Below are 72,089 nucleotides of genomic sequence, written 5' to 3' on the forward strand. Positions count from 1 at the left end.
TGAGGAAATCTATCTCTGACTTGATCATTGAGGTCTCTGTTACTGCATTTTCTAAGAGAGTGCAGACATCAAGCTTCCGAGATAGCAAAGAAATTGCCACACAGTACTTACTTTTTAGAACATACCTTGGCTTTGTAACTTTTCAAAACTCATTGCTAAGTACCCTGTCACCCCAACACACACACACACACACACACACACACACACACATACAATCCCTGTGTGTCTACCAGGCTAATTCAGTCATATGAAAGCCAACCAGCTTTGTATCACCACTCTACAGACGTCAGTGGTTTTGGTACTCACACAACATACCTTGCCATGCAAGCTTCTAAGTAAGTGTTAGAAGAGCAAAACAAAAAACCAACAAAGATAGTGACTTTGCAAGAGGCACCAGCTTCCAGCTAATACAATTTTGAGGAAATAGGTTGTTTTTCATATTATTTTTGCCTTTTACTGTCTCAGTGACCTTGGGCAAGTCATAGAACTCTGTGACAGGCTTCCCTCACCAAGAACCTGGGGGTGATGAGCCCGAAGTGATGATGGTGGGTCTCCATTCACAATTCCCAGTTCTCTCAATATTTCCAAGAATGAAAACTATGAGCAATAACAATGCTCTGACTCAGAGTTAGAAAATAAACACGTTTATCATGAAGTAGAAGAGAAAGGAAAAGGAACTCTCCAAGTGGAGAGGAACTTAGTACAGGACTAAGTTAACCATGGCTCATTTCATACTTAAAAAAAAAAACATACTTTTATAGAAAAAACAGGGTCTTTGTGTCAGAAACAATGCAGGACGTTAATGAGTGGTCTAGCTGCTTTGGGTCTGTCTGGCCATTTGCCTCAGGCATTGTCCATAGCATTGTCCATTAGTCTCCCTGTGAGCCTGTACTCTGAGGTAGAATTTTATGATGGTCAATTGTTAACTCCCTATTTATCAGAAAGAGCCCAGGAATTCACAGAAAGTAATATATATATATATATATATATATATATATATATATATATATATATATATATGATGGGGGCAGTCAAAAATGGGACTGCTCACAGCACCTGGCAAGAGTAAACTGAGGCTTCCTCTTTTACTAGTAACAATCATGCAAAATGAGAAAATTTGGTGAGAGAGTTAATTCATGTGAGGCTGTAGAAAATCTCTAGGGACATAGAAATCTCTTAATAAATTTCAGCAATTAGGATTTGTTTGCCAAATCTGGGGATATTTGATTCTAAAACTCATGTTTTATTTTCTACGTCACGGTGCCATCTAATCCATTATAATCTCAGCAGTTATCATATTTGGATTTTTTCTTCTGATCATATATTTAAAAGTGTAGAACATAATTTTTTATTTCAGGTGCCGCTTGTGGTTTTGTTGCTGTTGTTGTTTGTGTGTTTGCTTGTGGTAGAGGGGCACATCTGGTGATGTCCAGGGAACATTGCTGGCTCTGCATTCAGGAATTTGGGTGGTTCTCAGTGTATCGTGCGGGATGCTGGGGATTAAACCCCAGTCAGCTGCATGCAAAGCAAGTACTGTACCCACTGTACTATCTCTTTTGTGGGATTATTTTCAAAATAATTTTTGCAGCTAGACTTTATTGCTCATAATATAACATTGTTTCTCTCTCTAGATCATCCTTTATGCTATTATCTAGGTAGAAAATAATCTCTATTGTTGCCCAATGTCTAATTTGATTGCGCTTTGTTCTCTAATACTCACACAGAATAAAAAAGTAATCTTTTATTTTTGATGCCAAGATCGTGCTGTAATATTATCTCCATTTTACTTGAATTGAATTTATGACTTTTCTCTCTGATTCCAAGCTACATTCTTTCCTTTCCTACATTTTTTTTTCTTTCCTAAATTTTCCTAAAGACTCCTTGTAGATAAAACTGACTTTCTGAACATTTGATCCTAACTCGTGCCACAGGGAACAAGGATGACAATATGTTTTTTCATTTTGGTATTCTGGACATTGGGGGCGCCTGTTTCTAACTGTGGAAATATTTAACTGCCACAACGGGATTATATTTCTTGGATAACTTGGACAATATATCAGTTCTATTACTTTCCTCCCCCTAAGTATATCTACTTTATATTGTCATCTTTCTGGGGAGTAGAGTGACTAATATGCATTCTTATCTTGAGTACCGGCAACTCAAAATATCCAGAAGAAAATTCGTTTGCTGCTCAATTGTTGAAAAAATTCTGAGCCATGTTGTTTGTTTTGAGTATGCCCGACTGTTAATTTCTTTTTGCGAAAAGAAACACAAACTTTAAAGGGGTTATCTGAGGCTAAATGCTGTCACTCAGTGTCAGTGTTGATATTTTGGGCAGAGTTCCAACAGATCATAATCTGAGAGATAATGACTCCAGTTCTGTCTTTCCCAGCTGTTCCTACTAGTGGGAACAGCTGCCATTGTTACACTTGTAAACTCTCTGCTTGGCAGAACTTTTGATGGAGCCTGAAAGAGCAGTTTTGTCTGTGGGATTCTTTTCCTGCATGGAGAAGTGAACTTGAGATTCAAAACCAAAGCAATGTAACGCAGTTGGGTTGACAATAACAACGCCTGGGAGACCTGGGAAGAATTGGACGACACTTTCAGATGACATCTTGGATGTTCCCTCTTTCTTAGTGGAGTGACTCGTTTGTGCATTGCTTATTTGAATGCTCTTGTCTTACAGGAAAAAGAGAAGAGCACCTCACGGACAAACAGAAGTGACTGGAGTTCACAGGTTGTCGTGTTGTGAGATGGAAGATTAACTAGGTTAGAAACGTCCTCACTGGTGGCTGATGCTTTCTCATCAGGAACTCACCTCTTTATGAATGCCTCCCTTTGTGCCCAGTGCCAACCTTCGAGGAAAGCTGGGCTTTACTGGAAGTGCAGGCAAAAAAAATGCCTTATCTGTGTGAACTCTGTAGCTATACAGATATAGACCTAGCAACTTTGGCCTCAGTAACTTCCTGGAAAGAATTAATATTCAATGACATAAAATGACTTCTTTGAATGATCAAAAATAAAACAGATTTGAATCAATGTATCCTATATTTTTCATTTACCTGAGGTATACTATATTTGAGAAACCTTCAAATTTCCTTCATTATGAATCATAAGGACTGGAGTGATAGCACAGTGAGTAGGGCATTTGCCTTGCACGTGGTCGCCCTGGTTTGATTCCTTCATCCCTCTCGGAGAGCCCGGCAAGCTACTTAGTATCCAGCCCACACAGCAGAGCCTGGCAAGCTACCCGTGGTGTATTTGATATGCCAAAAACAGTAACAACAAGTCTCACAATGAAGATGTTACTGGTGCCTGCTCAAGCAAATCGATGAACAATGGGATGACAGTGCTACAGTGCTATGAATCATAAAATGACTGACTATATATGATATGTAACCAATTGCAGACATACAATTTCAGGAACCTAGTGTCCCAGTCTGGATTTGCCTTACTTTGGGACTTTCTTTTGAATATTTATTATTATAACAGACTAGTTGTTTTGCTGAGACTGTTTAAGCCCCCTTTCAGGAATATTTTATATTTTAAGTCCCCTTTCAGTAATATTTTAAAATACTTCCTTTTACTTTCATAGAGACTGCTTCTCAGGACCGGCATCTTGAACGGGAATGTTTGAGAAAATGAGAAAATGTCTGAAACTCTACATATGTGTTAACATAGCTTAGGATACAGTCTGGTTTCTTTCTCTTTTTGCTTTTTCATTTAGACTTTCAGCCTCAAATGAGCACTCAATAACCAGTTTGTAAAATTTCTTTTCCTGCTAATCTATTACCTGGTCCCTCGTGGAGTTTTTCATTTGCATAAATCCTTCATTTCATCAAATTGTAGAGTAGCTCCTCTCAACGATATTACATCTTAAACTGGCTTTCCCTTTTGACTTTCCTGTTTCCACGGGTGCCGCTTCCATTCCTCCATCACTCAACTTTTAAATCTGGGTCATGATTGCTTGTCAGCTTTTCCACCAGGCCACATGCTGCTTAAGCACGGGATTGTCATCGTTCATTTTCCACTGCTTGGTGCAGTTCTTGCCACACTGTAGTTGTTGAATAAACATTCTTGGAATAAATGAATATCTATATTTAACCTTTGCTAGCTCCAATATTCTGATGATTTAATACATTGAACAGATAATCAAAAACATTGAATGCAAAATCAAAAGGAAATTTATCATTCTCATCTTCTAGCTGTATACCCACTCTAGTTCACCCTATACATGCATGGGAACTAAGGTCATTAGTTTTTCTTTTCTTTTCTTCTTGGGCCACACTCAGAGTGCTTAGGGCTTACTTGTGGTGATACTCAGGGACCTCTTTGAATGTTAAGAAATCTCTCTTATACTCTCTTTTCTGTGTTCTGTCTGTTCATTTCCTTCCTACTGGGTTTTGGGTCTATTTCTTCTTCACTGAACCCAAGTAGGCCACGGATAAGACAAACACTCTACCTACTATATTATCTCTCTAGCTCAAATCATTAAGTTTTCATATGTCCATTCAGAATTTTATTTTATCCCTCTAACCACATGCACATGTATATTCTTCTTTCCTATGTGTCCATGCATATGGAATTTGCTGCACACCATCATTCTATATCTAGCCCTTTAAGTAACTTGGAAATATTTCCACATTTTTCTACATTTTATTCTGCTTCTTTAAATAGTGTCAGATTCCATTAGAAAGAGTTAACCAGTTGGGTTTTCTGCTTATTTTAGACATTGAGTTATTTCCCATTTTGTGCACATACAAAGGATGTTCCATGAATATCTTGATATAATTCCACATTTGTGCAGTTAAATTCAGAATAAAATGCAGCTCAGTCCTACTTAGTAATTGTGACAGAACCCAAGAACTCCCTGAAAGGGTGTTGCTACTTAGCCCAAGAATGCACGCAGGTGCTTGCTTACCTAGGCCCCAGGATGTGAAAATTGATGAAAATGTATAGATTTTGCAAAATATCTGAAAAAATTGTATTTCAGTGAAACTGTAGTTAGCTGTCATTTCTGAACCTCCTTGTGTGTTTAGAAATCACTTGTACTTTCTTTTCTGTGTTGCCTCTTCATATCCTTCCTTCCGGGTTTGGGGTCCATTTCTTCTTCATTGAAGTCTCCTTGCTCTACCCTTGCGTGTTTAAACATTGTTCCCCTTCTCCTCCAGCCCTTCTCCTGCAGTGTTTGGACAGGTAGTAGCAACTACCTTTTGTGTAAACTCTCTACATGAAGGAATTGGTTTAAATGTAGTTTAAATTTATCTTCTCTTTCATTCATGACTTTCAGACATTGAGTTTTAGTTACAAATCATGTTAAGAATTATTTTTACACTTCAGTCCTAGAAAAGGATTCGGTCATGATTTCTCCTGGTGGTTTAGTGGCTTTTCTGCATTTCATATGCAAAGCTGTGTTTACTCAGCATAGTGTGGGATGTGTCATGTGGAAACAACTTCAATGCTTTCTGAGCATTTTTGTACCTAGTTGGTCTTTGGCAAGCTGGAAGACTCCATAATGGTCTCAGAGGTCCTGGAGGTCATTTGACTCATTTTTGGCTGACCTCACCGGTCAACTAGCATTAGGGACCATGAATGGAGTGTTCCTGTGTTCCTTGGGGTCTGTGGTACACTTCCCAATCTACACTCTGCAATATGCAGCAGGCATGCTCCAGGCACCGAACTGGGTTGATTGAATGCAAGGAATGCATTTTAATCCATATTCTTTTCCTTGGGGTCTACCTACTCCTTCTGACATCTTCACTCATTTTGTAAATTTAACCAATCCTATTTTTTTTTATTTAAAAAATAAAAAATAAATAAATAAAATGAGGCTCCCATAACCATGCCACCGGACTCCACGTCAGGCTGTTTTCACTAGGGGCGCCCCAGAGGGGGGCAGGTGAGAGCCCTCCCTGCCCCAGGGGACCCAGCCCTGGCAGCCGACCTCCATGCTCCAGGCCATTTTCCACAAACTTGGGCCGAGCCGCACGCATGAGTGAAGTCCCACAGAACCCAGGTAATGTGGAACCTTGTGACCTTAGACTCTGGGCTCAACAGGACCTGGGAGCAGAAATCCTCTGCCTGCTTCCCCCACCTCTAGTGACCCAGGGGTCACACGTATAATCCACCTTCTGCTGTACTCAGATAATCTCCTCATCAGCCATGTCCAGAACTCATGGCTGCCTCTCCTGGAAGGGAGCATAAAATGAGGCCCCATAGCCATGCCGCCGGACTCTGCACCAGGATGTTTTCTCTCGGGGCGCCCAAGAGGGGACCGGGTGAGAGTCCTCCCCGCCCCAAGGGACCCAGTCCCTGCAGCGGACCTTCACAACCCAACTGCTGCCACGCACCAGGCCCCTTTCCACACACTCGGGCGGAACCTCAGATATGATTGAATATATTCCTGAACCGCACAACTGCATAAGACACTCCCTACTCATTTTCCATAATCACCACACCATGTTTGATGGGGCTCAGACAGTAGATAACAAATCATATATGTATATATATGTATATACATATATGCATATGTATATACATATATATACACAGTGAACCAATCCTATCTTTTATACCAAATTATTCTTTTTATTATTATTTTAAAATATTTTCTAAATTCTGATTCTATTTTTAATCTACTTATGTGCCAATACTGTAATTATTGGTGCTGATTTACAATATATGAATATGCTTATATTTTAATTGGGACTGGAGTGATAGCACAGCAGGTAGGGCATTTGTCTTGCATGAGGCTGACCCGAGTTCGATTCTTCCATCCCTGTTGGAGAGCCCAGCAAGCTACTGAGAGTAACCTGCCTGCATGGCAGAGACTGACAAGCTACCCATGGTGTATTTGATATGCCAAAAACAATAACAACAAGTCTCACAATGGAGACGTTACTGGTGCCCACTTGAGCAAATCAATGAACAATGGGATGACAGTGGTACAGACAGTGCTATGCTTACATTAGTAAGTCATTTAGGGGGAGCCATTAATGGTGTTTAGGGCTAATTCTTCTGTGCTCAGAGGTTACGCTGAGTATGTTCACAGGAACATTTTTGGTGTCAGAGATGAATAAGGGGTTGACCATGTGTAAAGGAGTCCTTAACTCCTTTACTTTATTTCTAGCCCCTATCATAGATTTAATACTCAGTGGAATCAGAGATTTTCATTGTTCTTTTTTTACCCAGTATTTACTCACAGTTTTTTGCTTCTTCATATTAACTACAAATCCAATTGATCTAGTCTAAAAAACAAATTTTTGGCATCTTGTTAGGTGCACATTAAATAGACTTTGTGAAACTAAGTTTTGAACGATGGTGACTCTTTCTGTCTAATACTATGCTGGCCATGCTTTAGGTTCAAAAATTTTTACCAGTGGCATTTGCATAAAGATTTTGCAAATATCTTTTGAAATTTATATGCATTTTATATTTTATAAATAGACCTTCTTTCCATTATATTATTTAACTAGTTATTGATTTACTATATCAAATTACTTTTGTTCATTTTGTTTCCTGGAACATTTCTGGTTTCTTTTTGTTTTCAGTGCTTTTCTAATATTTTCAGTTTCTTGGGCTATATATCATATAAACTATGATTCTTGTAACTGTAACACTTTAATTTGATTCATGCCTAATTTCTGATGAACATCAACTGATGACAATTAAAAAGCTATTCTGTTGCTCCTGAACTTAGTGAGATTGTTTCTGTTTTGCAGTTCAAGCATTCTGAAGACTTTTAATCTCTGACATTGCTCTCTCTCTCTATTTGTTTTTATGTTGTATCTTGACACATGACTACATATTTGCACATAAATATATTGCTAGTATCTATGTAATTCAATTTAATACTTGTGTGAACTTTAGACCTTTGGAAAGTGAAAATCCTAAAGGGGTTAGGCCCCAAAATTGTACAGCGGGAAAGGTCCAGTAGTAGGGAGATGAAAGGGTGGGGGGTTCACTCAGTCATTCCAGAAAGGGGGGAGATTTGGCTGCAACACTCTGCTCTGGTGTAGTTGTAAGAGAGTGATGAGGTGATGAGACATTGTCGAGCCAAAGTGTCCCCTGAGAGGAGCTCCGTGAGCAGTGCTCAGTGCTCATTCCTGGGGGCCGTGGGAGGAGAGGCCAGCATCAAGGCGGAGCAGTGAGGGATTCTGAGGCATGCAGAGTGGGGCTGCTAGCTCTCTCTGCCCTGCCGCATTTTCTTTGAGTGGAGCTGAAAGGACAATCCACAACTTCCACCGCATTCTGCTTCTGAATGAAGCGCTGGGCTGGTGCTTAATTCTTTTTCCATAAAGTGTTTTGTGTTTCTTCTCTGAGGATATATTAGAGTTTTCCCCTGTTAGGTGGGAGTTCTCTCTCTATAGCTTTTCTCTGTTTTAGGCAACCTTCATCTTTATCCCTGACATAAAAGGGGTGAGTGTGTGGTGGGGGGGTGTTGTTGAGGGCAGAGCTTCTTTTTCTAGGTGTGTGTGTGTGGAGGTGGGGGCATCTCTTTCTAGCTCACTCATGAATGACCAACAATCTTTGAGTAGTAAAGTAGAATCCTAGGTCTTTTAAAATCTGAGAAGCAACAAACACATAAATTTAAGAGTTGTGGTCTATCTGGTCAAAACCTGATCATTACCACAAGGCATTTAACACTCTTGAAACCAGTCATCTTGGCATCTCGGAGGGCAGAGGAAGGCATTATCTCCCAACGTCCCTTGCATGAGGTGTGGTTGTGAGACTGATCTCCAAAAGAACATGGATGGAATGCTTATGTGCCAATTGTGGGTCTGGCTATACAATGCTTCATTGACTCTTTGATTCATTGATTCATTGAAGAGATGAGATTCTTCCTTCTACTTTGGGTCACATAAGGAAGGGGCAGTTGGATCTGGGAGAAGTTCTCCTGCATTATCATCTGAGGAAGAGGTGCTTAGTCACCGTCAAAGAAGTCTGAGTCGCCTGCATCAGCAAAATTATTAATTCCTAATGTTCAACTCATCTAATGATGAAGTCTGTTTGTTATTTAGACCAATGATATGTGATATGGCAAAAATTCAGTGCTAATGCATTCAGTTTAATTCATAGTAGATGTTCAATAAATATTAATTTTTCCCTTCTGTGACCATATGGGACTTGAAAATTCAGAGCTTGAAAATAATAGAAATAAAATTTAAATAATTTAAATCCAGGCTGTTTTAAAGGTGGATAGAAACCATAATCATGTCCTCATTAATTTATTTTGCAAACACATCGCTGCTGGGGAATGGAAGCTGGAATGCTTTCTGCAGCTTATTTGGGTGTGGAAGCGTCATTACTCACTCATCGATGTTTGGTTTAATCAAAACCCTCAAGCAACACACATACTTTCTCTTATAATAATGCTGCAGAAAGATTATTTGATAGCTGACCTTTTACAGAAAGAGTTGTACCAAAAAGTCACTGCACGATAATTTTTGGCACTAGATTATAGCTGTATAGTGGAAAATTGAGCAACCTTCAAAACAATATTTTTGAGCAACTTTAATGCATTAGTCACTGAGGAATACAAGTTTTACAAAATGTCACAAAATATGTATAGTAGTTGAATATCATAATCATTGAAAGGACAGAGTATTGACTGAACTTCAACTCCTTGCACCTAATGTTTCTAATGCTGAGTCAAATCCTCCCCTTGTCTGTACGTGTTTGACTCGACAGTACCACAGAAGGAAAGTGGAAAGCATTTTACACACATAATCTGATCAAAATCTCACATTCGTCCTCTGGAAATAAGTATTCCTTGCTATTTATAGATGGCATCGCACTGTGATCCACAGATAAAGGCAAGAAGACTGAAAAGTAAAACATTAAGCTTTGGTAGATTATAAGTCTGATGGTGCCCAAACCCATGACAGATAGCACTCATTTATCTGGGATTACCTGTGCATGCTTGAGTGTATTCCCCAAACAACTGGATTCACCGTTTGAAATCCAAAGTGTTATTCATTAATTTGTAAGTAAACCTTTTAAAATCCCAGCTTTGCTTAAACTGGGTCATTGCCATGCATAGAATCTCTTGTGGTACTCTCCAGGGCTCACATCTTTCTGCTCTTTCAGTGAAAGGGAGTCGGCTTGACTGACCTCCTCTAGGTCATGAGAGACTCCTGGGACGTGATTTTGCTCTCTTTAGAAAAGGCATTGAGGGCTCTGCTTCTTTCAGAGTATAATTTCCAGTTAGCTCTTATAATTTCCAAAGACAAATTCTCATCAGCCAAACACTGAGAGGTTACTTATTTTTCAATTTGAAAGTCAAAGCTTATTTCCGATACTGCCGTTTATTAGCATGTGGGGGCTTGGGGTTTTATAAAATTATATTTTCTCTCACCTTTGGTTTCCACATATGCAAAGGTAGATGTTAATAACTCTATCATCAGATTATTGTATAAATGGAAGAGATTTAAAACGTTGCTTAAACCACCATTGAATATTGACTAACAATGTTTGCCAACAATGTATCCAGATTTCAATCCAAAATTGCTTTCCAGGGCTCAAGTGATATTACAGCAGGTAAGGTGCTTCCCTTGCAAGCAGCTTACCCAAACTTTATCCCGGGCATCTCGTATGGTCCCCTGAACACTGCCAAGATTAGCTCCTGAGTGCAGAGCCAAGAGTAGTCCTTACGCATCACAAGGTGTCACCCCAAAACAGAAACAAACAACAAAAATGTTCCCCAGATAGCCTTAACATAGTTCACATCACTGAACATTAATATATCAATTGAACTACAATCTAATATGCTCCCACTATCTCTCTTTACTGGACCAAAGTATGATTGGATTTATGTAGTGATATGCGTGTGGTATGAATGTGTGTGGCATGGCATGGAAAAGTCATATTTTTAAATTTTACTTTCTTTTCCCTGGCAAAATTTAGCCTCCTTTTTAAACATGCTCAATCATTTTCTTTAGAAATCCTGTCATCAGTTACTGTGTCCTCGTCTTCGTCTTTCATCTAGATCCTCTCTGTACGTTTAGGGGACGGCCCTGCTTCCAGAGCTCACTGACCCCGTCACTATCAGTTGAATCATCTCAAACTAAACTTTACACCTTTGAAGTTTATGTCCTGGTTCACTGAACTGATTCACAGAAAATGATGGCTGGACCTGGATTCCACGTGTATGAAAGGACTGATCAGGGATGTTTATAATGCATGTTAAACTGATACTCCATATTGCAGTTAAATAGCTAAAATTTTAGAACTGCTTCTCAAATCTTGGTCATCTGGCAACTTTAGCGATGGGTACTTGGGCATGTAGATGTGATCACAGCATTTCTTTTTTTAATATAACATGACATTTTGTAAAATTCTTTTGGGGCATGTTCCCGAGAAGGGCTTGGGAGAACCAAATCCTTTCAGCCATTCTTTGCCAAACTGCCAACCTTTTAATGCTGGGCCTGACAGTTCAGTGGTGCTTGACCTGCAGTGCTTGGGATTACCTCAGCAGTACTCGTGAGCCTCCAGGGACACATTTGGGCATGCTGCATGCTTAAAAACCTTTTGATGCTGAAGTTTTAACTGGGGTTGCATGCATGTGAAACATATTCTAAGTCCTGTTTCTGCATTCAAATGCATTGGAACTGATGTTATGATCAAATGCTTATCAAGTCCTCATAACTGTGGAAATTCTCCTCATGGCCAGATGGATAAACTTTTGCCCAAAACAATTACAAAATATGAAATAACAAAACAATGACTGCTTATGGCTTGGTTTGATGTCTATGTTTGTATGCAGACATATACACACATATACAAATATGTATTTACAAATGTGTGCATATGCTCAGAAATAAGCATGTATATTAAGCATTTAGAAAGAGACAAACGCTATTCGTTACTTTAATCTTCTAAACCACATTAAATTACCAATCAAGATACCTATCTAGGCAGTGTCTTATACATCAAATGATGTCCAAGTTTTACCCTAACTTTGATGACCTCATGTGGTTAGGGCCTCTTCTAGAAAGTTCTATGTTGACTGGATAGAGCACTCTGCATGCTCCTGCTGCTACAGCGTCTGTCTGCCTGAACAAGCATCTCAGTGAGCTCCTTGTGTTGATGCTACGGCAGATTCTTAAGTTATGGTCACGGGTCACAATGTGCTAACTCAGGCGCTAACATGAGAAAACACAGCTTTAATGTCCCAGCACTGAAATAAGTCTGTGGTGGTCTTCTGGTAATCTGACAAGTTTTAGAGAAAAACACAATGTATAAAGAATTTCTTCTTATGATGTTTAATTTCTAACTAGTGTTCATATGGAGATAGATAAGAGCCATAATATCCTGACAAGAAAGCTTGAAAAATTGTATGATGAACTACATATACAGTTTGCCAATATCTTCGGGTATAAGTTTGCTCAAGCAGCAGGTTTAATTATTATTTCATCTTGAAGGACAGCAAGCTGAACCGAATTTAAGTTGTCTTTTTTGTCTTATAATTAATAAACTCAAAATTGTGCACTCAAAATGTAGAAGAAATCATGTGCACTAGCTGATGTCATAGTTCCAGTGTTTTTTTAAATACAAAAACTAATAATACTGAAATATTAACAAAATATATTTTGTTTAATAGGTTAAAAAAGGAGATTCTGCATTGCTCTCTTCTGGGGGCTTTGTTTTATAGTCTCTGGATCTTGGCTGTTGATGAGTGGGTGGGTTGAGTTTCCCTCCCCGTCCCAAGCAGAACCTCGGCAGCCGAAAACCTCCAGAACCCACTCACAGTCATGCTCAAAGCCACTCTGAATATGCTCAGATGAGCCTCACCCATGAAGGAACCGACAGAGGAGCCCAGGTATGTGGGACCTGTAGCTGAGATCTCCAAGCCTGCTCGGGCCAGGACTGGGCCCCCTCCACCCAGATCCCCAGTTTTCCTGGCAGCTTGGTAGTCACACCCACGAACTGCCCCCGACACCATGTAATCTCATCAACAGCCAAGATCAGGAGACTATCAAACAAAGCTTCCAAAATTTTTCCTGGAGCGTACAGCTGCATTAGCGGCCACATGACCTCTTTATTTTTATTTTTTATTTATTAATTTTTCCCCTGAATAGCAGAGACTGGCAAGTTACCTCTGACATATTTGTAGGCCAAATACAATGACAACAACATTCTCTTCGTGTTCCCTGGAGCCAACAGACACCATTGAGCTACACTAGCATGCGATAGGGACAAATGAAGATGCTATCATCATCTGCTCAGCAAATTGATGAATAAATGGGATGACAGTGATACAGTGATATAGTGATACAGGTTAAAAAAGAAAAGGAAAAGAAATCTTTTGAGTAAGGACTAGCTTTTACATGTTTATGTTCAAAGTAGCTATGCAGATTCTTTTTTTTTTAATTTATTTATTTTTAATTAGAGAATCATCGTGAGGGTACAGTTACAGATTTATACACTTTTGTGCTTATACTTCCCTCATACAAAGTTTGGGAACCCATCCCTTCACCAGTGCCCATTCTCCACCACCCGTAAACCCAGTGTCCCTCCCACCCTCCCCAATCCCATCTCCCCCCCACCCCACCCTGCCACTGTGGCAAGGCATTCCCTTCTGTTTTCTCTCTCTAATTAGCTGTTGTGGTTTGCAATAAAGGTGTTGAGTGGCCGCTGTGCTCAGTCTCTAGCCCTCATTCAGCCCGCAACTCCCTTCCCCCACATGGCCTTCGACTACAATGTAGTTGGTGATCGCTTCTCTGAGTTGACCTTTCCCCGGAACGTGAGGCCAGCCTCGAAGCCATGGAGTCAACCTCCTGGTACTTATTTCTACAGTTCTTGGGTGTTAGTCTCCCACTCTGTTATTCTATATACCATAGATGAGTGCAATCTTTCTATGTCTGTCTCTCTCTTTCTGACTCATTTCACTCAGCATGAAACTTTTCATGCCCATCCACTTGACTACAAAATTCTTGACCTCCTTTTTTCTAACAGCTGCATAGTATTCCATTGTATAGATGTACCAAAGTTTCCTCAACCAGTCATCCGTTCTGGGGCATTCGGGTTTTTTCCAGATTCTGGCTATTGTAAACAGTGCTATGCAGATTCTTGAAATGATTGAAAGTTAGATTTTGAATACACGAATTTTTTCTCTTAAAAGAATCACTTGCACAATAGATGTTGTGGTTAGATCCTGATTAGTTTACGAATGATTCACTGAAGGACTTGGGCCCTTAAGAAGAGATGTTTGCCTGAAGTGCATCTCCTATACCTGGTCTTCTTTGCTGTTCATCAAAGGGACATTTTCTTCCCTAAGAGTGAGGAGCACCTCCTTTCTATCTTTATTTGTTCCAAGCTTGCATTTATTGATCTGTATTTCTGCGTGTCTGGAAGAAAGAGGTTGGAGGAGTTCAAGAGCCTTTTTCTTCACTTTGCCCTGTTGTCAATAACCTCTAATCCAAAGCATGATGGATTTGAAGACCTTGTTTTAACCAGTACTGTGGGCAATATCAAACTATAACAGGTGTTTTTAAAAGCTCCCCACATTTGGCACTAATCCTTTGAACTTTTTTATTTTTTTAATGCATGAACCTGTGTTCTGTTTATAATTCTTACTTTGAAACCATTAATATATGCTGAGTCTTCACAATGCTAATTATCCACAAGAAGGTTAAATTATGAATAACACATATCACAGTACCTGTGGCGGTATATATTATAAACCCACCTGATTGCCTTTTTCATTTTGATTACTGGAAAATCAGTCATTTCCTGGCAGTTAATCAAATGCCACAGAGACCCTCATCTTGGTTCCAGTTTTCTTGCTTACTTCATTTATTTTTTGATTTATAAAAAATTACTACCATAACAATCTTTCAGAATTGATTACTGGTGAAGTCAGCACACTCATTTTCACTCACATACCTTTCGTCCTAAACAGGCTGTGAGCTATCTGCTGTTTGAGATGTTACTTTGTAAATTAAGAATAGCACAGATTCATATAGTTTTGAATGTGTTATTATTTGAGGATTTTTTTCAAGGTATCTCATTAAGCAAATTGGTATTAATTATAAAATCAGAAAATATAGAAACCTACTTTTCATCCACAAAATGTTAGGGCATCAACTTTTGTGCCAGAAGAGTTGATTCTTTTGTTTTCCATATTACTTATGTCAATAGGTATTTACCAATATTTTATTTCTTTCCTTGTTTTGTAGGCTTCTATAAACTTATTCCTGATCAGTTTTTCTTCATTTCTTTAACTGACATTAGACCTGACTACTATTCAAATGTTCTTATTTGGGGAGGGAGGATTTGAGTCTTACCCAATAATACTCAGAAACTGTTCCTGGCTTTGTGCTCAAAATTCACTGCTGGCAGTGCTCAAAGGATGTAGGGGATGCTTGGAATCAAACCAGAGTAGGCTGTATGTAGGCAAGTATCTAAATCCCTGCATGATTTCTCCAACCTGTCAATATTCCTTTGGGTTATGTGTAGTTTTCTCTTCACTCACCTCATTCTCCAATTCTGGACTAATTATATTCCTTCTGGCATCCTTTTCTCAGAAGACCAATAGCATTGATATGCAGATTATTCATAAGCACAGTATAAAACTCACTGTGCTTATGAATAATCTGACTACAGACTACAGCACTCAGGGCATATTAATCATTCCTAACCCTAGCAGGGTCCGAATCTAGTCACCACTGTTTGGATCATGACAGTGTTTGTCCATGACCAAGCTCTTAACTTGGTTAAGCATTAGGCACTTTGGCCAGGCCCATCTCGATGTCAGGGTAGCACACAACTCATCGCTTGCCCCGGGTCCATCATGTCCCTCGTCGGGACCCTGCTTTTGGGGGTGCTAGGAAGTAAGGGCAGCTGAGGCTTAGCTCAGAGAACAGATGCCCAGGAGGAAAATATCATGTAGAGTCAAATGACTCCCAGGTTATAAAAGCATAGCATTTGCTAAGTCTTCCTGTGTCCATACAAAAAGGACATGGCTCTAAATAAACTATGCAAAGGACTCAAGGAGAAGAGGAAAACAATATTTACCCGTCAACAGAACACTAAGAAAGAAGCTACAAATAAACACAGAGGAATGGGAGCACTGTGATGGGAGTTACCCAATAAACCCTTAAGTATCAGAGGCTATGTTATCCTACACACGATTATTTGCTAAATAACTTAAACTGCACTGCACTGTAGCACTGTCATCCTGTCTTGTTCATTGATTTGCCCGAGCAGGCACCAGTATCGTCTCCATTGTGAGACTTGTTGTTACTGTTTTTGGCATATCAAATATGCCATGGGTAGCTTGCCAGGCTCTGCTGTGTGTGGGTGGGATACTCTCGGTAGCTTGGTCTCTGAGAGGAATGGAAGAATTGAATTCGGGTTAGCCTTTTGCAAGGGAAATGCCCTACCCGCTATACTATCGCTCCAGTTAAAATAACTTAAAAATAAGTTTAAATTTATGTTCCTCAAAATCTTAAACTAAAACATCTAAAATGGACTTGCAATTATCCTTGTTTTAATCTTGGTCTGAGTTAATGGTTTTGATCTTGGTCTGAGAATTAGCTGATGTCCAATGGTGGAGAGGGGGGAACTTGGAACTGGCAAACAGCTCCTTGCCCCTTCTAGCTCACCTATATTTCAGTGCAAACTATCTGGATGCTTCCCTTCTATCTTAGTACCTACTGCACTAAGGTAGAGTATGGGGGCTAATCTCTTCCTCTTTCATGCAGGGACACTTATGACTGAGTGACTGAATCTCAGGTGACTCAGGCAGGTCACTTTGAATAACTATTGTCTTTAGCTTTCCGAGCTAATGGACCTAACATAGTTCTGGGACCAATATGTCCTTCCCTCCCTCAATTCCTGGCAGAAGTAGTTTCAGTTACATGTAGGTTTAGGTATTTGCAGTTTGTCAAAGATGAGAGATGTCTAAGTAGCTGGGTAATTGAGCATTTAGAAAAGGCTAAATTGCACAAAGTGAGTCAAAGTTACTGTAGAAAATTTGTCTCATTAGATGACATACATAATTGCTTCTCTATTTCTTTCTGACCTTCAGTCATTCCTTTATAATCACGATGTTTATGAAGAAAAAAACAAACTTGGGAATTCATTAAATGCCCATAATATTTTTGTTAAAATGTGTGTTCTATCTTAGTTTCATTGAGAGTTATATTTACCTTCTGCAGTTTACATATTAATGTGAGAAAAGTAAATGTGCAAGTATTTACAAGAGGTCCCCAATTTGCTTTTCATTTTCGATGTTGTGCACAATTTTAAGTCATTTTCTTTATTGTTGATTTTCCTGCATTTGTATAACTTACCTTTAACTTCGTTTACTCTTATTAAGTCACCCTACGCTCATATCCAGGTAGAATCTCATAATTGTTTAAATGCTCTCTTTATTTACTAGTATAGTGTGTGTGTGTGTGTGTGTGTGTGTGTGTGTGTGTGTGTTGGGGGGGGGAGTACTAAGGTTCAAGCCCAGGATGTTATACAAGTGACCTATGGCTGGTCTCCATTCCCACTGTCACTGTCACTGTCATCCTGTTGCTCATCGATTTGCTCGAGCGGGCACCAATAACATCTCTATTGTGAGACTTGTTGTTACTGTTTTTGGCATATTGAATACGCCATGAGTAGCTTGCCAGGCTCTGCCGTGTGGGTGAGATACTCTCGGTAGCTTGCCGGGCTCTCTGAGAGGGATGGAGGAATTGAACCCTGGTCAGCCTAATGCAAGGCAAATGCCCTCCCCGCTGTGCTATCGCTCCAGCCTCCATTCCCAACTCAAGGCAAATATTTTAACATGGTATCTTGCATGAACTTGTTTGGCACTTCCTGCCATAATTCTTATATTTCTGCTTGTTTACACTTATATTCCTTCTTCCTGAATACTCACTCCACAGTCTAATATATATGTCAAGCTCTAACTTTCTCTAGAAATCTAAGTCAAGGCAATCTTTCAGAAGCTTTTAGAAGCTGCCTATAGGACTATTGTGAAAAGCTAATATTCTTTCTGTGTGCTCACAGCATGTGAATATAATCCTAATGTCACTCTTTGTCCATTTTACTGTGCTTACATATTCATTTTTGAATTCCTTAGCAGATTGTGTGAAACTTAAAGTCAGGCCCTTCTAGATATCTTTATTTAGTGCCGGAACAGAGCATGCTGTGAAGCAGCAAACAGATGGTCACAAAACCTAAGGAACTCACAAAAATCAATAAAGTTCAGATTTTATACATTATCTGTACCTGCAAAAATCAATTAATATGCACACAAGTTTATTTCCCCAGGGAAAATTTTTTGCATGTTTTGAATTTCTACTAGAACCGATTTGATAATTTAACATTTTTATCTGAATTGTCTAAAGTTGACACAAAAACTTTAACACCAAAACTTTCAAGTATAATGTAAAATTATCCTTTGGAAATGAAATATTTATAAAGCTCAAAACACTCGGAGGTACTACTAATACAAAATTCAAAGGAAAAAGGGTGATTTTAAGCTTGATAGTAAAACAAAACTTGAAAAAATAAACTCAGAAGCAAAGCCAATCAATGAACAGACACTAAATACTAGGTATAGGGCAAGTGCAATAGCATAGCAGGTAGGACATTTTCCTTGCATGTGGCCAACCTGGGTTAGACCCCCTGCATCCCATATGGTCCCCTGAGCACCACCAGGGGAGATTCCTTAGTGCAGAGCCAGGAGGAAGCCCCTGAGTATCACCGGGTGTGACCAAAAAGGCAAAAAAAAAACCCAAAACAAAACACTATTTTCAAGTTTGTAGAAAATTGTGATAATTTTTATAAAGTTCAGTTAAAATAGCTTAAAGTTAATTGTATGTTATAAGGCTTTATTTCTTTAATGACGATATTTCAGCCAGATCACAAGTTTCCTAAAGCAACCTTTAAATAAGTAAAAGTACTTACTGGTAAATAGTTTGCAACTTTCATGATTTTAAATATTTAAGTTTCACTTTGATACATAAGGATTATCACTGTGAATTATTATATGCTTTTAAAATTGTATGATTTATTAATTGCCCTTATTCAATAGTTAAAGTTTATAAAAATTAAACATTCCTAACTATGCTTCTGCAAAAGAAATTCTTCACTAAAAGAGCTATTAATTATATTTATGCTAAAATAAGTAGCCAATAAATGAGGAGTGGTAAGTAAAATAAGATAAGATACTTTTCTGAATTTTACACTAAAATACAATGAATTTTTTTTCTAAACTGTAATTTTTACAAAACAAAAAAGAACAATTGTGTATGTTCCTATCCACACATATATGTGGGTATGTAGATGTATATCTGTGGATGTATCGTCAAAATATTCAAAATAGCATGCACCATCAGCCAGTATAAACCAGTCTAACATGTTATAGCACCTATAATAACATAGCTATAATTCATATATTCAGGCTCAGGACATTGACAAACGTCAGAAAACTGAAATGACTTTTGAATCACATGAGTTTTTTGTGCCACTTGTGCTACAGTTCTAGAATTTTACCATTTTTTAATTGTTCAATATTATGTGCTTGTCTTATCTATGGGTTTTAAATATTCAGTGTATTCAACTGTCCAGAATAGAGACAAATAATGGAAAGGAAACACAGGGGAAGGGAGGTAATTTGGTGTTGGATATATGTCTACAATACTACACTACTGTAAAATATATATTGATTTTTAATATGAGTTGATTTAAAAAATAAAATGGGTGAAATAAAAGAAGGTTGTCAAATGGTACAAAGTCCTAGTTTACAGATAAATAAAATATGTGAATATAATGTAGAAAATTTAAAAAACTGAATTCTGGACACTAGACTTTATGTTTCAGTATTTTTTTAGAAAAAAGAAGGAAATTATTAAAAATAATTCCATGTTATTAATAAAGTGATGCCAGACCTATGAGAATGAGATAACAATAATGAGTTCAAATGAATAATTTATAGTCCCTCCTCCCTCCTTCCTTCCCTTTCTTCCCTCCCTCCCTTCCTCCATCCCTCCCTCCTTTTCTTCATCTCTCTTCCTTCCTTCCTTCCTTCCTTCCTTCCTTCCTTCCTTCCTTCCTTCCTTCCTTCCTTCCTTCCTTCCTTCCTTCCTTCCATGAAGAAAATAGTTTTTATTGAAATAAATTTAGAGAGAGAGATATGAGGGGAGAGAAAGAGATGAATATATGTTCAAGAGAGAACAAGGGCTTCTCCAGAGTGGAATTTTCTTCATTTTAAAGAAATCACTTTATTTTGAAGAGCAAATATTGTAAGAAAACTAAGTTGTTAATAATAAATATTGAGTCTTACTCAAGTTCTTTCTATATCTTTAAAACCATGCTGGTGTTAAGTATACTTGATGGAAAAAAAGCTTTATTCTTTATAAGACTACATCTGCATGTATCATTATCAATACCTCATTCATTTATAAAGTTCTCTAAGAATATACTTATATGGTAGCTTTTTAATTGAAGTTTCAATTTAGTAACAAAATTAGAAAGTTTTTTGCAAGCATAAAGTAAGGAAGGTGACTTATATTCAATTTATAGGATGAAAGATTTATAACAAATTATTTATTAAACATCATTAAAGGCTTATTGTTCCAGTGATAGTGTAACATTTTTACTTTATTATATTTGTAATATAACTAAATAAATCTAACGATAATATTTTAGTATAAATAATTAAGATTTTGCTAAATTTTATTAATCCCAATATAAATAGATATACTAATCAAGAGAACATAATAAATGTCAGCATACTGTAAAAATAGTCTTTGCCAACATGGATTTTATTTCAGGATTTATAGATGAAATATTCACCATCTTTTCTGTTGAAATAAAAGATTTATTAGAAGCATAGTATATTAACTAACTAGAGAGAGGTTTTATATTCCATAGAATTTTATAAAGAGGTAAGGAAAGATTAATTGAAGCAATATGCTTTCTGACTTTTTTCTATATTTATACAGATAAAATTTTCTTCTGTACAAATTAAAAGCATACTTATTATGATAACTGCAAACATCCTACTAAGTAATTATTTATGAACTAGTTATAGATATTTGAGAAAGAGTTATATGAATGATTTTCACATATAATAAACCTTATACTAATAAAAAAAATCTTTCTCCTTAGACTAAAACTAGAAAAACACAGTTAGACTGAAGGTACTGTTTTATCAGCATATTAGACAGCAAATTCTAAAAACTTAGAATTCCATAATTCTTGCTCAGTAACAAACTTATTGATCTAGTTTGTTACTTATTGATCTAGTTTATTACTGTCTCAATAGGAGCCATATAAAACAAAACATTTGAGGAGATATATACATTTTTTACCGTGTTATCAAAATTTCTCCACAGAAATTTATACTTTTCTAGATTTGAAAAACCGTGAGGTGTGTTAAAGAGTAGCACATGCCATCACAGAACGTTGCTGTGAAATACAACTCTACACATAGTTAGGTTACAGGACAGAGACATACCTTCATACCTCCATTTGTAGTTCAATAAATTTATACCGCTACATGCCAATTAGCAGGCCCCTATTGGCTCTTGGTGATTCGTTCTTTAATGAAATCATAAATGTTTCTGTAAGAGCGTCCTGTACCTCTCCCTGGAGGGCAGCTAAAGCATCAGGAGACGGGTCTTGGCGGACGGCCAGCGCCCACCTGCAGCAGCAGGGGGCTCTGATTGCTTTGAACATCAGTGGCCAGGTGGAGTCACGGACCCACGAGGCATCTGGCATAGACATCACGCAGCACGCACATCTGGAGCAATGTCACAGCCATAATTAACGTAGAGGAATCAGCTCTCCTCTGGCTCCGAGCACCAGAATCCCCCAAGAATACCTCGCCATTGACTTCTGAGCTTAGCGGTGGGATGCTCCGAAAAATTCGGGACTGCAGTGAAACTTTTATGATTGCTGTCTTCCTTCCAGAAGCATAAGCGATTCCCTGAAAAGGACACATTTCGATTCAGAAACAACTGGCGCATTTCATTTACAAATTTTAAATTCTAAGAAAGATAACTGCAGTGAGGTTCCAGAAAATGGATTTTTAGATTTCTAAACATAAATCCGTGTGACAAGAATAAGAGAAGCAGATTTTCAGGAAAAAACAGTCTAATTTCCATTGCAACCAAAGCTCTGAGAACATGAAGAGGATGTTTCAAAGCTGAATTTTCTTAAGGGCTGTCTTTCCTTTCCTTATTTTGGGGGCCTCCCAAGGGGTGCTCAAAGACTGGGAACAGTCCCCCAGACCCTGGGCAGGAAGTTCAATGCAAAATAGGAGAATATAGCTCTGCTTTTATGGCCACTGGCAGTATTAGAGAAAGATTCAGTATTAGAGAAATATTCATCCAAATATCATCACATGATGATGATCATGTGATGCTAAGAACTGAAAGTGATTTGTGCCTGAACCACTGCACTATATCTCAGGAACCAACAACAATATTTTATTATAAAATAAACATGTTAGTTCCATTGTCTGTGTTCAATGTCTTTATTTCTGATGATGTTCTACAATTGCAGCCGAGACAGTGGTGACAGAGTTCCCTCTTTGGTTTATTTTTGCTAAGTGATAAATTCAAGTTGTCTAATCCCCCATAGGACTGGAATTTGATTAGTAAAATTCTTCCATTAAAGTTATTTCACCCACAGTGATCTACTGCAATTTATTAACTGAATTAGAACAAGAACATAACAGATTTTACTTTTATTCTTACATATGTTTTCAGTTCTTATTGGTTTGGGGAACTTACGGGATGGCAATATACTTTTTCAACAAGAAAAATTATTTGAATTGTAGTAGATGCCACTATGCAGGGAATAAATTTCAAAGTATAATAGGGAATCTTTGGGGTTCTAAAATCATTTTCAGGGGATAAAGATGCACCTTATGTGGTAGTGTGTATCCTTATGACCCTCAGAGCTCTGTTATGAATGAACCCACAACACAAATAAATCTAAGAAGTAAATAAAGTCAGTTTAAGGACTTTAATAATAATGCATTTCTTTCATGAATCAAATTTCTCAAACGTCTTGAAAGATGAGCAAAACATTTCCTATTTCTGCAAGATTATTTCACAGTTTAAAATTACTTAATAATATTAAGATAATTTTAGTTGAATAAAATGTTGAATGTAGTTTAATGGGAAAATTAAACACCTGAAGTTTTAAACCAAAGAAAAGAAAAGCCTAAAACATTTCTATGTCAGAATAGTTAGGTGTAGCATCTTTAATTCATGGCCATTCATGAGCATACAAAACGTCCAAAAAATAAGCATAAAAGTAGGCAATGCTTGCAAATAAACACTGCCTCAAGTGTAATGGGATAAGAGCTACATAGCAGGCATTTTGCAAAAGATGTATAGCGAGTAAATTTTCGGGGAAGTGTGAGCAATACAACAGTGGATAGGATGTTTCCCTTGCATGAGGCTGACTTGGGTTCCATCTTTTGCACCCTGTATGGTCTCCTGAACCCTGTCAGGAATTATCTTTGAACACCTTTGGGGTGTCCCCCCAAATGAAATAAATGTTCAAATAAATGCATAACTTACAGAAGCTGTCTTTCATTCTCCTAGAGAACTTTGAATAATATCTTGAAAAAAGTGAGAAATAAGAGAGAAACATGAATAAAAGCGAAGAATTAAAAGCAATGGAATGAGATGACATTAAACTGGAAGACCTCAGGAAAGAATTTTTTTTTAAGTTAGAGATAAGAAAAACAATGAGGATCAACAATAGAGAGAAGAAGAAAGGAGAACCAAATCAGTTACACCTATGATGCACAGACTGGAAGAGAAGAAATTTAGAAAATAAAAGTCATAAGATTGATATGATACAGGTGAAAGATGCAAGGCAGAGAAGGTCAAAGAATCAATAATGTGTATACCTTAAAAGTATGGCAGAATTGACAGGATAGATGAAAGAAAAAAGCAATTTCAAAGATGAAAGAGAAAATGTTTCTGAAGTGAACACTAGTGGAGAGAAGTTGACATTGGTGATGGAATTGATGTCAAAATATCATTTGCTTATAACCCAACTATTAATAAATTTGTAAATAATGTTTATTTGGTTAAATTAAAAATATTTTGAAACAGAATAAAAAAATAAAATACATCTGAAGTTGTTGAAAGAGTTGAATTTTCATTTAAATTTTGTTGTTGTTGTTTTTGGAGCCATACCTGGTGAGGCTCAGTTATGCGGTTTTCTGTGACTGAAATCTCCAGGCCATCTCAGAGTCAATGTGGGCTACTTCCTCCCACCTCCCTGTACTTCTGGAATCCCCAGAAGTCATGTCCACAGCTGAGCTATACCACCCAATTAAAAACTGAGGGTTTCCTCGAACATGTGGCCACTGCATTTCCAAACTCCATAACACTGACATCCCAGTAATAGCACACAAGATTGGAAGGGATGTAGCTTAGAAGGCAACCAGTCTTGACTAATAGAACATTAACACACAGAGAGCTTACCTTGTAACAACATCTTAGTAATCCTTCAGACAAGAATTTAATGTCTCCATGGTGAAATAGAATATACGCTAATTTTCTTCTAAGGAAATTTTTTTTGATCATTCTTTTAGCAAGTTGTTGGTAACAAGCAATATAAAATAAATGGCATATTGCCATTGGGGTAGGTTGGGAAAATTGGAGCCAACAGTTGAGGGAAGGTGATAGCAGTGGTGAGATGGGTTCTGGGTTATTGGATGCCTGTAACAAATCATCATGAGCAACTTTGTAAAGTACTGTTTAAAAAATGCATAGAGGAAAAATTTTACATATGTAGGCCCAACCTAATTGATATAAATTTCAAAATATGTATTTGCACAGATTAAAATTTGTTATTAATGATGGATAAGTTATGATTATTACCATAACAAAATCCAAGTACAAAATAAAAAATTACTGTTATATACTTTAGATTCTAGAGTTGAAAGCGTATGTATTTAACAGAGAATAGATCTTTTGTTATATTGTATTAAATGGTTTTAATTTCCATTTTTACATAAGTTAAAATCATATAGAATCACAAATTGGCTCCTACTGATTTATTTTCTGATCCTTCCATTTGACATTTCTTTAAGTTTTGTTGAAGCCAGTAATAGAAAGTAAATATGTTATGTGTCTAAGGGGGCAGGTTGGGGTTGGGAGAGAAACTCAGGACATAGGTAGAGGGAAGGTCACGGTGGTGGTATTGGGACAGTAAACAACTGCATGAGATAACTGCATTATGAACAATTTTGTTAATTAAAAATGGTGTTTATTAAGTGGTGTTTTAATAAATGGTGTTTTAAAAATGGTGTTTTGAAAAATGGTGTTTATTAAATGGTGTTTTAATAAATGGTGAATTAATAACAGATAAGCTTGGACTTTTCAAAGGGAGCGAAATAGACCTTTGCTGGAAAAAAACCTAGGTGATATCATGGAAGCACACATGTGGGGAAACAGCTCAGACAAAGGTAGGGATTCTTTTCCCTCCCTCCCTCCCTCTCTTCCTTTCTTCCTTCCTTCCTTCCTTCCTTCCTTCCTTCCTTCCTTCCTTCCTTCCTTCCTTCCTTCCTTCCTTCCTTCCTTCCTTCCTTCCTTCCTTCCTTCCTTCCTTCCCTCTTCTTTTGTTTTTCGGGTCACACACAGCAGTGCTTAGGGTTTACTTTTGCTAAAAAAGAGATCACTTTTCACAGTGCTCTGTGAACCAAATGGGATCAAACTCCAGTCGGACACATATAAAACCAGGGCCCAGCCTGATTACTATCAGTCCCATAGGTGGGAATTCATTTTTTTTCAATTAAATCACCATGAGATATAGTTATAAAGTTATTCATGATCAAGTCTCAGTCATAAAATATTTCAACATTCATCCCTTCACCAGTGAGGGGAGTGCACATTTCCCAATTTCCCTCCTGCCCACTATCCCATATCGTGCCTCTACAGCCAGCCTCTATGATAGAGACTTTTCTTATCCCTCTCTCTCTGTCTCTGTCTCTGTCTCTTACTATCTCTGTCTACCTGTCTTTCTCTCTTTCTCTCTCTCACTCACTCACTCACTCTTATTTTCCTTATATGCTTTCAGCAACAGTATTACAAACCAGTGGCTATGATGTGGGGATTCTTAGGGAAGAAAGATGCTTCAGAGTTAGGGCACCAAGTTGCCTTATTACTCCCAGAAAGAAGAGACAGGAAAATTGAGAAAAAATCGTATCACTCTCTGGGCAGGAGGAAGTATGACTCTGAAATATTATACATGGTTAAGCTGCTCGTTCAGAACAGGTATGAAGACATTTCAAACATAAGACTATTTGCATGCTGGTGAGATTGAGCATTACATTTCTTATATAAACAGAATTATGTATCTGAACAGGATGTAAATGAAATAAACCATGACAAGGATAAAATGATCCCAGCAATAAAACAGGCCAGTAGGGAGAGGGATGGGTAGAATTAAATGTATGACAACTAAATTTCTCATTTATAGGATATGGAATCAATCTATATTATTTATTATGCAATCCTGTGGGTAAAATATAACTGCAACAATTTAAAGTTTAGTATAGCTATCTGAGTCTCTTCCCTTAATCTTAAGGAATAAGGGAAGATTGTCAATGAAATTCCAGAGTCCCTTAAGAACCACATTTGTATTTCTTTTATTTAGTGAAAATTGAATTTAGTATTTCAGGAATTGTCGTATAATGTCCTGACTGTAAAATAATTTAGCCTTCTCATTTATGATAAATATGCATCATTTCTATGAAAATGCTCATTTATGGAGCTCCTGACCCAAATTATTTTTAGCTGGCAAAATTGAGAAATAGATTTTATGGTCTGATATTTTTTAAGTGCAGGTAGTATATTTATCAGCATACTTTCCAAAACTTTTATCTACACCCAGAAGAAAAAAACCCATTAATTTAAAATGACATATGCACACCCATATTCATTAAGCACTCAGCACAATAGTTAAGATATGGAATCAACCTAGGTGCCCAACAATAGGTGATTAGATCAACTAAAATTTGGTCTAGATACATGATGGAACACTATGCATCTGCAAGGAGAAGGAACTCATGCAATTTACTACAATTTGGAAATGGTGATTATCATGTTAAGTAAGTGAGAAGAAGGACAAAAGCAGAATGATTTCACTTAATTGTGGTCTAAAGAAGAATACCATGTTGAAGAAATGCCTGGTTTGAAGGGGAAACCCAGATTACTCTTCCCCTTGTCCAAGGAAATGAAAAGGATAGGAAAGGAAAGAGACTCAAGGGGATCAGAAGAGACAAATTGGGGGTAGGAATAAGGTCTTGAGCTCACTGGTGATGTAGAATGTGATTTAGGTATATACATGTACATATGTGGTGTCATTAGAGATATACATGTATAAACTACAGAACATGCATACATACATATGTATACACACATATATGTATATAAACTACTGCAAGTTGTTTAATATCCAATGATTAAAGGGTTTTTTTTACCCCCATGTTATTCTACTCATTTCTACCCTCATAGAAATCATTATGGTAAGGAAATATGCATATATGATATGTAACTTGACTAACCTTCCTTCCTTCCTTCCTTCCTTCCTTCCTTCCTTCCTTCCTTCCTTCCTTCCTTCCTTCCTTCCTTCCTTCCTTCCTTCCTTCCTTCCCTCCTTCTTTCCTTCCTTCCTCCCTCCCTCCCTCCCTCCCTCCCTCCCTCCCTCTTTCCCTCCCTTTCTTTCCTCTCTCTTTCTCTCTCTCTTTCTCTCTCTCTTTCTCTCTCTCTTTCTTTCTCTCTTTCTCTCTTTCTTTCTCTCTTTCTTTCTTTCTTTCTTTTTCTTTCTTTCTTTCTTTCTTTCTTTCTTTCTTTCTTTCTTTCTTTCTTTCTTTCTTTCTTTCTTTCTTTCTTTCTCTCTCTCTCTCTCTCTCTCTCTTTCTTTCTTTCTTTCTTTCTTTCTTTCTTTCTTTCTTTCTTTCTTTCTTTCTTTCTTTCTTTCTTTCTTTCTTTCTCTCTCTCTCTCTCTCTTTCTTTCTTTCTTTCTTTCTTTCTTTCTTTCTTTCTTTTTCTTTCTTTTCTTTCTTTCTCTTTCTTTTTTCTCTCTTTCTTTCTTTGATTGCTTTTGGCTTGAAGCTGAGGGATAACTCCTGTGTAGGTCAGGGAGTCAACGTGGTGATGGGGATTAAACCTGGGTCAGCCACGTGTAAGGCATATGTCCTAAATTTCTTAAGCATTTTTGATATCTGGAAGATGGAAAGATCCATCCTTCAGAATGTTTTCTGTGTGTGTGTGTGTGTAAGAGAGAGAGAGAGGAATGTGTGGTTGTGTCTTCAAGCCAGAAATTTTTATAATATCTATTAAATTCAACTCATATGTTTAAAATAAGTGTAAGAAAATGGTAATGGAAAAGGGTAGAATAAAGAATAGAATTTTAGTGAAAATAGTGGTGTGAGGAAGATTTATTTTTACTAATAACAAATTTTTAAGACTTTTTAAACTGTTTAAAAAAAGGGAAATGATACTTTTCTATTTTAGAAAATTCCCCCAAAGGAAAAGTATGGTAACAGATGCTTTTGATGACAGAGTCAGATGCTGTTAGGAATGTCAATCATACAAACTTCCAAGAACATCCTGGACATCTGAGTTCTAAGACGTGCAGTCAGTTTACATTTTTATCTATATTGCTGAAAAACAAAGTCAAGAAATACATTAAAAGGAAAAAAATTGGTCATTGCTTAAAACACTAAAAGTTGATTCAACTATGACATGAAAAAGTTATGTACTAAACAATACTCATTTTCAAAGGCACTTTCAACAGATATCAGAATTTGTTTTCAAAAATTAAGATGTTGAACATACTTGTAATGTTATGCCAACTGTGTTACAAAGTTGAAAGTTCAGGATATTGACTGTGCATATGTAATATATACACATATTTCTTTTTTTTTTCTTTTTTTTTATAATTTATTTATTTTTAATTAGAGAATCACCGTGAGGGTATAGTTACAGATTTATACACTTTTGTGCTTATACTTCCCTCATACAAAGTTCGGGAACCCATCCCTTCACCAGTGCCCATTCTCCACCACCCGTAAACCCGGCGTCCCTCCCACCCTCCCCACTCCCATCTCCCCCCCACCCCACCCTGCCACTGTGGCAGGGCATTCCCTTCTGTTCTCTCTCTCTAATTAGCTGTTGTGGTTTGCAATAAAGGTGTTGAGTGGCCGCTGTGCTCAGTCTCTAGCCCTCATTCAGCCCGCAACTCCCTTCCCCCACATGGCCTTCAACTACAATGTAGTTGGTGATCGCTTCTCTGAGTTGCCCTTTCCCTGGAACGTGAGGCCAGCCGCGAAGCCATGGGGTCAACCTCCTGGTACTTATTTCTACGGTTCTTGGGTATTAGTCTCCCACTCTGATGTTCTATATACCATAGATGAGTGCAGTCTTTCTATGTCTGTCTCTCTCTTTCTGACTCATTTCACTCAGCATGAAACTTTTCATGCCCATCCACTTAACTACAAAATTCTTGACTTCCTTTTTTCTAACAGCTGCATAGTATTCCATTGTATAGATGTACCAAAGTTTCCTCAACCAGTCATCCGTTTTGGGGCATTCGGGTTTTTTCCAGGTTCTGGCTATTGTAAACAGTGCTGCGATGAACATACATATACACATATTTCATATGCAATATGTTTATGTAACACATAAATGCATACTTTTAAGGTGTTAAATGCATATATAGTTGTTGACCTTAAATTTAATGTGCTAATATTTTACAATAATTTATTATGCTTAAAATATTTTTGCATTATGAAAAAGATTTTTTGCTTTTCATAATTAAAATTATTTCATAAGTATTTTTGGTCTTTTCTAAAATTGTAATTATTAACTTTATTATGTCAATAATCAACAATAAAGCATATTGATAGAAAAATAAGATATTTTAATATTTTCACATGAAAACTGTACTTATTTCATTAATTTGGAGAGAAAACACTATATGTATAGTAATTATGCCTGATTTTCTTATGATATGTATGCCCTAATTTTTAATATTTAAAAAACTTTCATTTTCTGGCAGTATATTGTGTACCGTGTGAAAAGTTGTACCCTTCAAATCTTGTTAATTTTTTATTTCACAGTTTCCCAAATTTGCCTATTTTAAAATAGCAATGTAATGGTGTTGCTTAAATATAATAACAATGAAATTTTATTAACAGTGGAATATAAATTTATTTATTGTAAGTTATTATGTAATGAGTCGGTCTATTTCAAAATAAAACTAAACTCAAAGTTAATAAAGAAGCAGTACAGCATGCAACTAATATAATAAATGTCAAGAGGTACCACTTTTCTTTCTAATTTAGAGAAAACTGAAAATTTTTCCACTATTTTCATTTATGTAGTGGTTATTATAGATCTTCCTCCCTACCACCCTTGCAGGGATTCTGTGAGAATTAATGAGATCATTCCTATAAAGAATTTGAGTTCCATGGAGATGAGAGATATAAAAATGTTATTATTATCCTGTCATTCAGATATTAGCTTGCTCTCTCTTTCAGGACCTCAAGGTAGAATCAAAAAGAAACAAATTCTGACCTGCAGTGAGAAATGTTTAATGAGATGAAAAAAAAAACCCTTTTTTTCATGTTTAATATCTGAAGTTCCCAGAGCTTCATATATTAAATTTATTTTAAGACCATTTTGCATACCAATTTGATAGCTTTTAGGTATGAATCTAGGGTGTTTTAAGGTTAAGTTTAAAGTTAGATCAGAAGGGCATTACGTTCACTTGTTTGAAATAAAGGCCACTACTTTGGGCTGAACTAATGTATCTTAAAATTTAAAAACAATATTAAAGCAGCATAAAACTATGTAGTTAAACAAAAAGGAGACTCTATAAATGTCCATAGCTTGATTAAATTAGGAGTTCTTATTTGCCTAGGATACTCATTATTTGTATTGTAAAATTTCTTTTTAATGTTATGTGCTAAAATGTTTTTATGGCAAGTAAAATGTCAGCTTTAAAACTGACATATGACTACACAGGAAACCATCATTAATAGTATTGTAAATCATAGAGCCACAATCAATTAAAAAATTAAAAAAATAAAGGAGAAATGAAAAGAAACAGTAATAGGAGACTTAACACTATATCTATAGACAGAGACTTAGTCAATGATATGCAAATAAAAGTCACCCAGATAAATTAAAAATTGATGATAGATGATCCTATGTAAAATTAGATTAGCTATGATTTAAAAAATAAAACTGGCATATGTATTTTATATCATCTTCTCAAATTAAAACCTCTGTTCAGAGATCATTTATTGAAGCTGAAATAAGATATTTTTCAGGTGTTAATTGTCATTCTATAATTCCTAGAACATCTGTATTTATATGTGTTTATATATATACTATTATATATTGAATATATATGGGGCTCGAGTGATAACACAGTGGGTAGGGAATTAGTTTCATTTTACCATTAGTTACCTGATTAGTTACCATTTATTCAATCTTCCATCTTTCTCATCTCCCGAACTCCCAGTTCTGGCCTCTCTCTGGATGTATCACAGCATCTCTGGATTCTCTAGTCTCTCCCCCTACTTGTCTCTCCCACCTTGCCCCCTAGGTTACACACAGCCAGGTAGCAAAATTAACATGAGAAAGCCCTTCCTGAAAGCCACCAGGTTCAAAGGGAACACAACCTAGGGGATTCCAAAGCCCTTCCTGACTCTTATGGTGTTTTTCTCTTTCCTTAGTCCAAACACTCATTAACATCTTAATACTAGTTATTTTTGCATGGGCATAGCAAGAGATACATTGAGGCTTGCAAGGCAGCTCTCCTGGCAACATCTTGCCACAGACTCAGACTACAGCACTCAGGCCAGATTAATCATTCTTAAACCTAGCAGGGCCCGAATCTAGTTACCACTGTTTGGATCATGACAGCATTTATCCATGACCAAGCTCTTAACTTATAGTTAAGCATTAGGCACTTTGGCCAGGCCCATCTCGATGCCAGGGTAGCACACAACTCACCTCTTGCCCTGGGTCCGTCTCATCCCTCATCGGGACCCTGCTTTTGGGGGTGCTAGGAAGTAAGGGCAGCTGAGGCTTAGGTTGAGAGAACAGATGCCCAGGAGGAAAATATCATGTAGAGTCAAATGACTCCCAGGTTACAAAAGCAAAGCATTTGCTAAGTCTTCCTGTGTCCGTACAAAAAGGACATTGCTCTGAGCAAACTATGCAAAGGACTCAAGGAGAAGAGAAAAACAATATTTACAAGTCAACAGAACACTAAGAAAGAAGCTGCAAATAAACACAGAGGAATGGGAGCACTCTGACTGGAGTAACCCAATAAACCTAAACTACCTGAGGCTATGTTTTCCTACAGAGTAATAGCACAGCAGGTAGGGCATTTGCCTTGCACGCGGCGACCAAGTTTTATTCCTTTGTCCCTCTCAGAGAGCCCAGCAAGCTACCGAGAGTATCTCGCCCGCATGGCAGTACCTGGCAAGCTACCCATGGCGTATTTGATATGCCAAAAACACTAGCAACAAATCTCACAATGGAGACGTTACTGTGTCCGCTCGAGCAAATCGATGAGCACAGGATGACAGTAACAGTGACAGTGAATATATGTTATAGGCTACCCATCAAATTGCAAATGATTTTTCAAATTGTACTACTTCACCTACCAGTTTTGCAAAGAATTTGCTGAATTTTCTGTAGCTCATTGAAATGCAATAGAAAAGATAAAGTTTTTAAGGACATTTTGGTGATAATTTCGATATTTGAGTTCTCTTGTATTCTTAGAAGACAGTAATGCATATATACATTTATATATGCAATTCGTGGTTTTGTCTCTTATGGATTTTATAAAAAATGGAACCCATTTTATTTAAAGATAACCCATCCTTCCTTTTATTTTCTCATTCATCATGACAATTTTCTGCTTTTCACACAAGCATCCCTATAGAAGAAAGTAAAGCAAGGGGTTGAGTCTGAGAATACCCATCAAACTTTTCAATATGACTTTTCTGTTTTTGACTAAAACCAAAAATCAATGTGAATTTTAATAATGATACAGATAAATGTCAAAGGTTGCAAAGCTTGAATATACTCAGCTAATGCACCTTTACAATGAGTTCATGCATATACCACCTTTAGAAATTCAAAATGTTGAAATGTGGAAAGCTACTTGAATCTCGTACATGTGGGGTTCCCCGAGGATGTCAGCCTCACGAGTTACTGATTGGCTTTCACTGAGAAATTATGACTGAATGCCATATCAGAAACTGTACCTTCCCTCTATTTTACTCAGCAGGATCCTCTGATTTGGCTTATTAACTTCTCTTATCTGTCTTGTCCATAATTTCCCCTACTCATATAAAGTTTCATTAAAAGAATCAACCAAAGGAGTTACACTAAAACCTAAGTCTGATCTTGCTAGACGGTGTTATGGGACTTTTTCTCAGTTTTGAGACAGTCTTTGCTGGTTATACCCTGTTTGGAACATTTACAAGGCCCTAATTGTTTGGAGCAGAAAGATCAGAACCCAAAGCCTGCAACCAGAAAACATTAGAAAACTATAATGAATGTCCTGGGATCAGACACAGAAAATAATTTGATTGGTGTGGAATAGACATGTCAAATTTACTGGTCTCCCTCTCACAGTACCCTATGTATGCCTGGTGCAAATAGAATTGTATTTCTCTATTTATAAAGTCCCACTTGCCAAATGCTATGAAACTAAACTTTGTATTAAGGCAAGTGGGGGAAGCGGTTCCTCCAGGAATCTCTGAATATTAAACTCTGGAAAAATGAAGTTCTATTTTCATCCCTGCGTAGGAAATTATATGCCATGAGGTTACTATGGGTATGCAAATGGAGAGCCAACTTACCAATTTATTTCTAAGTGCTGAAGATAAACAAGATGGGGACTCTAGTTTGTAATACTAGACTGGGGAATCTAGTTTGTAAACTCTAGTTTGCAATACACATTGCAAGGTTCCAAGAGAAAAAAAAATCTTAAAAATTCTCATGAGAAAAAAAGCAATTGCTAGTATTGCTATGTTGTTAGTGAGTAGTAATGAGTAAATTTTATTTAAATAAAGGGAAAGATATATATGACCAATTATTATGCTGTGTTACTAAAAATAATGCACTATTGATTATAACTCAATAAAAATTAATACATCAAAAAGAAATTGGAAGTTTATAATTATATTACTAAAGATGAGGGAAAGAAAGGGTTAAGTCCTAACATGAATTATGATGATAGATTTAAGTAGGATAAGCCAAAATTAATATCCAAGCCAGGGAAAACAGCGGCCAGGTAGACTGATCAATGGCTGGAAGTTTGCTGCAAGAGTGTCACAGAGCGAATAACGGTTAATATAGAGAAGGGACCAGTATGATAATAATAGTTGGAAATTATCCTTTTTGACAAGAATGGAGTGATGATAATTGGTGAAGGGAAATGCCTGATAACTTTTAAGTATCTGTACTGCAAACTATATGGCCCAAAATGAGAGAGATAGAGATAGATAGAGAGAGAGAGAGAGAGAGAGAGAGAGAGAGAGAGAGAGAGAGAGAGAGAGAGAGAGGGAGGGAGGGAGGGAGAAGAGAGGGAGAGAGGGAAGGAGAGAGAGAGAAAGAGAGAGAGAGAGAGAAAAAAAGAAAATGACCTACCACAGAGGCAGGTGAAGGGCAGAGGGCAGAAAAGAAACTGGGGTCATTGGTGGTAGGAACTGGACAGTGGCGAGGTGGGTGTTGGAACGTTACATTATTAACACCCGATCATGAATAACTTTGAAACTCTTAATGCTATTCAATTATAAATTAATAAATAAATAAAAAATAAAAATAGGATAAGCCATGTATGAGAGCTACAGGGGTTCTCTCCAAGGTGTGATTTGGGGAGAGGGATGACAATAATTAGGGAAAATAATTGAGATGGATTTTCACATTGTGAATTCATGTATTTGCATCCACTAGAGATTGGATTGAACCTTATAATCCTGCTCATTTCTGGCGTCAGCCTCCACCTGGAGCTGGGAATACAGGCTGCAGTTCCTTCAGGGCAGGGTCTCCCTTTGGGTTGGGGATCTTTACTACTGACAGGGGTGAGGTCACGCATCAGTAGGTGGGAAACCTGGGGACCTGATTCCTTGTGTGTCCAAGGGTACATGCCTTTTTTGTTTTCTGATTCAGTGCTTAGGCCCTGAACCATTTCCTTGAGGTGGACACTTCAGCTGGACCCTTTGGTCTGGGAGCAAGGATGGTGTTGCCTGAAATCTTCTGCTCCAAGCTTTGGAATGGAAAGGAATATAGATCCCGAGACACTGGTTTCTGCTCAGGTCTGTCTTTTCTTAGGCTTTCCTCTTTTTTCCATTTTTTTGTATATGACTTTCAATAAGCTCCAAGTTGCAAACTACAAAATCTTCTGTATATTTTATGGCACTTTTATAAAGAAATAGCCTTCTGCATCACTGTGCAAACCATTTCTAAGGAGTTTTTGGAAAAATAAATATGAAATGATAGTGATTTGAGCTCATTTAACTTTCCAAGTGTTGTAAAGAAAACTGTAAAATTCAAAATGAAGAAATCAGATATTCAGATCTTCTGACTGTAGTAATTTCTCACCTTTCACTTACTCAAAAAGCTTCCTGTAATTTTAAGTTTTTGCCAAATACATGTCTTTCAACTAGAAACTTTCACACCTACAATATAATCCAGATGGAGAATTTATGCTTCTTGAATCCTGAAGCACATCTAGACCATATTACACAGTGAAGGCATTCAAAACAGCATTTAGTTTGATGTGAAGCTGAAAACTTCAACAGAAAACTCTTTCCTCTTCTCCACATTCTTTAGTTCTAAAATAAAACTGTCCAGGATCTGAGCTAGTATATTTGTTTCTTAAAGAATTTATAGCATTCTATTTTTCGCAATACTCTTTGAAAGAAATGATTTCTGTAAAAGTACCCTTCTAGAAATACAAATGATACAGCTTGAAGAGAAAAATGTAATTCAGTATGCTTTAGGCTATTAGCATGAATTATTGCTTCTTAATCTGATATCCTTTTATTTTTGAAATTAATCACAATTAAATATGTTCTTTTCTATCCTCTGATAGATTTTTTCTAGACAGATGTGTATTATTTTAATTATTATCTTGTATTACAAAAGAAATTCTGTATTAGGAAGAATATTTTCAAATATAACTAACTCATATTTTGTTTGTAGAATATTTTCTGTTGAGAATATTGTTTGTTTTTAAATGTACTAGGAAATGGGTTTAAAATAAAAATAAATTTAATGTAATGTCAGTAGAAAATTAGCATCAGAGGGATGGTTGAGTGTTTCTGAGTGTTTAGGGGCTCAGAGTCCACCTAGAGAAGTTATGGTGGACTCAAATTGGAATTTTTGAAGACTCTCATGTCAGCAGTTGAGGGATTGGATAATCTCAGGCCATTAATTCCAGAGAATTTCTTCTCACCTTGACAAGGAATTCTGCCTTCAAGTGAACAACGTAGTTGTAGCAGAAATGACAGATCTGCCCAGTTCCCAAAGACAAAAGTGCTGGTTGAAAGGAATGTATATATTGCTAGGTGCTATTCAAAACTATTTTAGAGGTTATTTCTGCAAAAGTAGGATTGGTAAAGTGATATAAACATAGAGAGAATAAACGAAAAGATATGACATTTGATACTTGATAACAGAAGCTCTAGAATTGGAAAAAGAAATTGAGTACAGAAAATCCATAAATAAAGGAAATTTTACTGAACTTAATAAAAACTGGTGTGAATGGGTTCAAAAGGACAGTTCAGGAATATAGAGTTATAAATAGGTAAATAAATAGGAGGTATTGAGTATCACTGTTTTTTCTTTGGAAGTTTAAAATGTCTCTTGGCACCTCTGTGAGTTTCCTGCAGGCTGCCAGGGCGCTGGGCATTGTTTCGGAGCCTGACCTTCTATGATTGCCGGCCAAGTCATCTGGATTCAATATCCAAGTGGTGAGTATATTAAAAAAAAAAAAACATGCCAGTGCCGCTTTACCACTTATAGACCAGCTCTGTAAGAACGCCTGCATATCTGCCAGTGCAAAGTATGATCACAGTGACTTGCAGTCGAAGGCTCTTGCCCCGTGTGCTACTTTCAGAGTGTAGGTGCAGGGAGCATGTCAGGAGGACGGGGGCCTCTGCAGCCTCTGTGCTCCTCCTCGCGGGCAGATTGGAGTCAAGACCGAAATAAATAGACAATTGTTTAAGCTTAGGGCTCAAAACCCAATCAAGCTCCTCAACTCCAACTGATGAGACGTGAAAACCACTGTTTGACTTTGTTTTATTTTGTTGGGGACCACCACTGTCAGCTTTTTTTATTTAGTGTTTTAAGTATCCGATTCTTTCAAGTAAGTCGCAGGATCAGGCAGCTCTGAACGTCCTCCTGTTCAATAGTAACTGAGTCGTACTTGAACGGTTCCACCAGAGGGGAGGTGGTGGGAAATTTCAAAGTGACTGGACAGGACGAATACCAATTTACTTCTTTATGAAGGTAGCTGGAACCTGCAAGCAGAGGGAATATGGCAACCAAATTTGGGCTCTTGGGGTCCCATCCAGCTCCCTGATCACTTTTTCCAACATTTTGCTGGAACCCAGACCTTCTCATGAAAGCATATATTATCTATGGTCCTTCCTGGGTATCAACAGCAGCTCTGAGTCATTGCATCAGAAGCAAGACCCCAAATATGTCCTACCAGGACCTTCACAACCAAGTTTTCCCATCTCGCCTTCCCGTGTGTCCCATTCACATACCCCCATATTAATAACTAGTCCCTGCATAAGGTTGACAACTCTAAAAGCCTTTTAGAGTTGTACAGAGGATGGGATCAAGTTTCTCCAGTTTTCATTAAATCCATGTCAAAGTATTAAAGCATCTGGCAAAGATGTAGAGAGTGGATGGGGATAATTCCACTCCACCCCTTTTCCCATGACTATCTCTGAATGGTTTCTAGCCCTGAAACTAGGAACAGACAGTGCTGCATGTTCAGTGTCCACTTGCAATTCTGGTAGCTTCTACACACTCAGAATCCGGGTAGGTGATTTGAGGCAAGATTCTATCCAAGAGTCTAAGACAAGTAGGCTAGGAAAGACAACGATAGGCAGAGAAGAACAACAGTGTAGGAGATTAGATGCTGTTGGTTTGTGCTTCCAATATTACTGTTGCCAACTTTTAAGGGTTGTCTCTTGAGTACTAAAGTAGTGACAATGTGAGCTGACTTTTTTTTTTTTAAGAATTTTATTTTATTGAATCACCATGTGGAAAATTACAATGCTTTCAGGCTTAAGTCTCAGTTATATAATGCTGAAACAAGCATCCTTTCACCAGTGCCCATATCCCACCACCAAAAAAAAAAACCAAAACTGCACACCTCCCATCCCGCCCCCCCGCACTTCCCCCCACCATGTAACTGATAAATTTCACTTTACTTTCTATTTACTATGGTTACATTCAATATTTCAACACAAACCTCACTATTATTGTTAGGAGTACCCCACTAGTCAGACCTGTTGTGAAAAGATATGCCGTGAGGTTTTGGATTTCTATACTTTAGCAACTAAGTCCAGGGAGATTTCTTCCAGATATTTGATCATTGCAAGCTTGTAAACCCCATCTGTGGTCGTCATAATATGGCGGTCACCACGCCCTTCACCTCTGGCAAGGAATAGGCGAGAGAGAGAGAAATACCTTTCCCCTCCTGGGCGGGCATGGGGCCGAGGCTTAGTTCTCAGTCTGGAGACATTCTGCGAGGAGCTGCCCATGCCGAAAAATTTAGCTGGCACCTGGAGTCACGCTCATGCAGCTGCGGAGAGGTTGCACACACGTGCGGCCCCTGGGATCACATCTTGGCGGTGGGGCTGTGAGCTGACTTAAAGAAATATTTTTGCTACCTCTATGAAAGATTAAAACTAGTTTTCTAGGCCAAAATGTGATGGTTTCTGGTAGCTTATTCTACTGGGCAAGGCAGTGCTGCCTCAGTTTGGGGGATGGCATCTTATTGGAAGAAATACATGTTTAGAATTCATAGTAACTGGTCACAAAGATAAATACTTTTGATGAATTTGATAAGAGAGCTTTGCTTTTCTAATTCAAGTTAATTTTTCAATTATAGGCTTGAGTTCACAGCTATTGCATTTCCTATAAAGGTTTCTGGGGGCTGCTTTTTGGGGATGAAGAGAGTTCTTTTGGTTTTCACAATGGTTTCTGTGGGGCTGGAGTGATAGCACAGTGGTAGGCCGTTTGCCTTGCTCGCAGCTGACTTGGGTTTGATTCCTCCACCCCTTTCGGAGAGCCTGGCAAGTTACCGAGAGTATCTCGCCCACACGGCAGAGCCTGGCAAGGTACCCATGGCATATTCAATATGCCAAACACAGAAACAACAAATCTCACAATAGATACGTTACTGGTGCCCACTCGAGCAAATCAATGAGCAATGGGATGACAATGACAGTGATAGTGACAATAGTTTCTGTGAGTTGCAAAATGGTTCTTTGCAGAGGAAGGAAATATTTCCCCTGTCTTGATTATGGTGATCTTCATGTAGTACAAATAATAATGTCACAAAGCCTAGACATCAGTATAAATTAGGCTCACAATAAAAGGATGGGACTCTCTCTAAGATATTTAAACTAAATAAATAGGCTGTACACCTATCACCTACACTTTTGTTTCTCTAGAAAAGTAAAAAGGAAAAGAAAAACAGGATGGAATGGAAATGGGTAAACAGGGAGCAAAAAGGAAGTTGTTTGTTTTTGTCTTCAAAACAGGATCAACTGTATCTCTTAAGAAATAAGTATGGGGAAGATGATAAGAAAATAGATGACTTGATCAGGGATGGAGGATCTTTAGCAAAGCTTCTATAGTGAAGGAAGTGCTACAGGTTGGTCTACTTGGTCTACTAAAGGCATTGCTAGTAGCCTTTGTTACCTCAAGAACAATATAATATGTCACATAGAAACAAGTAAGGAAAGGAGATTTGCAGACTAAAAAACTCAGGCTCTTAGAGATAAAAAAAATATTGCAGATGTCAGAATAGGGGAAATAATGATAGTTTGCAGCCAAGAATAACTAATGACTATTCCTATAAGGCGCTGGCACAACTGATTCTATACACAGCCGACAGCCCAGGGTAATACATTTACTCACCTCGGGTTTGGACATTATTGTTTTGGATGCATACATTTATCTACTTGGCGGTGGAGGGATTGTGTCACACTCAGCAGTGCTCAGGAAACTGTTCCTGGCTTTCATCTAAGGACTGATCCTTGGCACTGCTCAAGTTTTCTACATGCAGTGCTGGGGATTGAACAGGGGTTGGTGCTGCAAAGAAAGAACCTTAACCCTGTCCGACTTCTCAGGCCCCTGCTCTGGGTCTTAGATTATTTTATGATTTCATGTTTGAGTCAATTACACAATTTAAGTGTCCAAAAAGTAATTATGTTTAAATAGCCATAATAACACTGAGCTATCACATATTTTCATATCTTTCTTAACATAAATTCATTTCTTATCCTATTTATGCTATTTCACTATTATTTGAGATGCTAAAATATATCTTGGTTATTTATATTAAGATTTTTTTGTCATTTTGAGAGACCATGCCAGTCTTAGCAATTTTTTTTTAACTTTGAAAGATTAACATCTCAGATCTTTAATCTTATATTTGGAATGTCTGTCATTTGTGAGAAGATGAAGAACTTTACACCTCAATGAAGAGATACTTTTTCTCTTGTGACAGGACTATGAAGGATATGTGACATTTATTATCAGCTGGTGAAAGAAAAGGTCTGAGAAACAGCAGACGAAGTTCAGTGATAAATCTAAATATCTTTTCATCACATTTTTGGACTGTTTTTCTTCAGTTATTTTTGTTAGCCCTGCAGCTAGCAAAGCAAAATTATTTCTAACGCCATTAAAATGTTCTTCACACTTCAAGTGCAAATGCTTATTTGTTCTTTAGTGTTTCTCTGAAGAGAACAATTGTCTGAAAATAATGTCTGGCATGTCTTTTCAGAGAAAGGTTAGCACAGAAAACACTCAAAGCTCAGGCAGACAAAACTCTACTCACTGCCTTCTTCACTTTGGAAAACAACTTTAAGGATTTGAATTACTTATAAAACGTCCATGGCAATGACAGGCTTTTTTAAATGTATCTTGCTTCTTAAAGTTTGTTTGATCAGTGTGGAACTACTGAATGATGGTCTTTCCCCCTTAAAACAAAAAAAGGAAAGAATGAGAAAAGTTAAGAGCAAACAACTCTTTTTAGCTTTTGAACTCTGTATAATTCAGCAGATGCTATACCTTTGGGTACAGAGCAGCCATAAATGATTTCATCCATTATTACTATTCATCAAAGTGCCTGTCTCCAAAATATTCAGAATGTTTAGTCCAATCTTATTAAAGTATGGCTATATAATTTATATAGACAGTAGAATATACAAATAAGGTTTTCAAATTTTTATTGCTTAGGAAATAATTCCTAAAATTTCTTATCAACAAGAGATCTTTTACCTTCATCGTTCTCTGGAGATGAGACAGGAATGGGAGGAAATTTCAAATCAAGAGAGATAGAGAATATGATAAAAAATATATAGCATGTACCAAAAAATACTAAGTGATATGCAATGATTTAAATTTTTCAGGACTCCCAATTACTAGAATTTAAGTCTGTTTTCTATTCATTTTAGTCGCTAAAGATTAATTTATATGCAGTCAATATTTATTATTTCATTGGCCTCAACCAGGCTATTCTTTGGACAAAATAACAACAATGGAGCAAACAGATTATAAATAGCATCTTAAATCATTTTGAAATGATACAGGATGGCATCTGCATTATAGCATAAAGATACAAGACAATCTGATAAGATTGTCAGACTTTAAAGATAGTTTTATCTCTTTATTAATTTTTTAAATAGTGATTCATAAGAGTATCACATATGAAGGGGTCATGAAATGCATTTGTCTTTGTTAGCTCCTTATTCTTTTTTGGGGGGGTCACACCCAACGATGCACAGGGGTTACTCCTGGCTTTGCACTCAGGAATTACTCCCGATGGAGCTCAGGAGAACATACGGGATATTGGGAATCGAACTGGGGTTGCTGTATGCAAGGCAAATGCCCTACCCTTTGTACCATCACTCCAGCCCCTTATTCTTTTTGAAAATAAAATATGTGTTTTTGAAAAGAGAGTAAAATATACATAAGGCACTGTGATGTTTGGAACATCCTATGACTGAAACCCAAGCATGAACCATTTTGTAACCGTGTGTCTCACAGTGATTCAATAAAAAGTATAGGCAAAATATACAATAGATGTGGAGAATTAATACACCTGACATTACCACCAACACATTAGGTTCACTCTCTGTGCATTTTTTCTGACAACACCCAGTGGTGCCTGGGCTTATTTCTGGTTCTTCACTCAGGGATCCCTCCTGGAGAGCTCAGGGGACCATACTGGGTGACAAGGATCAAACTCAGGCTGGTAGCAAAGAAGACAAGTGTCCTACCTACTGATCTTTCACTTCAGCCTTAGTCTTAATTTCTAAAATACACAAAATATCTCTTATACATCTAATATTTTTAATAAGAATTTTTCGTATTTTACAAAAAGCCACCCAGAAATATTGCCCTATCTCAGGTGTGTGACAATCTCATACTTATCTCAATAGCAAAGACCATGAATTTTCAATTTCAATGGTAAGTCAACTCACTAAAAATTCTCTACCAGAGAGCTATGTGTCATAATTATTTGGATGTAAGGGATTTTAATCAATAAGTTGAAATTTTTAGTGTAAGAAACATTCGGAGTTCATAATTCTTGAAGACTATTAGGCTTCAAAGTTATCCTTCATGCTAAATTCCATTTCATTCAATGATTAAACTTCAACAAAAAAGCTCCTTCCCCTCCCCCAAACCCCTTTTATATTGGTTAGGAATGAGTTTATATACAAATATCAATAGTATGTAGCAGAAAAACTAAACAAATAGCACTTAGTCTTAAATAATCAGATTAAATTGTTTTCTATACTCACATTAGACATACTTTTATGGTTATTGGTATAGGGTTTGTACACTTTGTCCTAGAAAGGGATCATTTCAAGCCGATGGTTCTGTTTTGTTGGCATTTTCTCATGACACAAACGGACTGCTGTGGCTCCAGCTCAGATCGAGCAACTTGTATATGTTTAATTCTTATGTATGTGTGCATAAATGTCTACTCACATAGATATAAAGATATGTATATGTTTATTGAGGTATTTGTTCACCTGTGTTTCAGGACTGAATTTATACACCCCTTTTGAGAGTGAATTGTCTTGGAGAGATAGTACAGGAGGTAAGGAATTTGACTTGCACACCCCTGACCTAGGTTCATTTTCTGGCATCCCATATGTCCCCCATATGTCCTGTTGAACTAATTACTGAATGCAGAGCCAGAATTAAGCCTTTAGAACCACTGGGTGTGTCCCCAAAATCACACACACACACACACACACACGCGAAAATGAATTTGTCACATCTTTTCCACTATCAAAATACAAAAATCCCTGTAGCAATGTTAATTCTCTGACCTGTATCCAATTCTTAGTTGTGAGTTAGATTTGGAATAGTCTATTTTCTGTTCTATAATTTTATGTCTATTTATCCCAAATATGAGTTAAGTCATCTGGATCTCTTTCTGATTTACTTTATTTTGTCATCACACTCTCTAATGACATGCAAATAAAGAGATCTAAAATAAGTATGTCTATCTATATCAGTGTCTATTTTCTTCTGTTTCCTTCTCATAAAGCACCTCTAGATGGTTTCCTTTTAGACCATATAGACTGGAATCAGCCACAGTTATGCGGAAGCAGAGAGGACATAAAAGTTGACCACAAGTGTCAAACTTTATCTCCAACCCCTAAATTAGTGAGATGCTGATGGTAAGACAAGTGTGGGGACATAATTTGGATGACCAGTTCTGAGTCTATTAGTACTGTGCTCTATGCTGAAAATTGTTACCAAGGAAAACTTGTCAGTATCATTTTCTGCAGTTTCCAAATATCCATTATTTTCATTCCTAATCTATTCTTCACGTTTTTTTCATTTTATGTCAATTGAGCTAACTGGGATTAAGGGAAATTTGAATAATTAACTTGTGTCATGCTTTCCATGAAGAAAATGTGGTTTGAGACCCAAAGTTTTGATGCCCTTGCACAACAGTGCAATAATCATTAGAGGAGGGTTTCTGTGCCCTTTGACTGCTGTAATTCACTGTCACTGTATCACTGTCATCTCGTTGATCAGTTGATCATCAATTTGCTTGACCGGGTACCAGTAACATCTCCATTTGTCCTAGCCCTGAGATTTTAGCAGCCTCTCTTTACACGTTCTTCCCAGAAGGACAGCATTAAAGGCTCTTTCAGGGTAAGGGGAATGAGACCCATCATTGTTACTGTATTTGGCGTATCGAATACACCACTGAGAGCTTGCCAGGCTCTGCCATTCGGGCAGGATGCTCTTGGTACCTTGCCAGGTTCTCTGAGAGGGAGAACTAGGCTATAAGAGGTTGAGCGGCTGCATTTGCACTTCCGGGAGCATTGTTTTATAGTCTCTGGATCTTGGCCTTGATGGGATTACAAGGCAGCGGCCGGGGTTGGTTTGTGGGTGTGGCTGCCAAGCTACTGCTGTAATTAGATCACATAAATCTATTTCATGAAAATTTCAGTAAGTAGAATTAAATCTTGTAAGGGTGGATTGACTCTTTTAAAGAGGTATAAAAAGCTACCCACATATTAACTAACAAGATCAGAAGCTTCCTGCCTGACATTCAAAATTACCCACCAATTTTCACCTGCTCAGATTTACAGCTGTGTCCAGTCTCCCCAGTGAGTGAGCCAGCTAGGCTGAACGAAGTGCTGCGTGCCACCTTGGGCCATCTTTCTGACCAGCTTTGATTACTTTGCTCTTGTTTTGAATATCCAAACACTCAATCATTATAATAATATTATGTGTTACTGTCACTCACTGTCATCCCATTGCTCATTGATTTGCTCGAGTGGGCACCAGTAACATCTCCATCGTGAGACTTGTTGTTACTGTTCTTGGCTTATCAGATATGCCATGGGTAGCTTGCCAGGCTCTGCCGTGCAGGTAAGATACTCTTGGTAGCTTGCTGGGCTCCTATTATGTGTTATAATAATTACATACATAAATTATAACAAATATTTTTTAATGACATTGTCGGTTTGCTATTATTCTATTCTGCAATAATTTTGGTAACTAGTTTGAGAACTGGATCTTCAACAATATTTAACATTTGAAAAAATTAAGGTAAGAAAATAAATGGAGGAATATTCTAGGTTCTTACTTTTATATTCTTTATTTTTTAAATTTTTGTTTTTTTGCTTTTTGGGTCACACCCGGCAATGCACAGGGGTTACCTCCTGGCTTTGCACTCAGGAGTTACTCCCAGCGATGCTCAGGGGACCATATGGGATGCTGGGAATCGAACCCATGTAGGCCAGGTATAATGCAAATGCCCTACCCGCTGTGCCATTGCTCCAGCGCCTATTTTTTAACTTTTTAGATAGCCTAATACTTTATTTATTTTAATTTTTTATTAGTGAATTACCATGAGGTGAAGTTACATACTTACAAATTTTTGTGTTTGTGTTTCAGTCATACAATGATCGAGTACCCATCCCTCCACTAGTGCCCATTCTCCATCACCAATGATCCCAGTATCCCTGCCACCACCCCCATCCAATCTCCCCTTCCCCACCCCGCCTCTGTGGCAGGGCATTCCCTTTTGTTCTCTCTCTCATTTTTGGGTGTTGTGGTTTGCAATAGAGATATTGAGTGGCTATCATTTTATCTTCTTTAAAACAAAAAATTTTATCGTCATTATTAAAATGTTATATTATTTTTACTGACTTGTATGATTAATGATTTTTAAGTGTTTATTTTTGAATAGAAGTATTCTAGGAAGGCAATTTTAAAATTTTAAATTAATAATAAACTATGAAGTGTTATAGGAATTCTCAAGCAAAATAAACATGAAATATTTAATTATATATTTATTTATATAAATATTTTAGTTATTTATATATATTTGTTTTAACTTACTTGCTCTTGGTTCGTAGTACTAGATACACTTTAGGATGTTAATATTACAACTTTGTATAAATAGATAAATTTAAGTATAAATATATAAACCATACTGCACCGACAACCAAAGTCTAGTGGCAAATAAGTTAGGAAATATTCTTGGTATCCATTAATAACACTGTTTTGGTTGTACAAGTACCAAATTGCAATTAACACTAAATAGAATGGATTTGGAATTGATTATTTCAGAACTTAAGTATATGAACAGGAAATACAAACTTTTATGATGCTAGAGGTACTTTATCTATAGGAGGAAAGAATGAGAACTTTTTTTCCCTTCTAATGTCTTTTACAAATACTCAGGAATAATCACTGTATCACTGTCATCCCATTGCTCATTGATTTGAGCGGGCACCAGTAGCATCTCGATTGTGAGACTTGTTACTGTTTTTGGCATATCGAATACACCATGGGTAACTTGCCAGGCTCTGCCATGCGGGTGGGATACTCTCCTTAGCTTGCCGGGCTCTCTGAGAGGGATGGAGGAATCGAACCTGGGTCAGCTGGACTACCCGCTGTGCTATCACTCCAGCCCTCAGGAACAATATGGAAGTGAAAACACCCGCTGGAAAGATCTTTTTAATGTGGTTAATATAGGGATGGATCAATTAATATAAGAGTAATACTTAGAAATCACATTACTCCTGTGATAGAAGGCAGGTACATGAAAGAATGAATGAAGTATTTTGCAAGCTAATCTTCGAAAAGGCAAGGCATTGATGAGGAAATCCACTGAAAATGTTTACCTACACTATATCCAATGGTCACAGGCAGCTCCAATATTTTGTGAAGTTTAGTCTTCTAGACAGGAAGAAAAGCATAACTCGAAATGACAGATAGAATTCCCTTCTTCAAGAAGCTTTTAGTCAGAAAACCTGTCACATTAAAGCATTCTAGAAACGAAGGAGACGATGAGCAAGAAAATGCCATCATGATCAATCACAAGAGTTGAGCAAAATAAAACATAGATATCCTAGTGATCCTCAGAGTGTAGCATCAGATTGACACTATCTTCATTGACTTTATGAAGCAATGAGTGTCAGTTATTAAATTTGGGGTATGGCAGTGATTAAATAGCAAGATCAGTGAATATAAAGTTGCTTGTGCCTAGATGCAAGAAAACGCATGCCAGCAAGCATCAGGATGGAAGTCTATTTTTACAATCGATGTAAAATAAATATAAGGACACTCAGATGTTCTAAACTCTTCCACCGTGCACACTGGCTGTCTGATATATGGCAAAGAGCCTCCTGTGAATTATTCTGTGATACGAAGAGAGGTCTGTGCTGTGTGGGGTGTGAAGGAGATTTCTACACTTCGCACTTGAAAACAAATTTCACAAAATATGAAATGGAATCTTTCCAAGGTGACAAATTGTGAGATCCTATTTTAGCAAGTAGGAACCATTTTCTTTTGCTCCTGAGATTTTCCTGAAGTGCTTACACATCATTTTGTGGTTTGGGACAAATAGTGTGCCAAATGTTTGAGAAATTCTGCTGTCACACATCTTTTAGAGCCATTAATTCCTCTTTTTCAAAGTTGGAGGTCTTGGGAACAGTCATATCTTTGCAAATTCCTATCCCTGCTCCTCCGGGTCAATTTTCCTTCTGACCAGCACTATTTCCTTTAGTATTTCTACTGGGACCTGAAATGTCATTAAATGAATATTTGTATATGTGGATATGTATGTATACCGCAAATGTTCTCAGAATGTATAACCCTGTAAGACACAGAACTCAAGTTCTATATTAAATATACACTAGTTCCTTACTAATAAATAGACTTAGGCTTTTGACTGGGATTATAGTTTGCAATTTATATCGTTATGCTTCATGTGAAAAGGGAAAATATGTAGGAATGTCTTAATTATTTAAGAAAAATATGACTATTCATGTCAGTATTTATATTCTTTCTTCGAATAAGGGGGCTTTATATTTACAGGGTATTTTAGGGTTCAACATTGCTATAAATTAGTCAGTTTGTAGAATAGCTATGTACATCCATGTAAACATTCAGATCTCCAGATGCAAGCTGTGGAGAAGTGTCTGCCCTTGAAACCATTTTGAAAAGTTTACATTATAATAAATTAATTTATCTAAGAACCCATGGGGGCCAAGAGATAGTGCAGTGGATAGGATGTTCCCTTGATCCAAGCACTAAGGTGAGCCAAGAGTAAGCACTGGATACCGACAGTGACCCCCCACCCCCCATTCTACACACTCACACACAAATGCAAATATTCAGGCCCTTGGGGAAATTAAGGCCTTTGTCTTGTAATGATGAACTTAGTTTCCCCAGAACCCACTTATGATCCTCAAATCACCACCAGGGCTTACTCCTGAGCACAGAGTAAGGAACAGCTTCTGAAAATGGCAGGTGTGGCCCACTCAAAACTTTGCCTGCTCCTCTCCCTTCAAAGAAAAGTAACTGTTTATTTAATTTATTTTGAATTGCTTGTTATGAATAGTATCATATTTGCTATTGATACTAACAGTTGAAATTAGAAATTTTGAAAACAGAGAAATCAGTGAGTGTGTGGGTGTATGCAAATATATTTATATATATAATATTAAGTGAACGTGGCCAACCCGGGTTCGATTCCTCTGTCCATCTCAGAGAGAACAGCAAGCTATGTAGAGTATCCAACCCACATGGCAGATCCTGGCAAGCTCCCCATGGTGTATTATTCGATATGCCAAAAACAGTAACAATAAATCTCACAATGGAGACATTACTGCTACCCACTTGAGCAAATCGATGAACATTGGTGATGACAGTGTGACAGTGCTACAGTGCTACATAATATTAAGTAGATAGGTATCAGCTACTCAATCTTAACTTTTTAAAATGTACCTATGTTTGCTAAAAATATAGTGGTTTTCAAAATAATAAGCAATTTACTGTTTTCTTCTTATAATCTCATTCTACCCTCTATTGATTTATCTTTCTGCATGACTAAAATGTCTCCTTCAATTTCAAAATCTCTGAGGAGACATAATAAAGTCTCTGACAGAGAGATTGAAAGTAAAGTGAGTGAATGATGACAGCAGTCAGGGCTGTCTCTGATGTTCAGATCCTGACTGAATCCACACCAGACTCTGTCATGTGCATCTGCCTATGGCTTTATGAAAACTCCATTTCCAGTCTAACTTTTGCCGTTAAAAACCACATTTCTTTCATTTAGTTTAAATTCAGCAATTAGATCATGTCTCATACTTGCAAACTATTTGGATTTAGGTTTTGTTTTTAAAACGTTAATAAAAACTTCAATCATGGAATTAGTATGCCTTTTCCAAAGAAAATTTTCACAAATAAGAGCCTCTAAACATCATTTTAATATTAAAATCGAATGTCACTGTAGGTATTTTAAGTGAAGGAGAAGGAACAACGATGCAAATGAGCAAGAGGAGACATTAATTTTGATCTGATTATCTGAGACGTGAGTAATAAGCAGGCTGAGAGGAGAGGAGGGTAGTGGTGATATACCAAGTTAGTGACACTCAGAGTCCTTAGTACTTCCAACCTCGTTCCATCAGAATGGGGCAATGAGCACTTCATCACACTGTGGTGGACACTCTCCTCCTTCTTGCTGTCCCATTGGGACACTGTTGATCACTAGCAACAAACAATCTGAACAATGTTTGGTCATTTGAAGCACCTGTAGGTGGCAGGAACACGGTGCTGCCATCAAGTGCTTGCACTGGTCTTCATGTATATCAGCTGGTTCCAGAGAGTCATTTTCCTTGGCACTGGAATTCCAAACTTTGGATTTCCAAGTGTTCTCAAGCACAACTCCTTCCTGGAACAAGGTGGGAAAGGAACAGAAGATCCTGTTCCTCGGCTCCCCTGGTGTAAAGAGCACTTCTTCCCTCCCCTCACAGGCAGCTTATAAAGCACTATGGCAGCCCCACTGTTTGGGTGAAATTTGCTGTTGGAGAAGTTTTGGGAGAACACAGGTGCTGGAGATGACCTTCGACACGAGGTCTCTCTAATTGGACAATTCGGAAGGAAGCTGCTATTTGAATGTTTACAAGTGTTCATAGCACAGTAAAATCGAAAAAAATAACCACTCTTAGGGAAACATTAAAGTGTTTCTTCAGCTTATGTTTCAAAGAAACAGGTGTAAGAACTGAATATATAACATAAACAAGACAGTTAAAAATATAAAACTGTTTAAAACGAGAGGGAAAATATCTCTTTCTTATAGATCATGACCAACTTGCTGTCTTATTTCAGTTAAATTTGTCTGCAGTAGTTTAATAAAACTATTGACAAGAAATCAATTTCAGACATACATGATGACTTTTCATGACTTCATTAGCAAAATAATCTAATTTTATAAGTTAAATTGTCAGAAGAACTCAGAGGTAAAAGATGGAATCAGAGCAATACCTAAAAGACTCGGAATAGAAAATAAAATTGCTGTGCCTCCCCAGTCTGACTGATTCACAATCTTAGGAAATTTAGGCGATTTTCCATAATCGCTGTGCAATTTCTTTTTATTTTTTATTTTTTTTAATTTTATTTCCATAAAGTTGTTCACAACAATTGATTATGTTCAATATTTCACAACATTCCCACCACAATTACACCTTCCCACCACCATTATCTTGAAGTTTCCCATCACCAATCAAGTCTTCCCCAAAGGCAGAGGCTAGATAACTTATTTAATTTAATTTGAATTGCTTGTTATGAATAGTATAAGAGGTCTGTAAGGGTCTATCTCACAGTTATTCAACAACAACAACAAAAAATAGTATGAGATTCTGTGGTTCTGCGCTCCTGGGATTCTAAAAATTTAAGTAATTAGGGTCTGGAGCTGTCTCTGTAGCATGCTGCTGAGTTCTGAGATTCAACTGTGAGTCTCTTTTATACAATTTCTTTGTTGCGGTTGTTTTCATTTGTTTGGGGAAGTGAATTACATGAGGTAGTGCCCAGGGGGTATTTTTGTCTCTGCTTATGAGTGTCCCGTCGCCATGACTGGGGGACCATAACAAGGTGCCAGGAATCCAACCACGTTCTGCTGCCTGCAAGGCAACTGACTTTGTAATATCTCTCTAGACCTATATACAATTTATGAAGTTAGAACATGGAAATATTTTATTTTAAATTATGTTTGGTGAAAACATGTGTTGTGATCATTGTCTGACTGAAACGCAAACACCAAAGTTTGTAAGTTTGTAACTATACCCTATGGTGATTCACTAATAAAAAATTTAAATAAAAACATGTGTTTCACCAAGCCTTATGATGAAATTGTCATTTAATCAATAAATATTTGATGCTCATGTCTTATAGGCAAACATCTTTCAAATTATATCCAAAGATATAAAATAAGTTAGACATAATCCAAATAAAACATGGAGTTTATTGGAGGGGATTAAAGATTGGAAACCTAAATTTATTATAAAAAGTGACTTGTATAATGTAATAATGATGATGCTGTGATAGGTAGCACTGCACTGTAGCACTGTCATCCCATTGTTCATCAATTTGCTCAAGCGGACACCAGTAACATCTCCATTGTGAGACTTGTTACTGTTTTTGGCATATCGAATACGCCACTGGTAGCTTGACAGGCTCTGCCATGTGGGTGAGATACTCTCGATAGCTTGCCGGGCTCTCTGTGAAGGACAGAGGAATCAAACCTGGGTCAGCCACATGCAAGGCAAATGCCCTACCCACTGTGCTATCGCTCCAATGGTGACTCGCTGAATTTAAGCATATTAGTTAGCAGAAGAAAAGAAACTAACCAGGATTCCCTCAGTAACGGCGAGTGAACAGGGAAGAGCCCCGCGCTGTGATAGTACCTTTGATATATAATTTTTTTCAAACACATGCTCGATAATCTCTTTTAATTTCTTAACAGCTATGAAACATCATAAAGGACATAGTAACATCTTGTCATGACTAAAAATCTCTTTATTGTCCCTTGATTATTACCAACCAGGAGACATAGGATGGGAAATTAGAATAAACCAGAATTAACAAAGAGCTACACACTGAACATATTCTCTAGGATCTGAAGGGCAGAGGTCCGGGACAAGAAACCAAAGGGTGTATGAGATCCAAAGGTCCCCACATGGCTTTGCTTCTGCTGTCGTGAATCAGACAATGACTCTGGGATGACTCTGGGGAGGAGCAAGGATTCTGGTGAGACCCAACTACGGAGAGAAATGAGCACTGTTGTGTCCCTGTCTCTCAATGGCTCTACCTGGGAAAGATGCTTTGCAAGAATAAAGGCATCAGAAAACACCCCCTTTTCCCAGACAGACATCTCTTAACAACTCTGATCAAAAGAAGCAGCGTGGGCATCTTCTGTGGAAAAGAAGCACTGGGATGGGAGAGTGGAATTCAGAGGCTGTTGGCAGTTGGAGCCCGTGTCTGCAAATACCCTCAACCCAGAAGAACAATTCTACCTGTGAAGTGGCTGGTGAGCCCCTTTCTGGGACTGGAGGGACACTGTGGAATGCTCCGGATCCGAATCGGGTTAGACACCTGCACAGCAAGCCCGCTGCCAGATGTACCATCTCTCCACGCCCTTCTATGGCTTTTAATTTTTTTCTTTCTTGGGTGATTAGTCTCAATCCCATCTCTGTGCTTTGGCGTCACTCCTGGTGGTGCTCCAGGCGCCGTATAGGGTGGCGAGGATTTTAAGCAGCGTTGGCAGGATGTAAGACAAGTGCCTCATGCCCTGTACTATCTCTCAAGTCCCAAGGTTCTAAAAAAAAGAAACTAAAGTTCTTGGTTGGAGATATAGATCTTCTTGCTAAGATGTGTTTCAGCGCTGAGAGAACTAAGTGGAGAAGAGAACTATTTCTGTTCAGATGCCTTTAATAGGGCCAATCTCCTGGTTAGCTGGGAGGTCTCCCTTGGACCAGCCAATCAAAGACAGGGTGCATGGGATAAACTTGGTAATGGAGGAGGGGAGCGTAAGCCAGAAGTGAGAGTGGCTCAAAGCAGTAGAGGTAGAGAAATGGATTTTTTTTTCTGATAAAATCTAGAAGAAATTCAGGTTTTCCAGAGTAGAGTGAGAATGATGTTGGCCTCTGACCTCCAGCGCTGTAAGATAATGAATGTATCTACTTTTTAGAGCACTGCCTTTGTGGTCCTGTGTTACAACCCCTCCAGAAAGCTAATCAGACCCCGTCATCTGTTTCACTAGTTCTGTCTCTTCCTCTGCTAATCTGCCATCAGTCTCTCCCAATGTTTTTCTCCCAGGCATTGTGACTTTTAGCTCAGAAGTTCAACTTCTTTTTGTTCCTTCTATTACAACTGAAATGTTGCCTCTAGCTTCTTGAACATATGGAAGTATGCTAACGTACGCATGCTTTTATCTGCCAATTCCACTATGTCTGTGATTTTTTTTCTTTGTTTAGAACTGATTGCTTTTTATTCTCATAGTGATATTTCCAACCATCGAATATGCCTTGCAATTGTGGCCTGGTTGCTGAACAAAATGAATGTACGGTGCGGCTAAACATGGTTTTCTTCTTTCTCTGCCAGAGTTTGGCACTAGATGGGGTGAAGACAGTTGATAATATGTGGTTCTTAAGGCCCTGTGAGATGGGACCAACTCTTGTCTACTGCGGTTACCCCATCTCCAATGAGGCATGTCACTGAGACTAAATGAATGTTGGGTGAAGACACGGCTATTTACTCTGTGAACTCCAGGGCGTTCTTTCAGTCTTTTCAGGTTTTCTTGAATCTAATAGTTTTCTCTCTTGCTCACATTGAACAATTGTGGTTAATTAAAATCTTAAAGGGGATTTTCTGCTCCAAGTCACTGGTGTTAATTCCCTAGATGGTTTTCTCCTCTCATGCCTGAGCTTTTAAGAAGTCCAGCTATGTGGATTCGTTGAACTTCAGTTGTCTCCCAACTGTCTCTGATTTTTTTTTTTGCCTTTTGCGTCACACCCAGAGATGCTTAGGGGTTACTCCTGGCTTTGCACTCAGAAATCACTTCTGGTGGTGATCAGGAGACCATATGGGATGCTGGGAATCGAACCCGGGTTGGCCGAGTGCAAGGCAAATGCCCTACCTGCTGTGCTATTGCTCCAGCCCCCTATCTGTGATTTTCTTTCAGGTCTATAAGACCTGAAACAATTTCCCTAAGAATAAGTTTCTTAATTTCTCAACTTCTGATTTCTTAGAAGTCACTATGCTGCCTTTCTGCGTTTTATGAGTTTTAACATTTAGTTTTTCAAGTGGGAGGGCAAATCTGCTGTTACTAATCTTTGTTGGAAGCTGAAATCTCCCTAGATATTCTAGTGTTCAGCTTTCAGTCTTTATTTTTACATATTTATATTCCTGCACCTTTTCCTTTAAGATTGCAGTTCACACATAAAATGAGCACAATGCTGTTTTTCTCTTTTTAAAGTTCCTGATAAGATTCTCTTTTGGAGATGAATATCTCAGTATATGACTTCTGCTTTTGTACATATTTTACTGCCAGAATAGATTGGGACAAGTGAGTTAATATTTTAAGCTAATTGGTACACATGGGCAAGTTAGTCACACCAACAATATATGTTTGTTATTTTCTATAAAATTTTAAAAACAAGACAAAATATCTTTGCGAAAAAACTTTAGGTTTAAGTTGAATTAAAAATGTTACTGAGGTTAATTAACAAAAAATTTGCCCAGGTATTGTTCTTTGTGAATGGTTTGCATTTTTACTAACTTGTCTTTATGTTGGTTGCTTTACATTGTCTTTACAGGTTGTTCTTTTGGTTTTAAATGTAATATTTTCTTTGATTTTGCTGAAATCATGTAACCAAATTTCTTTTCATTTTGATTTTTTAAGACATACTGTTTGCTTTAATGTACTTTGATCTACCAAATTTTTCTTTACAAATATTTACCTATTTTGATTTAAAGATTAATTGCATTTTACATAGCTCTTTAAAACTTTGATGTTTTGTTTCCTGATATAAAATAATAAGATAAGATCTCATTTTTAATATGTGGTTAATAGACTGTTTCCTACATTTTAATATGCTCAATTATATTATATTTATGTGAATAATTAGACATAACTGTAAAGTTGATTTAAATGGAATGATATTGAAATCAAATATATCAAATTGGAGAAATAATAATAGTATAGTTACACATGTACAGTATGCCATAATTTTTTTTCTTAACTCACATAGGTATATTAGTATATTGACTTGGTATGTGAACATACCTTATATAAGGCATGCGTTCAAATACTGATATGAAACTGGAAATAGTGTGGTGCTATTTTCTTTCTAATATTTTAGGATTACTGCTTTTGCTATGCCTTAATTCCATGTAATCTTCCTAACTACAATCAGATGCCTGCAGGCATCGAGAGATAAGTATAGTTAGCAGGGTAAGAGTCAGAGATTCAATTGGATAAAGACAGGCTTGTGATCAGTCGGGCTTAGACGCATGTGAGCAAGACACCTCCGACACCGTCATTACTCATTATTTCAATGCAAACTCCCCAGACACAGTCAATGGTGCGGAAAAGGAAAATGCCTCATTTGTGCATTTTATATTCAGTACAAATAAAATCAAATCTCATCTCAAAGATTAAAGTAGTTCTTTTTATAAAATAACTTTCACCTATATCAGAAGTACCTAATTGAGGGTTAAGAACATTGTTACAATTTGAAATTGGTTTAGGTTCCCACACACCATTTTATGCATGGTTAATAATATCCTGAGATGAGAATCACAGATTTCACGAGAAGGCCAAAGGAATACATGACACAAAGGTGAGAGTAAATTTTGATAGATGTGGATTATCTTAAAATATTTCTTCCATGTAATGTATCAATTGGAAAATGCAAAATATGACAATTTTTATCTACCTATTTTTCCTATTTCCTTGTTTTTTTCTCCTTTCTCCATGCAAACAATTGTTACCTTTCATATTCTGGTCAGTGACACCTACATGAGAATGTTGACGTTCTTCATACTGGTGTTTCAATTATGTGCCAGTGGCTGATTCACTTACTAATGATTCTCTTAATAGTTTATGCTGGGGTATTTTTTTTTGCTTGTTTTTAAATTTCCTGAACCTTGGGATTTTTTGATTATCTTTTGTGTGTGTGTGTGTGTGTGTGCGTGTGTGTGTGTGTTACTACTTGTATACTGACATGGATTTTTCTTTTACCTCTTCTGAATACCTTTAAAATATAAGAAAATATAGTTAAATTATAGTGAATTATATAATTGCATCTTAATAATACATATGGTTTATAGTTATTTTTCATATACTGCATGCGTACATTACTTTTCAAATACTTTTCTTAATACCCTTTACTCTCAGGTGAAATTTTCACATTAAAAATTTCCAGTGGAGTACTCAAATCAAAAAATATTTCCTTATTACCTGCTCTAAGTAAGATACTTTATTAGACTCTAGGTGTTTGATAATACAGACAATTCAGATCATGCATTTTGGAAGCATACTGTCTGGCCAGGAGACATACAGAAAAAGCAGATTTTACAGCACACTATTAGTTATGTTATTATAAACATCATCACAGGGTTGTACTGGATGCTAAACATAGTATTCCATGACTAATTTGACTTCCTAATGATGAACCACTCAGGTGTGATGAGGAGTAAGCCCCAGGTGATAGAGCCAACTGCACCAAGACAGGGGGTGAGAGAATAGCATGTTTTCCCCAGGGTGAGGCAGGGATTGCTTGGGAAAGAGTAAATAAAGACTTCAGGAAAGGTCAACAGCATGGATGGCCTTGATACAGGACTCAATGCTATTGTGAGCAATATATTTTAAGGATCAATAAACTGCAAAGGTAAGTATATCAGTGAAGTGAGAGAGCTGTAGCAATGAGGAAAAAAGAAGGGAGAGTTCTATCAAGTTAGTGAAGACAGGCAGGTGGAAAGAGAAGGGGATATTAAGAAGTATTAAGGAGAGCTTGGTGATAAAATAGTTGTTCCATTTAAAATACTACTTTATTTGTAATATTTTAATCAAATCCATGAGATACACAGGTATAAGGTTGCTCTTGATTGTATTTCAGTGATAAAAGGTTCCAATACTCTTCCCTGCACCAGTGTACGTTTCCCACCAACGTCCCAGTATTCCCCCAATATTCGCCATTCCCCATCCCCTGCCTCTGTGGCAGGTACTTTTCTTTTTCTTTTCTTTTCTTTCCTTTTCTTTTCTTTTCTTTTCTTTTCTTTTCTTTTCTTTTCTTTTCTTTTCTTTTCTTTTCTTTTCTTTTCTTTTCTTTTCTTTTCTTCTCTTCTCTTTTCTTTCTTTTCTTTTCTTCTCTTCTCTTTTCTTTCTTTTCTTTTCTTTTCTTTTCTTTTCTTTTCTTTTCTTTTCTTTTCTTTTCTTTTCTTTTCTTTCTCCCTTTCCTTCTCTTTCTCTTTCTCTCTTTCTCTTTCTCTCTTTGTCTCTCTCTTTCTTTGGGCATTATGACTTGCAATGCAGATACTGAAAGATTGTCACATATATCCCTTTACCTATTTTCAACTCAGTTTTTTCCTTTGAGTTTTTAATAGGTCAGTTCCACACTAATAACACTTATAAACATGCATGTACTTGTTTTCTGTGTATAATGCTATAATTAATGGTTTTTCATAGGCACAATACCAACACAACACTCATAACCAGCCTCCCCCCATCTTCCTCCCCTCCCTTCTGAATTTCTCTTATTTACCTGCCTCTTATCCACTCTCACCCCCAGCTCACTTGTAAGTATCCGCTGCCCAGTTGTGTCCCTTTGGTTCTTTGCTGTCACCTTGCTAAATGGAAACATTTTAATTGAGTCTGTTGTTTTTAGTGAAGAAAGATCATGTTTATTGAATGAGATTTACTTGGAAAGACATGAGGGGAGAGAAGGAGAGGAATATATATGTTCAAGAGAGAACATGAACTTCTCCAGAGTGGGGAAAGAACAAGCAATTAAGCAAGTCAACATACACACTCAAGGGAGAACGAGGGCTGGAAAGAGGCAGCCTACATTTAGTAGTTGGCACCAGAATTTCTATACTGGGGTCTGTGCAGTCCCCTGCGGGTCCCCAGAATATTTCAATGGAGCTGCATGCGAAAGTGGTATAAATAGGGCATCAGAGCACAAGACAAAGAGCAAATGGGGAAGACAGTCAACCATAGGAAGGAAAGGAGCTTGGAAGGGGGCTGTGGCCAGGGAAAGACTGAGGAACACTGGCCTCCATTCTGTGTCTCCAATGTGGAAGGGACTAAAGCAAATGAAATAGTAGGTTTTTTTCTTCACAGTGGGAAAAGACCCCAGGAGATAGAGGGATATGTTTGAATCATGACTGTTTAGCCCTGAATGGGGCTCCAGAGATCATCTGGTCCAGATAATTATTTTGTAGATGATAACTGTGAGAATATCCAGAAGCCCTGGGATGAAGAACGATAATTTTATTCATCTGTTCTCAATTCAATTTAAATAGCAAGATGAGCATATGCCACAATTAATTTCTTCGCATGATCTAAGAGTTTGTCATTTCCTGCAATCAAGTCCTGTCTTACCATTATCCCATTTCTTACTTTGTGCTCTGGTTGGAATTTTTGACCTTTCTGTAAGACCTAGTTTTTTTTCCATTCCTCTAACTCAGAGTTTAGGCTCTTTATTCCTTAAAGGGAAGATAGTAAATATATTTACTTGAAAGTCATCTGGTCTTTATCCTTAAGCTCAGTTCTACTGGGTGGTGTCTGAGCATAGAAGAGTAGGTATGGCTGAGTCCAGGAGAACCTGACAAAAACAGACCTGGGTGAAATGTAACTCATATAATAACTCAACACCCACACTGGGACACCATATAATTTTCTCTATCGTTTCCTTTCCTTCACTCCCACTCTGCTTGGTTTGCACATACAACAAATTACCTTTGGTTATAATGCTGTATTGGTTGTTCTTCAGAAGTTTTATTTTTTCTAAAGTCCAAAATGCAAAATTCATATTTGCTCTTTACTTCCTCAATCAAAGGGAAAATAAAATAGGGTCCCTGGATATGATCTACTTTACTGTTCAAATCTTTTGGCTGAAGCATTCTTAAACTTCTCATTCTGCTGATTGGGGAAAGTGGTGTTTGATGCAAGTTTCAGAGGGTGAAAGTAATTTCTTGATATACTTTCTTTATCTGGACTCTATTTGGTGATGGATCTGTTGTGTTCACTTGCATGCTCTGATTCAACCTCTCTGACTAAGAATTAGCTTGAAGATTTTGAGCAATATTCTGGGTAAATATAGATTACAATATTATTGGTAAAATGAGATAACTTTGCCACCTGATTTAGTTAGTGTTTATATAGTTATTATTAGCAGTTCAGAGAACCTCCATATTTATTGGGTCTCTTATTCAGAGAAATTTAATGTTGTCTAGAAATATTTGCTTTGATGCCTTACCTGTAGGTGCTTATTCCAAATTTAATAGTATCCATCTAGTCCACTATTTACAGGATCTTCGTGAATGGTGACCACCCTATTAAAATTTGTCTTCATTTCAACATATTTCAACTTTTGTTTTTCTACTTTATATAGTTGGTGGCATATTTTTTAATATTGTACCTCATTCAGAATTTCTAGGTACCTATAAATTCAGTGAGAGTAATTGTTTTCCTTCTATTTTGTTGAAGAAATTGAGATATAAGAAAGCTACATAGTTTGACAGGCTTGGAGAGATAGCATAGTGGGTAGGGCGTACGCTTTACATGTGGCTGACCCGGGTTCGGTTCCTCCGCCCCTCTCAGAGAGACTGGCAAGCTACTGAGAGTATCTCGCACGCACAGCAGAGCCTGGCAAGCTACCCATGGCATATTCAATATGCCAAAAAGAGTAACAAAATTTCTCACAATGGAGACGTTATTGGTGCCTGCTCGAGCAAATCGATGAGCAACGGGATGACAGTGACAGTAATGTAGTTTGACCAGTGCTATGCTAAATTAATCAGGTAGTATAATTCAATTTTTTAAGCCTTTCTTTTAAATGTAGTATTTCTTTTGATACGTAAACTATCTAATGCAGGGCATAGAGAATTTATTCATAGGACTATTGTGGAGATCTGCCTATGGAAAGAAAACAATAAAACTGACATAGAAGTGGCATTATGTGAAAAGAACATATTAGAGTATATAGAATGAAAATGTGCATTTTCTTTTACTCTTTAGGAAACACTATATGAACAACAAATATTTGTCAAGCCTACTCTAAGGCATATAAACTAATTATAATTTTATCAGTAATGAAAGGTTATGTATAAAAGAGCTCTTTGTCCATTTCATTTAAGATCATTTATAAATTCTTGTTGATCTTTAGCTAATAAATTTATAAGTGTCATCACATCAGGAGTCTAAAAAAGATATTTCAAAACTGAGTGCAATTATCAGTGACACACATTATAAAATTAATATGAGAAACTTTGATATTATAAGAACATTTAAATATTTCAAGGTTTTATCTTTTTTTCTTTTCTTTTTATCACATTCTGTGCACTCTTTCTAAAGAAGCTCTAATTCCGTAAAATAACTCTGACCCTTAGTGTAATAATTATTATCTTTTTTTCTAATCGATCCTCTTAGTTGAATTCAAAAACCTAAATTCTGTTTGCTGGCTGAACATAGAACATATCCCTTAGTACTTCATGTAACATGGTAAAACGGAAACTAGTTCTTTAGATTTCAACCTCCATCTTTCCTCTCCCTGTTCTTGGCTCAGAGTGTCGCCTACCACGGAGAGTTGCAGCCAACTCACCCAGAAATTCAGATCTGACCTTATTTGAAGTGGGCTCTTGTAGATGTAATTAGTTAAACTGGAACAGGCTTGATTAGGAAGGTTTGAGCTCAATGACTGATGTCCTCTTCAAAGACTCTGCAAAGAGAGAACGCAAGCAGAGTCTGGGAAAGCAGGCAGGGAGGGGGCACAGCCTCCGCCCGCACAGAAGCCCCCAGATTTGGCAGAAAGTGCTTCCTGCTCTGTGTACTGTTCTCACAACGCTTTCCTGTCAAAATCAATACTGTTTAGTCTGTCTCTGAAACGCCTCCTGACTAAGTTCTCCTTTTCATCTTTTTGTTACTGACTTAGTGATTGTTTTCCGATATTTTAAGACCCTACACCTTTTGTTTATGATATTGTCTGCTATCAAAAAAGCAGGCTATGCCAATTTATTGCTGGAAATTTTTACAATCCTTTATATTGAGTTATATTGAGTTACAGCTGTGTGGCCATTGTTATGCTACTGAATAAATATGCATCAAATAACCAAGTAAGAATGCATAGACAAGATCTGTGCTCTTAAACTAATCATTCATATTTTAAAAATGAAGAAGAGAAAAAAATGGAAGATGGAGTAATCAACCTTCATTACCTAACTAGAAAGTGTCTCAAGTAGACAAACACGGACTTACGTGCAATAGCATATTGCTTCTGGAGTTTCTTCTTATGCCAAAATTTTTCTGCCCAACCTTTACACTTGACACTGACTTTTCAAAATCCAACTTCAATGTCACTGCCTTTCAACTCTTCTTTTTCTTTTTTTTTATACTATTCTTTTCGCTTTTAATGCAGTGCTTGGCTCAGAGAATGAACTTGACATATGTCAACTAAACAAATCATTGATGCTCAATGAAATCCTTTAAGTCTTAGAGAGAGTTTGTGTCTTCATTATTTTGTTTGCAGATGTCTTTTTCCTTATTGCTCCATGAAGACACAGATACATTTAGTATTACTCACATCATGGTTTTGATAATAGTGGGGATCTTACTCATTTTGGGGTATTCGGTAAAATATTGCTTAGTTATATGAACTCAATGCACTCAGTTAATAAATTTAAAATTATTGCATCAGGAGCTCTTAGAAATTCCTAGTAAAATATAATATTACATAGGTTCATATGACCACTCAACTCACTTATATTTTTTCTATCATTCAACAATTGAACCTCTTAACTTTGCCCATTCAGTTTATTATTCTGGTTATTGGTATTTCTGTATCCTTTATATAGGATGCAACTAGTTATAGTCTATTTTTTCTTTTTACATTTTATTCTGTTACACTAGATTTGTAATATGGAGAAGCATATTAAAATTTTAAAATAAAATTAAAGTTAGTATGAGAAGTGTGAGAAAAAAAACTAGTCTCTCTGAGATATTTTAAACATTTCCCAGTAAAATTAGCTCTAACAGTTTTATTTGACCATTTGAAAAGGTGCCATGCTTTAATATATATGCCTCGTGTAGCTCATAGACTAGGAATCCACTAATGAATTCTTTGAGAATTCCAGGAAGAGGCAAAATTCACAGCTTGAGAGCTACCATATTATTATTATTATTGTTGTTGTTATTGTTGTTGTTATTATCACAATCCAAATCAGGAAATCTTATTTAAATTATATTTTGCATTACTTTTAGTTTTATTTATTTATTTATTTATTTATTTGCTTTTTTGGGTCACACCTGGCGATGCACAGGGGTTAATTCCTGGCTCTGCACTCAGGAATTACTCCTGGCAGTGCTTGGGGGACCATGTGGGATGCCAGAAATCGAACCTGGGTTGGCCTCATGTGAGGCAAACGCCCTACCTGCTGTGCTATCACTCCAGTCCCTACATTATTTTTAATATAAAGACTTTCTGGAAGTTACTGCATAGTTCAAAGTTGCTAATAGCTTAGATCTTGAAATTTCTTTTACAAAATAAACTTTGGAAATATGTTATTATGCATATTAGGTAGATTTATTTGTTTTTCATGTTTCAATGTAAGCAGATATAAAATAATAATGCCATGCAGTTAATATAATGGCATATGTTAACTACCTAAAAAAGATAAATATACAATTATCATGTGTGTAATAAACATAATTGTATGCTGATTACTTGCCTAATTAAAGTATGATAAGTTTTTTAAGAGATTATTGGAAATGTGACATAATATCTTCTTAAAATTCTTTTCTTCTGAGTTTTTCTAATTTATGGTGTCTAATTTTTTTTGGTAACAGAATAGAAACTAAATATAAATCTAAATCTATTGTATATAAGCATACAAAAGTTTATGAAAGTCTTGAAAACATTCATTAGATTGCTTTGTATGCTGAGGGCAATTCATCAGTATGGAAGTTCTTTGGTCATTCTATTGAGATAACAAACATTTAAGAGTTTCTCGTTAATATTGGAAAATCTAGGAATAAATTCAACTTTACTTTGAACCAAATCAGTTGAATCTCTCTCCAATCCATACCTATGTATGAGTGTTAATCTTCTTAGCACTTCAATGAGAAGTATTTCTGATATCAGTACTGAATTTTAGATGCTTTCATTGCACAGCTCAAGTGAGTTGATGTTTCAGGCTCCATTTTTTTTTTTTTTTAGAACAATAGTCCTCTTTTATTTTTTTTATTTTTTTATTTTTTTTTAATTTTTTTTTATTTTTTTTTAATTTATTTATTTTTAATTAGAGAATCACCGTGAGGGTACAGTTACAGATTTATACACTTTTGTGCTTATACTTCCCTCATACAAAGTTTGGGAACCCATCCCTTCACCAGTGCCCATTCTCCACCACCCGTAAACCCAGTGTCCCTCCCACCCTCCCCAATCCCATCTCCCCCCCACCCCACCCTGCCACTCTGGCAAGGCATTCCCTTCTGTTTTCTCTCTCTAATTAGCTGTTGTGGTTTGCAATAAAGGTGTTGAGTGGCCGCTGTGCTCAGTCTCTAGCCCTCATTCAGCCCGCAACTCCCTTCCCCCACATGGCCTTCGACTACAATGTAGTTGGTGATCGCTTCTCTGAGTTGACCTTTCCCCGGAACGTGAGGCCAGCCTCGAAGCCATGGAGTCAACCTCCTGGTACTTATTTCTACAGTTCTTGGGTGTTAGTCTCCCACTCTGTTATTCTATATACCATAGATGAGTGCAATCTTTCTATGTCTGTCTCTCTCTTTCTGACTCATTTCACTCAGCATGAAACTTTTCATGCCCATCCACTTAACTACAAAATTCTTGACCTCCTTTTTTCTAACAGCTGCATAGAATTCCATTGTATAGATGTACCAAAGTTTCCTCAACCAGTCATCCGTTCTGGGGCATTCGGGTTTTTTCCAGATTCTGGCTATTGTAAACAGTGCTGCGATGAACATACATGTGCAGATGTTGTTTCGATTGTACTTTTTTGCCTCTCTGGGATATATTCCCAGCAGTGGTATTGCTGGGTCAAATGGGAATTCAATATCTAATTTTTTGAGAGTCGTCCAAATTGTTTTCCAGAAGGGCTGAACCAGTCGGCATTCCCACCAGCAGTGAAGAAGGGTCCCTTTCTCCCCACATCCTCTCCAACAGCGGTTGCTTTTGTTCTTTTGGATGTGTGCTAGTCTCTGTGGTGTGAGGTGGTATCTCATGGTTGTTTTGATCTGCATCTCTCTGATGATTAGTGATGTAGAGCACTTTTTCATGTGCCTTTTGGCCATTCGTATTTCTTCCTTGGTAAAGTTTCTGTTCATTTCTTTGCCCCATTTTTTGATGGGGTTGGATGTTTTCTTCTTGTAGAGCTCAACCAGTGCTTTATATACCATTGATATCAACCCCTTATCTGATGGGTATTGTGTAAATATCCTTTCCCATTCTGTGGATAGTCTTTGGATTCTGGTCACTGTATCTCTTGCGGTGCAGAAGCTTTTTAGTTTAATGTAGTCCCATTTGTTGATCTCTGTTTTTACTAGATTGCTTAGTTCCGTGTCACCTTTGAAGATACCTTTATCTTCAATATCGTGGAGGGTTTCGCCGACCTTGTCTTCAATGTACCTTATGGTTTGTGGTCTAATGTTGAGGTCTTTAATCCATTTTGATCTGACTTTTGTGCATGGTGTCAGGTCAAGGTCTAAACCCATTTTTTTGCATGTGGTTGTCCAGTTGTGCCAGCACCATTTGTTAAAGAGGCTTTCCTTGCTCCACTTCACATCTCTTGCTCCCTTATCAAAGATTAGATGGTCATACATTTGGGGTTGTGTGTAGGGATATTCCACCCTGTTCCATTGGTCTACGGCTCTGCCTTTGTTCCAGTACCATGCTGTTTTAATTGTTACTGCTTTGTAGTAAATTTTGAGGTTGGGGATGGTGATGCCTCCCATCATCTTTTTCCCAAGAATTGTTTTAGCTATCCTTGGACGTTTGTTATTCCATATGAATTTTAGGATTGCTTGATCCATTTCTTTGAAGAATGTCATGGGTATATTTATAGGGATCGCATTGAATCTGTATAATGCTTTAGGGAGTATTGCAATTTTGACAACATTGATTCTCCCTATCCACGAGCAGGGTATATGTTTCCATTTCCTCATGTCCTCTTTGATTTCATGGAGTAGCGTTATGTAGTTTTCTTTGTAAAGGTCTTTTACTTCCTTGGTTAAGCTGATTCCGAGGTACCTGATTTTCTGGGGCACGATTGTGAATGGGATTGCTTTTTTCATGTCCCTTTCCTCTGTCAGGCTCCATTTTTTTGGTAAGGTTGGAATAACTATTCATTGTGTCACACTTTATCCCATTAGACAAGATTCACTATGAATTACATTTTCATTAAAATATCTAAAAGGGGGCCGAAGTGATTTTACAGCACATAGGCTTGCATGAGGTGGACCCGATTGTATTCCTAAACACTACAGATGTTTCCCCAGCCCTTCCAGGAGTGATCTCTGAGCTAAGAATAGGAGTAAGCGCTGAGCACCACCTCCAGGTGTGGCCCAAAACCAAAATAATAATAGCAATAATTTAATTTATTAAAATAGTCTGGAAAATATTCTTATAATAGAATAAACAACTTATTTTTTCCTGGTATTACTCATTTTGTCAGCCTTTACTACAAGATTTATCACTCTATCCCTAATTGTGCCCATAATACATGCGCTATCAGCACTTATCTTTCTCAGTCCCCTGTCTTGGCGTGAAAGGGTTTTGAATGCAAACTTCTTTAGGTTTATGAGGACTGCATGCTTCATTTGGTATCTATGCAAAAATGTCTTATGATTTATTATATATCTTGGGGCCTGATCTTGCTGAGCGCAGTCATTAGCCCTAGAAGTCTCCGGAAGCTCTTCCAAATGTTAGCAATTTTTGAATGGTCATACTTGGAGTTAAATGTTTGCTTTGAAACATTTCATAATTTCAAGCATTTCCCAATGGAATTAATTCGACCAGACTTTTTTTGTTCAATGTTCCCACCTGATTTGCGTGAAAAGCAAGGACAAAACTGTTGCTTATTATGGCCAGGTCATGACCAAAACAGAATTGCTAGCGACTACATGATCCCCAGCATCTAAATTTGAGTCACAGCTACCTAAGGTCAATTCCACTTATAGCACAGCATAGTGCATCCCCAATAATGAGCCCACAGCACCTGGTCTCTTGGAGGAAAAAAGATCCTTAGTCCCACCAATCTGAGGAATGCAGTAAAGCATACCAATAACGTATGCCACCGGGGCTCAGAGAACCGCTAGAAAACAAGAACTCGAACTTGTGCCTGAGCATCACAGTATTTTAGTATTTTAAGACATGTTACATTTTACTTAATGCAAGCATAAAAAAGTTTTAATCTATTTAAACTGGTCACATTCTAGTTAATTTGACCACAACAATTGCTTTAGAACACAATGATTTTTGTGTGAGAAGTCCCAGCTGGTACACAGGGAACCTGGGGACCATACCTGACAATATCCAGCTCACTGGGATAGTGGTTCAGCACTAGAGCCCAAAAATGCAGTGCTGATTGATCCGAATGTGCCAGAAACTGTGCCGAGAAGCATAAGGCTGTTCTGCTAATTTTTAACGAGACCACATGGTATCAGAATCTAAACCTGGGTTGGGAGCATACCGCAGGTGCCCTGACTGTTTTACTATCTCTCAGCCCCACTATATTTTAAATGATTACTTTCTATTTGACTCCTGCTTATTAAAAAATCCTAGTTTGCATATTTTCTTTTTTCTTCACACTAATTTTTGTATCTGGTTGTACTATTGCAATTAGAATAGAATTTTGAATATCTTTGCATTCAGCAAACATAATCTTTGTTGTATATGTTACAGTATTGTCAATAGCATTGCTTCCTATAATTATTCTATGTTCTTAATCCATTATTTACCATTAAGACTGTTTGAAAGTTAGTTTAAAGCAGTTATTTTGAAGCCCTAGATACAGACTGTGCCAATGTATAGGTTCTAAAGAATTTAAAAGCCACTAGTATTGTATACAATAATGATTTCACAAGGTAATATTTTGTAATATTCAAAACAAAACTAAATTCAGGGAGCTAGAATATGTTTTAAAAATCTGAAAGAATATAATACTAGTGGGAAGTACAGCTTGACATAGAGTAGACTCCACAGAGGGTAGACCTGTGCTAGGTTTTAACATTCCAACAACCTTGTACAAAGCACCTGGGTCAAATTTTGCTTCACGAACAATTTAATGAGAATAACTCATGAGCCATGCTTAAACTTAATGACAAGATAGAGTCTCCAGAAATTAGATGTGGGACTATTACCGAGAGAGAATTGAATCAGTGTTTTTCTCTGCTCTGATTTTAAAAGATAGAACATTTCTTTCTAGAATTCTCCATGAAATGTCTATGAGTAGAAAATCACTGATGGATAAAAGAATGACAGTTCAAGGTACAGTTAAGCAAAAATTGGAATCAAAACTTCTAGAAACTAAGGAGATTGAGGGAAGATGAAAAACTATATGCGGATGAAAGATAACTATATAATTTTAGAGATGTGATAAAATTGTTTATCAGAAAGTAGTGGGGTTTTGCAAGCGTCAATGTCTGCTTGAGGCAGATGTGTTGCTTCCGCAGCATTCTTTAATGATCTCTTAGGGATCCATGCTTCTCCCTTGTCACAGCTCTATCAGTGCATGTGTGTTCCTCTCCAAGTTACATGCAAAGCTAGCCACTGACTGACTGGCCACAGTGCATTTCTGGTTAAAAAAATAACATGCAATGAAGATATATGTGAAAATTGCATAAAGAAGTTTTCTAACAGCAGACACAAATGACATTATTTTTCTTATATTCTATTAGATAAGTCTATGGATTCATTGAGATTCAAACCAAATGAAAAAATGTTTTTGGAAGTCAAGGTCCAGTTAGAAATGTCCCCACTTAAGAAAAGCAAGGCTGTCTTGGCTGCTTGAATACACAATTTACAATTTATCTTCTTCAATTTCTAAGAAAACAAGCAATGAACAGTTCCTGATTGGGGTAAATATATGGGTTCTTGTTTTGTTCAATGATACATAAATGCAAAGTCAACTCATTTCCTATCATCATTCCTAGGATACACTGATAGGAAGGGATAGGACAAGCATCATTACAAACTCTCACTGGGAAATGTGGTTCTCTGCCCAGCAAGTCAGACTGCTTAGGGTTCTATTGGTAAGGACTTTGAGGGCCAGACATTTTAGGGTTCTATTGCTAAGAAATTTGGGGAACAATTTCCAGGTAATATTCTGGTTCACAGTGTTGCTGGGAACTGGGTGGAACACTCTCCATGGTTGTTTTCTTCTGTGATTACTTGGTTCTGGTACTCCTAAAGGTTTTTTGGTTTTTATTTTTTTATTTTTGGCATAAAATTTTTTAGTGGGGCTGGATTACAGTGGGTAGTGCATTTGCCTTGCACACGGCTGAACTGGGTTCAATCCCTGGCATACCTTATGATCCCCCAAGCAGCACCAGAAGAATTCCCTGAGTGCAGAGCTGGGAGTAACCCCAGAGCATTGCTGGGTGTGATCCAAAAAGAAAAAGTAAATAAATAAAAAAGTAAATAAACTTCTTCATTTTGAAACTTATCTGCTTCCTTAGGTTGTCGGTTTGGTGACTCGGGTGACTTCCGAGGTGAGCAAACATGACTATTTGCATGCGAGGCTTATTGGTTCTAAGAAAATTAAATTTTGTCACAAAACAGTAAGAGGCTTATAGGTTACTTGCTCTTTTCTTGGACAGCTGATCACAAGTCTTAGCATTAAAGGGCTATGTGCTACTAATGGTTTCTAAATATGTTCATTCCTCAACCCTCTCTTCCTCCACCACCTCCAAACCCCCACCTCCACCCCGCACATGGACACTGACACAGTAGGACAGTGACAGAGTCTCCACATTCAGTGGAAACCTGAGCAGTCTTGCTGCGGTTTGCTGACCCTTACTGTGGTTTCTGATTATCATCATAGATTCGCCTCCCCCTGCTGGAGCTCAAGTCCTTTTCTGCCGGTGCTGTAGACTTGAGCCTTAATTCAAGTTTGTGGCTGACCTTTCTTTGCTGAATCCCGTCCCTGCAGACTGGGCACTTCCTCACCCAGCCCTCACAAGTGCATTGTTTCTTGTGATCAGTAACAGTAACTGCTTCCGTAGCTCACCGCATCTATCAATATCTTGACATGTTGACAATTTCCTCCTTCTGCTTCTCTGATTATGATTCTTTTGAGCATGTGAAACAAGGGCTTGAGTGGGAAGCGATAGCTCTGAACTGAGTTTGCTCAGAGACTCACCTCCGCTGTCTGGCACAGCGCTCTTTAATGGCAGGACTCAGGAAAGCTCAGGCTCAGAGCTTTTCCTACTGAGGTTGCTATTTATGAGCGATGGAAGATAATTGCCCTAGTTTCAGAAAGGGGAGCACGTCACGCTCTCAGCACCGAAAGGCTCCTGCTCACTAGAGTGTTTGCAGAATTGCTCGTGGACAGAGAGTGCCTCTCCCACAGCGGGTGAGGGAGCCCGCACAGTCGTCAGCTCTCTTTAAGGCTTGCTGGAAAGTGGCAAGAAACAGCCAAGAGAAATCAATAAGCTGCGTTTTCTTGGTATCTCTGACTGTGTTTCCAAATGTTCCTAGACCAGCTGACGTATGATCTGTCTTCTAAGAAACAGCAAGGGATACTTTTACCCATGTTGTGCTCAAGTGTCAAAAAGCTGCAGAGAACAATAGCTCAGATTGTGAAAATCACCACCCTCGTAAGGCCACTGAGCAAATGCCACCCACCTAACTATGGGGGTTTTAGTCTCCAAGTCCAGGCAAATCTGTGAGTTGATATTAGATTTAGATGGAAGTATTCCCAGTAGCGACTGAACAAAATCAATTAGGAATGACTTAATGACCCAAAGTCAGGCTCTAACATTCAAGATGTTCAGCAGGAAACTGGGGAAAGCTCATGTATTTCATCAGGACCCGGAGATTTAGATTGCATCCACCCAGTTTCCTTTGCCCTGTTCGCCGGGCTCGTATCACGGTCTATTGCGGTTACTAGCTTCGGTGTCTGGATCATTTCCTAGCCAGAAGTAGAGAGGCCACAAGAAAGACGTGTCTCTCTTTCACCATACTTGGTAGAAGTTCAGTACTAATTTTTTTTCTATGCACAGGAAGGAGCATTAACTCTTTCTTCTGTTTAAGTTCCATGTTTTCTGTGAAATAATATGCTGGGCAAAAAAAAAAAAAAAGGAAAAAAACCAAGAAAAATAAACCACAGATTCCACATTCAGCTACTAAGCAGCAGAATGTATTCTGTCCTTTTCGTTCAGAAAGTGCTTTTAAAGTTTCACTTATTTCATTATAGGCACCGGAAAATAGCAAAAATAAAAGATATGTTATGAAGAAAAGGTAACAGTTCTAAACTAGATCTTAATAATTATCGCTTCCACTGTTTTTTTTTTTTAAACTGCCTAAGTATTTCGGGTAGGGGGGTGTTCAGGTGGGGGAAACCAGGGACACTGGTGCTGGGAAAAGGACACTGATGGAGGAACGGGCGTTAGAACACTGTGTGACTGAAACCTAATCATGAACAGCTTTGTAAGGATCTACCTCACATTGATTTTTTAAAAAAATCTTAAAGAAATAAAATAAAAATTTAAAAAAACAAAAACTGCATAACTACAAATGAGAAATAAAATATGTTACTAGTGATTTTTAGACATATGTTATTTATTATTTTTAAGAGTTATTAATTAATTTTGCTATTTGGGAAACATGATTTATAAACTTGTTTACTATAGAGATTTAGGCATACAATGGACCAACACTTGCCTGACCACTAAGGTGTGAATTTCCTGCCCCTAATGTCCCGGTGTTTCCTTCCACATCCCGACCTCAATCCTTGTCAGGTAGATTTTTAAGTTTGGCGTTGTAATTTGGGTCTAAAACATACAGTGCTACCTCTGTGGCTAATATATACACATATTCCACATCTACATACCACTTACACATCAGAGATCCTTGGTCCTTGTCTCTGTTACTTCCTTCTACCTGTTCTTAATTCCCCTCTTAATTTTTTTTTTTGCTTTTATTTGGGGGGTCACACCCAGTGATGCATAGTGGTTACTCCTGGCTCATACACTCAGGAATCACTTCTGGTGGTACTCGGGGGACCATATGGGATGCTGGGAATCGAACCTGGGTCGGCCGTGTGCAAGGCAAACACCCTACCCGCTGTGCTATTGCTCCAGCCCCCCTCCTCTTGAATTTTTTCCTTCCCTGTCCTCTCCATTTCTATAATTTAGGGTCCAGTTTATTCTGGATATGCCTGCTTTGATAGCTTGTCTTATTATTTGATATACCACAGATATGTAAGGTCATCTGATGATTTTTCCTTCTTCTGACCTTTTTGTCTCAACATGATATTAGCCACTTCCATACAAGTTGCAGGAAATTGTGTGATTTCATCATTTGTTGCAGCTGCATAATGTTCATACGTATAGGTATATCTATACCATATCTTTGTTATTTTCTTGTTTGTCATCAGGCTTTTAGACTGATTACAAATCCTAGCTATTGTGCTTACTGCTGAAATAAATAATGGGGTGCATATGTCCTTATCAATGTATCAATGTCCTGAGGCAGAGGCCAAGAAGTGGAATTTCTGGGTCATATAGCCGCTCAATGCTTTGCAGAGAACTTTCCCTACCATTTT

Source organism: Sorex araneus, chromosome 1, assembly GCF_027595985.1.
Source record: "Sorex araneus isolate mSorAra2 chromosome 1, mSorAra2.pri, whole genome shotgun sequence".
Lineage (NCBI taxonomy): Eukaryota > Metazoa > Chordata > Mammalia > Eulipotyphla > Soricidae > Sorex > Sorex araneus.